General features: G+C 34.3%; 3 protein-coding genes across 7 annotated transcripts; 2 read left to right on the top strand and 1 right to left on the bottom strand.

Moving 5' to 3' along the window:
• Positions 1-274: 274 nt before the first annotated feature.
• Positions 275-24,440, bottom strand: NSD (Nuclear receptor binding SET domain protein). 5 transcript variants are annotated; one of them, XM_085953644.1, is made up of 13 exons: positions 23,559-24,440; positions 22,365-23,444; positions 19,496-19,644; positions 15,728-18,567; positions 15,470-15,609; positions 14,660-14,890; positions 8,211-8,306; positions 7,065-7,254; positions 4,381-4,532; positions 3,887-4,043; positions 3,450-3,549; positions 3,237-3,347; positions 275-2,773 (listed from the first exon to the last, which is right to left on the bottom strand). In XM_085953644.1, exons 1-13 carry the CDS (start codon positions 23,677-23,679, stop codon positions 1,922-1,924), a joined length of 6,219 nt encoding a protein of 2,072 aa, XP_085809770.1. In that variant the 5' UTR covers positions 23,680-24,440; the 3' UTR covers positions 275-1,921. The 5 variants fall into 5 exon arrangements, with proteins under 5 accessions (XP_085809770.1, XP_085809772.1, XP_085809771.1 ...); XM_085953646.1 differs by having other exon boundaries at positions 24,309-24,440; XM_085953645.1 differs by having other exon boundaries at positions 24,394-24,440.
• Positions 24,441-29,877: 5,437 nt separating this feature from the next.
• On the top strand, positions 29,878-30,351 carry LOC147067352 (uncharacterized). The gene has a single exon (XM_085953584.1). The coding sequence runs from the start codon at positions 29,878-29,880 to the stop codon at positions 30,349-30,351; it is 474 nt and encodes a 157-aa protein (XP_085809710.1).
• A 7,685-nt stretch (positions 30,352-38,036) lies between these two features.
• On the top strand, positions 38,037-40,328 carry EMC6 (ER membrane protein complex subunit 6). Its single transcript, XM_085953680.1, has 2 exons — positions 38,037-38,200; positions 38,320-40,328. The coding sequence occupies exons 1-2, from the start codon at positions 38,065-38,067 to the stop codon at positions 38,526-38,528; spliced, it is 345 nt and encodes a 114-aa protein (XP_085809806.1). The 5' UTR covers positions 38,037-38,064; the 3' UTR covers positions 38,529-40,328.
• The last annotated feature ends 20,620 nt before the right edge of the window (positions 40,329-60,948 follow it).

The raw sequence follows: 60,948 nt of genomic DNA, 5'->3' as shown, positions 1-60,948 counted from the left end.
ATACATATAGCCAAATTGCTTCAATAATAGTATGAAGGGTTGGTAAAATACATAGATTGTCACCATATCCACTCTCAGATAGAGTATACAGAGACTACTATGAGAGTATTTTGTCATTCTAAAGATTCTGAAAATTTAAGGTGTACAGTAAAACCTCGTTAATACAAATTCCATGGGACCGAAAATCGAAAAAAAGTTCGAATTACCAATTGTGAAATGTATGGGGGGGGATATTAAAAGTTTTTTTTGGTTTTCATTAATTTTATTTACGATCATAGATGTGTCTATGAAATTTCCGATTCCGCGTGTGTTAATGGGGTCATAAAATGTCAGGATTATTTATATTACCTTCTTAAAATAAGTAATTTATGATGTTTTAAAAAAAATCTGTCACAATTTTCAATGACTGGCTCATGAAATAGTGTGCTTTATTACGATTTATTGAATATTTTTGTATGCCAGGACTCTGAAATCGTTTCGAATAACGAAATTCGAATTAAAGGTATGGTTTTATATGTTGTATATATTTCGAATTATCCGTGTTCTTATTAACGAGGCTTTACTGTAAATTAATTTGAAATAATCAGATTTGAGTTTATCGTCAAAATCATATTGAACTTTAAAAAAATTATTACATAACGCTCAACAATATAAATTCTCAATAAAAATTTGCACCATTTTGTTATATAAAACAAAGATATCAATTATCTCGGAATACAGTACTAGTTTTGGTCAGGTGGATAATACAAACATTCTTTTTATTCTATACATTAGTGCAATTGAAAAATGGCACTATAAACAAGATGGCGATCCGTTTGGATGCTTTGTTACACTATACGTATGACATAGGATTTGTTTCGTGATTTTTCATAGTATAAAAACTTGTTTTATGCCAGCACTAAATATTGCAAGGCGTTTTTATGTCAGCAAATAAATATCAAAATGAATCTGCAATGCAAAATGACAAGCAGCTACTTGACCCATTAGCTTTAATAACCTTTTTTTACCCTTTTCACCCTTAATCCAACAATAAAAATATAGGTAGGTATCAGCGGATTTATTAAGACTATGGTGTGAAAGTATATTCAAAATATTTTAAAAACAAGAATCAGACAGATGACAAAGTATCAATAATTCAAAATGAAGTTTGTCAATAATGAAATCTACATGCCACTTATGAATTACGTATTACAGTAAAAATCATTGAATGCCTCAAATACAAAATAACTTACAAACTAAAAATTTACATTGCGATAAAACTACTAAATCAATAAAACTATAATAATGAAACATGAAAGAATTAAAAATAATAAAATGATTATTAAGAGATTACATTTGTGTGAGTGAGATTTCACATACCGATACATAAATGTATAAAGCCTGACTTTTCAATGGATATACAAATATGCACATTACTATAATTATTATTTAATATGAACATAGTTCATATTAATAATGTTATGTTATTTAAAAAAAAATATTGTACACTTGTCATAATATCGCTTACATTTGAAAAACATTCCAATATTGATCCCACAAAGCAATTTTGAATATTTGAAAATACAGTTCGAACCTAAAAGGGTCATATTGGTCTTCATAGAGTTGAAGTTGTATTAACAGGATTATGGATGTTAGCCACTTGCTCAACCTATTGGGTCCAAACACACATTGAAAAACAACATGTGAATTTTGCCAAACCCATGACCCATGACATTATAAACAGACATGCTACCGCCCAACCATTGTGGGTGTAATAAACAAACCATAATTATTAATTATGACCTGCTATGTACATATAGGTTAATATATTATACCAGTAATATACTGTTGCACTGTCTGTATTTTATAATAAAATTGTTAATCAGGAAAAACCCTATGTATTTTTTATATTTAACTTTTCAATAATCAATTCATCTTATGATCAGACGCTTTTTCTTGGCCTGCCGCGGGATTTTTTAGTAAGTAAACTATCATTAGAAGAACTAGTATTGTGTACACTGTCACTCGCTTTTAAATCCACCCGGCCGTCTATGAGATATGGAGACACGTGGCCATTTTGTAGAGATATCCTATGTTTATCCACGGGAGACGTGTCAATGAGTACTCTGACGTCTTCCAAAAGCGCAGCACCGTTTTGATCAATGTACGTGATTGATTTACTAAAATAAACACTGTTAGATCTGGGACGCTTCATTTTGTCAATCGGCGAACATTTAGGATTTGATGAGTCGTCTGATTGTAGCCCGCAACGTTTTCTTTTCACCGCCTTTGAATTGGCTTCGTCATGTTTTAAATCGTCATTTGTACAGTCTAATACTTTCTCATTCAAGTCGACAACTTCTAATGCTTTCTTTAAATCAGATTTATTGTTGCGAATTATCAGATTTTCATCCATTTTGTTATGTGAAACTACAGGTTTATTGTCAGTAAATGTACAGTTTCCATTTAATAACTTATATGTGGCTGGTGAAAGACTTTTATTGTCTTCTTCCATTCTTCCTCCATTATCAGTTTCGGCAGCATCAGCGACAGCTTTATTTATTAATATGACATCAGCTTCTATACTGTTCGGATCGATAATTCTCTCTTTTGGCTCTTCTTTTCGTTCTTCTTTAGTTATGGTTACTGGTTTTCTCCTTACTTTACTCAGTGCAGGGTCCTTCTTAGTAGTAGTGGGACTTGATGTAACCAATTCTGAATGCTTCGCTGTGATCTTTCTTTTCTTTCTTCGTTTCTGCAGTAATTTTTTAGATTTCTTAAGTAGAGGTTCTTCCTAAAAACAATACAAAGAAAAGAATGTTATAACCCGTTTACATGTGTATGGATTTACTGCTGACATTACGTAATATCACAGCCATAACAAGAAAATGCTAGTGTAAACACGTACTATCGTGCAAGATGCAAGATTGCATGCATGAATCAAAAATGGTTAGCAACTTCTGAATTTTCACGCGACAGTTGGAACTTGTGCGCCTGCGCAGTAGAACGATAATGGCGCTATTAAATTGAATATATTATATTTTGTCTGTTAAAATTGTCAAGTCCATCAAAAATCCTACCAGTCACAAATTTATTTTTCTGTTTATACTACATTCATTTTTTTCTGTACAAATCTATCATTTGAATCTGCCGCATAAAAGATATTACATGACAATGTAACATTTTCATAATTTATTTGTAAAATTAAACGTTTTCTGCTAATATATTCTTCCAATGCACTCCACAAATGAACTTGCCTGCTTTAGCTTGGCTCCGATAAATCCTGCACATCTTTTAGCACCACAAAGACATGTTTTCTTGTCGTCACCGGCACATGTCAGATTGTAGTTGAAAGTTACTTCTGTGTCCTATAAGAATACAAACATAAAAAATAGTCTCGTAAACTGTTTAAATGATTCAATCAAACAACACTTATAGCTGACATAGTTTAGGCTATCAACATAACTTACAGCTGAGATATCTTCTAAAGCAAACAGCCCAACTCGGGTATCTCCGTTAACTGTCCACTTTTGAGTTTCACAATTAGGCTCGCAACAATGATTCATAAATCTGTAAAAAAAGAAGATAACACATAATATACCAACAAATTGTTATAAAAAAAGCAAGGCTGAAGGTTTAAACATCTACTGATTGCATCGAGTGAAAAACATTAATTCATTGAAATAATCTGGCAACAAATAATTTTCAATATGTAGTAATAAAGCAATGAAAATATTTTAGTCTCCATGAAAAAATGATAGGACAAAATAGCTTATGAAATTTTAAATAGATACATTATAGAATAAATTCATATCTAATCATTTAATATATCAAAAGAATTATGGGATTTCAATATAGGTACCAGGTAAACAAAGTTAATGTGCCAATAATAGTCTTGATAGATTACCTGGCGACGTTTCCTTTAGGTCCAGCATCAATCATTCTGTCCTTGTCCAGTGTGAGGAAATAATAGTTTTCATCTCGCATTTCTTGCCGTCGAGCCATTCTTCTCTGAAATTCTGCTTCGTCAATCACTTCTCCGACGTATTCGATTACAAAATCCCCTGAAAAAATCACAATAAAAAAAATTGTTTCTTCAAAAAAATTTGGTTGATTTCTTCTAAAACTATCGACTGATTATTGCATTTAAAACACTACAGCCCAATGTGGGTCTTGGCCACCTTCAGGCAACATCTCCAGTTCCAACATGGATCTGATGATGGTTTTGTGTAGCTTTATTTTAATTTACTGTGAGAGGAGTCTCTGCAAACCGTAGTAGGATTTGTTTCAACAGTGTATGGCTTTCCTACCCCAAGTAGTATACCTCCAAATTACAGAGGTTGAAAAAAATTATTTCAAAGCTAAAATAGTGACCAATCAATAACTGTATTACAGCATTACCTTTCTTAATATCGACTAATGTTTTGAGTCCCCAGCCTCGATGAGCGGTCCTGCTGGGAGCCAGGTGGGGATAGAGTCGCTTCTCGAAGGCCTGGTTACAGCAGCGGTCTCCTGCAGCACACACTCCTGCAGAACACTCCGTCAACAGCATCCTGCAAGTAAATCAACTTAGTAACGACCTAGACGAACGACATTATATAATAGTTTTTCAAACTCTCCGAAACCGCCACATATACTTGCTACTCAAAGAATAGATTAGATAACAATGTGCTTATGGAAGAGGAAATTTATGTTCATTAACCTTTTAGAAGCCCAGTTGAAACTACTAGGTATACTCTCCAGGGCCCAGGAATTAAATGTATTATAAAAAAATTAAAATATCAGTGAAAAGTTAAATTCATTCATGCACTCACATATCGCACCATCGCAACTAAATTGCCACAATCGAAAAAACGTCAAACAGAGAAAATCAGCTTTGAAGTTTTTACCTTTCGCATTTTTGTACTGTGTTTTTGAAATATGTTTAGATATTGAATGAAGTTTTGACTTGAATTTGATGACTTAGAGATATGAAATTTTCGGTACATATACTATGAACGATAGACAATGAAACGTAGTAATTAACTCAAAACATGCAAATTTGGACTTGTGGGCGGTTTAGTTGCGAGGGTGGGATATATGAGACCTCAATTGAAGTTCGGCGAAAAGGTTTATCATACACAATTTTGTGAAAATGTCTGTAAATTTTCAGATATGGTAGGGCTATCACAACACTGCATTTACAAGAAGTAGTTTTAAAAAAAAAATTTAAAAAATAATATTTTTGTATTTTTAAAAATAAATTTTATAGTATTTTTGTAAAATGTCAACATATAAATACTGATAGCACTAAATTACACTAAACACATTAAAATTTTCTTGTGTATGAAGCACAGTTCAAAACATACAAACAAAATTTCCACCCAAATGTCAGTCTTTCAGTGGATTCCGATGTGGTATGTTGACTTTCATTGACTTGCAAAGTTTCTTCAAGTTCAACATCCGAATCATCACTTCCATCGTCTTCAGATTCAACTGTTTCGATAAGGTTATCGATTTCACCAAAATCGTCAATTTCATCCATTTTGAATCATAAAATTTGTAAAACTAAACTCGTAAATAAAACACTCCGTGTACGCAAAGTGAATCCGAAATACAAATAAAAAATAGTCACAACACTTGGTCTTTCATCAATTTATATCTAAAAACATCGAAAATCTTTCTTTTCATTCAAGTTCAGTAGGTACAATTTAAAACAAAACTCGTAAATATAACACTTTTTTATACGCAAATTGTATGTGAAATATAAATAAAAACACTCGCGTCACTCAACAGAAATTAAATTTCAATATAAAAACATTGAAAACAGTTCAATTATAATGCAAATCTGAATAAGAAAATTAGCATTCCGACTTCACTAATTGAAAACGCGGCGCCAACTACTCGCCGTTCGCGTCAGTATTCAATCATACCTACAGTACAATGAATCCCAGTGTACAGGGGAACATTGAGGTAACCCTGATTTGGCCTCTTGGGAAATTCCCTTATTCTCGCGATGTATCTGCCTTACAAATGTTTTTTGCTTGCAAGGTTTGATCATAATAATGTAGTTATGTACATGTTTTAAAATTGAAAAAATAAATATTTGACTCAAGCGCGCGGGAACGCCGCGATGTATATCATACGTTACGGGCATGTGAATTGCGGCCGGCCATGACGTATTCCTTACGTTACGGGCAGCTATCAGATTAATTAAGATAATTGCCTCAGCCAAAAATATGCAACTACAAAGTGAATATAGGGTCATCCATAAGATGTGCTCCATTTTCAAATATGCATTGACCAACGTTCCCTCTAATTTTTCCATTGTGTGTGTGGATCATCAACGCATCTGAGCAGTGGCGTAACTTGGGTTGGTGTCACCCGTCAGTGACGGGCCATCACCGGGCGCGGTAAATTTACACCTCCCGCACCCATATATACAATACTTCATTAAACATTATATTTTTAACGTACATGTGTAATGTGGTACAGGTTTGTGCATGTGATGGTTTCGTGCATTCGAGCAAAACTAAAATCTGGCAAAGGAAACTTTCTTTTACAATAATTTTGTGGGAGGACTATGCGGGGGATGAAAACATGTGTGCGAACACTATTTGGTAGGTGTGCGCACGCCGCATACCTTAGAGGGAACATTGGTATTTACAACTTTTAAAATTGATTTTTAAAAAATTCGATAATTTAAAAGGAATCTTTAAATATGATAACAGAAATTATCCATCACGATCACCGATTATAAGACTAATTGCATGATTTTAACGAGAATCAGCAGTCGGCTTGCAGAGAAGAGAGTAAGAAATGCATTCATTTTGATAAACAGTTTGGTGCGGTATACAGTGGCGGCTCCTCTAATACCATCCAAGTGCTACGCACTGCCTGCATTTTTGAAGACATCACTCAACTTTTCATTGTTATTCATATGTGTATCACTCACTTCGCGAAGTAGAACATGTAGCAGTATTATGAACGACAATAACTGTTAACATACAAAACGCTGACTGTCTCACCAACCTCATTTTTCAACTATAAGCGGGACGCATTAGCACGGGAAGTGAATACGTTAAGAGAATGGCAGAAATAGTGACCTGTTGAGACAGTCGGAATCAGGTGCGCAGGGTCTCTCCGATTGGGGATCACAGCCACAGCGAGGCGTCGCCCCCTCACCAGCAGTCAACTTCAGTCCTCCGACCACTCGATTGATTTTCAATTTGATGTACTGCGGAGGCAACAAGCTTGACTTCAACTCACCTTCGTCAGCGCAGCCCTCTTTTAGGCCTGCAAATATATCATTGGATTATAGCACACAATTTATAAAAAACATTTTGAGGAAAACTGTGTCTTCAGATATTCTTAATTCAATTTTTTAATCGTGTTGCACGGATCCATTCTTAAAAATAAATTGGTTGCTCAAACTTATATCATGAAAAACCCTTGAGAATTATTGACAGTGCAAATCAGTAAAACCTCGATTATTTGAGATGAAGACAGTCCGGATTATTGAGACACCCGGTTGATAGAAATAAAGCATACGGCCAAGTTTTAGAAGTATCTATACACATAATACTTTTACAAAAAGATAATCGGAAATATGAAACAAATCCACCGAGGAGAATACTTTTATAATTATATCAAATAAAGTGTGAATGTGAAAACTACAGTATATCAAATACAAATACACAATTTAATTGTAACATAATTACAAGAATATTATCTACAACTGGCTTGAATGATGATAATAATTATTATAAACATAAACTAGTACCGATAAATTCACTTCACATTGATAACATATCAAGAGTTGATTTATCAATCTGTATATCTGTGGAAAGACTTTCAAAAAATCAGGTTGATTCAAATGCATATTTACATAAATACATTTACATCTAAAATCATCATCACATCTCATAGTTGTAAATAAAAAAAGACGATAGCGACTGACAGCCGATGCTCTTGTTTCAGTTACTTACAACTATTATTTGTGAATACAACATAATATATCTATCAAAACTGTAAATATTCATTGTATAGAAAAACTTATTTTATGCGTTAATGGTTAAATGCTAATGTGAGGCATATATTTCGGTGTAGTGATCCTAGCAAATAAACCTCAAAAAAATAAATAGGCATACGGAGTGAAATCCTTGCTAAAAATTAATCAGCACTCACTTTCATAATTATATTTAAGCTCCTTCATAAAAAAAGGTTTTCTTCAATATCTGTGGGTTACTCACTTTTAATGATGGAGAAAGCTTGCTGAGCCTGATGAATAGCTGTCATAAAAGCACTGTCTATTGCGGACCGTTTACTTGATGCATGACCAGTATCACCTAAAAACATTTTTTTTATAAATCAATCTATTATAAAATCTGGTATGTTTTCATAGATTACAGTTTTTTATAGTATTTACATTTTAAATAGAACACTTAAGATGACACTGGTAGAAATCATGCTGTCTCGCAATTTTGTACAGGTAACCCTCGTTTTTCTTGACCCAAAGATTGCGAATTCGTTAGTATCGTGATAAATTTATAATATTATTTCGACCCGCACGTGCACAATAACCCTACAAAGCTTCAAAGATCTCAGATTTTGAGCTTTGAGAATCAATGTCTCCGCCGAATCTTAAGGGTACACTGGTACGACAGCATTACAAATACTCAAGTTCGTGAGTGGACACAGCAGTCCTCGGTGATTGAGGAAATCACGAAGAGACACTTCACGTGGCTAGGACATGTGTTCCGGATGCCGCCAGAGTACAAAACTACGTACCCTTGTGGCACAGCCTCAAGTACTCCGTCGCCATAGCTGGCCCTCCCTTACCCTGCAATGGTGCTACAAAACCAACCTATGCGCAGGTCTAACATAGCGGGAGGCGTGAGAGTTGGCGTTGGACCGACGGAAGTGCCGCGAACTTATTCTTGCTCTATGCCCCAACACTGGGGCGTGACAGGGTGAAGTATTAGTAGTATAGGTAGAACGCGGGACATGTAAAAAGACGTTTTTATACTGTTACTTGTACTGTAAAAATACAGAATTGTATATCAGCGCGAAATGCCAAACTGGAATGATTGAAAAAAGGATGGATCGGATTCGAGATATATTTTTTTATAAGGAATCTTGCATTTTTAAATATAGAAAATATGTTTATATTTGTTTACCTATGTTTACCTCTACTACATAGTGCTACTAATTACCTGGCAGCCGATGTACTCGTAGTGCTGATGACGGAATACATATTCGTATGCATACAATCCACGAACCGAATCAATGTTTTGTTTTTACTGTATGTAATTGTAGTTATAAACATATAACATAAGCGTTTTGTATGATACATTAGTACCACTCATAATTTATATGATAAAGAATAATATACTGAATACAGTAAAACCTCGTTAATACAAATTCCACGGGACCGAAAATCTAGAAAAAATTTGAATTACAAATTATGAAATATTATAGGTATTATGAAAAAATATAAAAAAATTTTGACATTCATTAACACATTTTGCGCGGGCCTCAGTACAAATTCACAGGTACACGCAGCGGGCGAAAACCAGCGGCAATTGAAATAAAATCGTATTTTACAAAAATCGCTCTATCTTCCAAACTATCAGTTATTTTTAAATGAAATTTGGAATTCACACTCACCATATATTGCTCCTCAGTGCTGTGTTTCTTTTTAGAACAAATTGTTTAAAATAACATAAGTACATGGTGCTAATCACATATTTACAGGAAGGTTTCGTAAAAAATATTCCATTCACTATAAATAAATTCCCGCACAAAAATTATTATTCTAATATTTGGATAAAGTATGATATTTATGAAAACACCCACCCCTGTGTAGGGGGACGTCACAAAATGTACACATATAACTAGTCAAACTTTTCTTTTTGTGCACCGAACACACTCGACACTGTCTTTGTGGGTATTTTTTTTACCATCTGTAACAATTTTTATCATTCGATGCTTCTTCATATCGAGTGATAACCTACCAGGATGATCACTTTTACCCACTCTTCTTGGTAATCGTGATGTAGATGGCCCTGCTTCTTCCAAAATTGCGTCGGTTTCAACGATATGGTCGGCTATCCAAAATTTGCTTATACTATGTAAAAACTGTTTGTAAGTTAGCCTTTTGGTCGGATTTAATACTTTATAAACTTTAAAAGAATTAAAAAAAAGCACAATTTAACAAATACATGACAACTCTCTTTGTCCATTTTTTTGTTCTTCGTATGATCGAGTAGTAAGAGAGATACTGATCCGCACGGTCAACCCCTTTCATATATTTATTATATTCGATAACACATAGCGGTTTCCAAATGTGTAGTCTCGTATTCCAATTGGTGTTGTGACTCTCTAAAATGGTAGATGGATGTATTGTTGAAATCATTCGAACATCTCTCTTTGATTTCCAGAGTTGTAACAATACATCCTTTCGCCGACGGAAAATACTCTGTCCTGCACTAAGATTGACGTGTTTAAAACATTCTGGGAAGCCTCGGTTTATTCGCATTGTTCCGCACGTCCTAATTTTATTTTCTAAAAGTGCTTCACTGGTTTTTACACTATTATAATAATTGTCCATATAGACATGATGCCACAAATTTAAATACGGACCAAGAAGCAATTGGATGGTGTCTAATAGTGGTCTTCCTTGCCCACTGTAAATGAGCATATTACAGATGTATCCCGTAGTGGCTTCGCTGACCATGCGCACTAGGATACCGTATTTTATTATCTTAGATGCATTATATACTTTAAATTCAAGTCTTCCCCGCCACGGTATAATACCTTCATCTAAAGGTCGTCTCATCGTCGTTCATCTAAATCGTCTATTTCAGACCATTCCATGACTTCCTCTTCCTCCACTTCACTGTCTTCAGAATCACTGATTTGTAACGGTATCACTGGTACCCTTCTCGTGCGAGGGAACTCTTCACTATCGCTGTCGCTATCACTGTCGCTGCCTAATTCTGGTAAATCTTCACCAGAATAGGCAGACAAATTATCGGCAAATATTTCGTCATCGCTTTCATAATTGTCTGAAGCCATTTTTTAAAGATTAAATAAAATATCGATTACTTCAATATATTTCACTTGTAAAAACACACCCGTTCTATAGCGCCGTATTTCAAGACTGAAAATTCAATACTGATATTCAATATAGATCGTAGTAGATTACAGACATCTAAATAACATTGGTTTCCACTTATGTTATAATTTATTGCTCCGCTCGCATACCAGCGTTATCGCACCGCACAATATCACTTACAACAAGTGCGAAGAATGCATTCCGTCTATCACAAATTGTCGTCTTTTCACTCGCTCACAAAGGGTAATATTATAGTATGAAAAGGAGGCCTATGTATTTATCACACATCATAAAAATATACATATAATCGCATTCACAGTACAGCGAACAAACCATGTTTAAAGAATACATCGATATTTCACAAAATGTTGTCTTCCTGCTCACCCATCAAAAAATAAACAAGTGTAAAAAGAAGACGCATATAGTTTTAGCATTCTTATCGTCTACAGAAATATAGTTCGCTGATTTAGTGACTCTAAACAAATTTCCTGATTACGCACAAGCTCTCATTTGGGCTGCGCAAGAGTGTGTGTGTAAGTAAATGAATCGACGGTAAATTATTTTTTTTTGTAGATGTGTGTGTAGTTTGAAACATTTTCAAACCGTTGACATAAAATATTCGTATGCAATAATCGGGTAGAAATACCTTTCCCGCACTTCAAGTGGAGCCGGCGTAAAAGGTATTTCTACCCGTCCCGCCGACGAACACCGGTACGACGCGCGGGTAGAAATACCCTTCCCGCTCAAGATGTGTTAATATCGTTTACGATCAGAGCTGTGCCTACCAAATTTCCAGTTCTGTGTGTGTGAATGGGTCATAAAATGTCAGGATTATTTTTATTACCTTCTTAAAATAAGTAATTTATGATGTTTTAAGAAAAGTCTGTCACAATTTTCAATGACTGGCTCATGAAATAGTGTACTTTATTATGATTTATTGAATATTTTTATATGCCAGGACTGAAATAATTTCGAATTACGAAATTCAAATTAAAGGTATGGTTTTATATGAAAATAATGTTCAAGGGACTTTTTTTTCGCGAAAATTTCGAATTACAGCGAATTTCGAATTATCCCTGTTCTTATTAACGAGGTTTTACTGTAATAATAAATTTTTTGTGGTGATTGATTCAATAGTTTACATTATTATATATTTTATACATATAATGGTTTCCTCAAAATAGGTATAGATCTACCATCATAAATTGGCATTTCAGCGAGGGCGCTAGTATGACATTGAGAATGTTGCCATAACTAACAAAAAATGGTAATTTATAATTTTTTATTGGTAGAAGATATACATACAAATATTATTAAAATAAAAAATTAGCACAATCAAAATAAAAACGTGTTACTTTTTTTTATAACCATGAGGAAGAAATGCATAGTTGGAAAAATCAGAAATTGGAAAATATAAAGTAGTATTGTGTATATTTTAGTCATGGAAAAAAATATAATAAAAAAAGCGAAAGTAAATTAAATTAACTCTAAAGACAGTAAAATAGTATCAACATAAATGGAATTTTAAATGAAACCCGATAACTATAAATTACACAAACAATCTAGAAATTATATAACTACTATAATGGTTCAATTCCAGATAGACTATCATCCGATTCTGTGTCACTCTTAGGACCATTTACAGTAAAAATAAAACCAGTCGAGGTCATATTATGGAATTCAAACTTGTAAATGTCAGTTTAATTAATATACTAAATTTCTTTATAAATCCGTTTACATACACAAATAATAAGTAAGTATTCATTTATATTGCTATCCGACATTAATTTTTATTTATATCATAACTTTGAACAAAACTAAAAAAAATAAGAAATTACTTGCGTTGTAATATAAATGCAACTTGGTAACACTGAACAACTGTCATGGCGGCTGGCCGTTGTATTCCATTATCGATATAAATAATCATTTCGTTTTGTCCTTTTTCGTCATCGCAGAATTGCCATACTTTTAGAATGATGTCTCTGACATTTCCACGAACTGTTTTAGAACTACTTGCCATTATGCACTATACTTATTTCTTCTGTATTTTCAATAACACAATATATACCCCGAATCCTGCACGCTGACGTTTCAAAATGTAAACATTTGTCTCAGTCTGGAATAAATTTGTCATAACGCCCAATCGCCCGGAGTTATTTTCGGATGTCTACATTAATTTTTTCGTGGAGACATAATTCGTTGTTGATTATATTAAAATATAGCTTACTTTAAATACTAACCAAATAATTGGTGCTAAGTAGCTATCGAATAATGTCAAATATTAAAAGGTCACATTCGTTTATTAATAATCAATGCTCTTTATGTTTTCAAATGTACAAACAATAAAAATCTTGCGAGCAAGAAAAACAGCGTACCTACCTAAATTAGCAACAAACACTCATTCGATTATAAAATACTATATCAAATATAAAATTATGTATTAGGTACATTCCTTATTTAAAAGGAAAAAGCTTTTTTCACTTGTTGATCTCTTTTTTCAATAGGTAGGTATATTTTATTTATCAACACTAAATATAATGTGATTTGGATATTTTGACGCCATGAGAGCTAAATAAACGCAAGCGCAATCCATAATTCGAGAAACATGTTGTAAAATTAAATGGCGTTTGTGACAAATTTATCCTCGACAGACAATTTTAGTTTCAAATTCGACCGGCTGCCAATTTACGATGGTAGATCTATATTAGTTATCAGCTTTTTTTTCCGACCATGTCCGATCCTAATAGGATCATATCGTCGTTTCCATTGCAAAATTGAATATCTGCAAAATCTCAAGTTTTGAGGGGAGCATAAAAACAGTTTACAAAATGTATGGCACTTGAATCAATTCAAAAAAGGTTTTCATAATTTAATCGATAATGCAATTTTTGTAAATTGTGTTATTTTGCATGTGTGTAAAGGTGATTTTTGCGGTTTTAATTATACAAAAATGTCAAAAACGCATATTTTGCAGATATACAATTTTGCAATGGAAACGACGATATGGTCCTCCACAGAGTAGAGGTTTGTATTAACAGATTTTGTTTTTACGAGAAATGGATGTCAGCCACTTGCTCAACCTATTAGGTCCATACCCTGACTCACACACAAATTGAAAAACAATATGTGTACTAGCCAGACCCAGGATTCGAACCTGGGACCTACGGCGTTATAGTCCAACGCTTAAGCCGCGCGGCCACTGTGAGTGTGACATACATTTTATGACAAGTGGATCATAAACCTTATAAGTTATTAGTTACTACACTGCCCATCTTTTTTTTGACAAGAAATGTATTGTTGCGTCACATTGTTCACCAATGGATCTAAATGTGTGGGACTTCGCATGTTTATTATTTATTATAGATTTATATAAAATCATATTTATGTTATTGTTTATATTGTATAATTCATTTATTTGCATAAATTCAGATTGAGAACATACAGAGTGCATTTCGTAAATTGATAACTGATGGATATTATCAAGTAATCGGGATATTTATTTTCCAACTATTAGAGGAAACGATGGTTATAACATTGAAGTTCAGAATTTTTTGTTATGAAAAACCAATGTGTTTGTATTACCTTCCTGGTAAGGGAAGACCCTTCCACTGCTGACCCAGTAGTGATCGTACCCCCCAAAGAATCGCACAGCAAATTGTCCTGGAGCGTGAGCCAGCGCGTTAATGTTGGGTGGCACTTCCGATGGATGAAGCACCAACGCTGGCCACCATCGATATTGACCCAATTTTACCCAAACGATTTCACCGTACAGTGGTAGTCGACCAGTTTCACACTCCTCACAGATAAAGCCGCCTAAAAGATAACAAATATATTTATTCATTATTTAAAAGCCAGCCAATGAGGACCGCTCATTATTCATCCTATTAGTGTGAGGCGGTGAATAGCCAATGAGGTCATGGTAATTAAAATCTGACAGTGGCCTCAGTTTTTGCATCAGCAGCAGTCACAAAATTTCAAAACCCATTGTAAATAACAGTAGCCAAGACTTTTTCGGATGAAGGTAAACAAATATTATAACAACCAAATATTTTGTATAGAAACTTCTAAATCTTCATGTTTTTGCAAGGCGGCAGTACTAGTTGATTTCATACAAAATAATATTAGTTGCGATTGGAAACTAATGATTTTGTATTTTTTAAACGCTAGTTTCTCCAATTGTAATTTCATTACTTATGGATAGAATAATAAATCGATTCACACTATTGTAGCAATAAAATTATATTAGGTATGTTTAACGAATTCTTATGTTTTAATTATTTTTTAGAAGTCAAGATAGAAATTAAATGGTTGTTAAGTTTCAAGTCCCCGCGCCGCGCCCCTGTTAAAATAATATGTACATTAAATTAAAAAACAGATTGCAGTAATACAGACCTTCTGGCGGAGATATATTTAGACACTCGGAATGGAATGATGTCGGGCATGTCTCACAGCAAATCAGGGAACCCCCTTTGGCACAAATGAAGCACCACGCTGTGTTCACATGATATGGTATCTTAGCTCGTTTACTTGGTCTGCAAATATAAGAGAGGAGACTATTTTTTACAATTTATGTTAAAACCTATATAATCATCATTATGGGTCGAAAAACAAGTAATAAATTGACATGCTTAACAGAAATAAATCCCTCACCCTAAATCGCAATGCTTCGGACAAATGATCTGCGATGCAGTGATGATCTTGGTGCCAGCAGGGACGCATTGCGTGAAACAATGATAAGTGGCAGGACATCTGACACACCTCGCGAGTTTGTCACTAGAAAATCGTGTCTTGCAGCCTTGCGGGTCGTCTGACACGCAAGTATGACATACATGTCGCGGGCACGACAGGGTCTCCTGACACTCCACTTGACCCTTCTTCACGTATTTCGAAATACCGCTCGTTGTATATTTAGTCTGCGGCCACGCCTTGAGGCACTCCATGTGAAAGAATTTATTACAGTACGTAACGCTACACCGCTGCCGGTCTTTGCAATCCGCTTTAGGCGACGTTATCGACTTGCAAATAAAGCACGGCGGCATGTCATATCTTTGACAATCGTTACACTTAAATGTGTCTGGATCAGCGTTGGAATCTGATGGGTGAGTTTTGGTGGCAGTTTCTTCTCTATTGTGACTTTTTCTTTGATTGGCGTCCTCAATGACGCACTCGCCGGCTTCCAGGCCGTTCCAATCGCAAACTTCGGCACTGGAAGACGCCGATGACACGTCTTGCGAAATGTCCTCAGTGGCCATGTTGTCTATTATCTCTTGCATTTTCTGTGACAGCTGCGATTCAAAATCGATAGCGTTGGCAACAATGTGAACCGACGATGTGACAGAGACGTTCTCATCTGAGTTATCGGGTGTCGAACGTCCATTAGACAAGTTATGTCCGACACAACTGTCGTTGCCATTGGGGGAGGGCGGTATTTCCATTTCCCCATTCAGTGAATTGCCTGTCACAACTCTCGATTTTCGTTTAGCACCTGATTTTAGACTTTCGTTCAAACTAATTGACAATTTATCAATATCCCCATCGCTTCTATTAGAATTATACTTCTTTTTTGTTACAATCGCATAGCTGCTTTTCTTGCGTTTCTTTTTTCTTCTCGCAGAACTATCGACGTCTTCAGTGGACGAAGGCTCAGATTGCTTCTGAACACAGAGCAGATGATACATCCCTCCGCATGGGCCTTTGCATTTGACCAAGCCCGTTGGATTTTCACAAATCTCACAAACTCTTTCCTTCGGCAGACCTTTGAAAAGATTGGGCTTGGTAATTTTCAATGCGTCCATATACGCATCCAAAACTGGTTCTTCTTCACCTGATACAGGGCCATCATCTGTTTTCATCTCATCAACTTGCAGCTTATCGATTTTTTTTGCGATTTTTCCTGTTTTCATATTAGGGCTTGATTTATCATCTTTATCAGAAATTTCATTCAATTTTGCATCAAGTTTTTTACTTAACTTAACTGTCGATGATGACTTAGTTTCTTGTTGACTTGAATTATCCAATTTCAAACTATTCAGTTCTGAATCTTCGTCATCTGAATCTCTGTCATTGAAATAAGACTTAATGGATGCCTTTCTTTGAGGTTTTTCCCTAACAGCAACAGGACTAGAAGGCTCTTCATTAGGGTTTTTAATCCTTCTCTTGATTTTCTTAGGCGGAGTCGGTTCGATATCATCAGACATACCTTTCACGAGGCAGACTTCATCGATGTCTTTCGTTTTGTCAGTCTGCAGAACCTTGCGATACTCCCAAGTCTTGTACATGTAAGACATAAATTCATTTTCCGACATATGCGGTAAACTGTCAAGATAGTCATCCTGGTTCTGGTTAAGAAACTGTATAAATTCTGGATCTTCATACTTCAAATTATTTTTCTTCCTGGAGGCACCGGCTGGTTCCGATAATTCCTTTTCATCATCGGTGGCAGTATCACCGTTCATCGAATTGACTGTGCAATTATTCATATCGGGACTTTTAGTAATAGGACGTGCGTGATGACTTCTGAGTCGTTTAACGTTTGGCGTACTGGTAATGGTAATTGAATTACTTTCATCGACAAACGATTCAACATCTTTGATTTCCTTATTCCTATTAGAATTTTTACTAAGGCACAAATCCTCGACTTCGTTTGACGATTTTTTAGTCGGGGTATTCACTTCAATCACTATAACATCTTTACTTTTATCTTCATTGGTCATACGAGATTCTGGAATTTCAATTACCTTCTTTTCGGATGACACTTTATACGGAGAAGAGACCACCATGCCTTCCGAGATGTCCAATTTCCTTTTAACTGATTCATTAAAGATTTCTGTAGCGAGGATATCATTCGATGCATACATTTTAACTGGAGAAGTGGCAGGTGATAGTTTACGTTTTTTCAAAGGGATTCTAGACTCAGAACTTTTTGAGTCATCAATCTCTACTACAATCGTATTGATTTCGGGTGAATCATGATCAACGATTACCTTTTTCTTCCTAGACAAACTCAATTTATTTGCATTGTCTTTCGGTTGTTTGGCTTTCATTAGCCATCGATCCATATGCGACTGAACTTTTATCTGTTCGTTTCCAATTTTAGTTGTCATATTATCTAAACAAGCGGTGAAGATGTCCGACATGTCGACACTATTCGATTTCTTTGTCAAATTTTCTTTAGAATTATCTTGTTCTTCGACAGCCTTATTTTTCAGTGGACTTTTTTCGCATGCGAATAAACTATCAAAGAGTGATTCACTAAGAGAAGCAGTCGAATCAGTGTCTTTTTGAATTTTGGCAATCTTTTGCTTTTTAGGCTTTTCCATGGCTTGGGCACAATATTCTGAATTCAAAAACATGAGAATGAAAAATTCTTCTCGCAGCTCAGCAGGCCTCCGCAAAAGCATCTCCGCCTCGCTGACGGCTGACAACCATTTCACTTTCTTATGTGTGGTTACGTTGAAAGCATTACAGAATTTAGGATCTTTCTTCTTCATCTAAAAGAAACAAATTTATGTAACAGCCACAAATTTAATAAACATTTCAGTGCTAGCTTTTGAGCTAAGACTCTATATTAACCCATTAAAGACAGATTAAAATAGGAAAAATTTTGGACCAACAGCCAGATTTAATTTTGTAGTCAAGAGTTTACTAAAACAGCTACAACTTTTATATTATATATTATGATTAAATTTAATATTCATTCAAAACTTGTGCAAGTATTGAAACAATTCAATTTAAATTCATCTTTTTGAATACGTAGGTAAATTTGTAGGGTTTCAAGAAATATCTAAATGTAAAAAATAAAACATTTTTACGAAGGACAAGCGGCGTCAAATTAACGCCGATTGTCCAGAATCACTTTGGCGCCGATTGTCTCCAATGGGATAAGAACGTAAATTATCATGACACCTAGATGGACGATGCACATAAAACAAATGAGGCTTCTAATTGATTAAAGTTTTGTACTAATTCATTTCAGTCATTTTTTGCAACTCGCACTATGCACAATCACCAATAGCAAATTCAGAACTATTTAATGTTTGCAAAATGCAATTGGCGAAACCTGGGTTGCAACAAATGACTTAAATGGAATATGTTCATAACGGTAAGACAGTCAGAGCTTTTGGAATAAAGCCGAAAGATTAATACGTATTGAAGGGAAACCAGAGTCGTACAAAACTGAAATCAGTACACTACATTTTGTTGAGACAAGACTTGCATCCTGCTGGGGACTCTCTGCCATCCACCAAGCTGATGGCCAACTTGCTGGCATGGACTGAGGCTCTATCGGTGCCTCTTTAGAACTATTGTCTTGACAATATACTTTGATGTTTGTGACTGAGGTTTTGTTCAAATATCTCAATGCATACACCCTGCCGCCATGAGTAAAAGAATGAATTGCATCAGGTAAATGAAACTTACATCTTGAGGGATATCAGTCTTAATCTTATTAAAAGCATCGAGTCCCGAAAACTTCATGAGAAGATTGGACGTAACCCAACTCCTCCTTCCTGAATCAGCGAAGAATGTTACGTGAATCACATCAGCCAGAATGACTGATCTCCCGACGGCTGCAATGAAAAAAATATTGTATCATTCTCACATAATTCAAGTCTCAAATAACATTTTTATGAATTGAGGCTCCAATTCGCATTGTAGTGTGATTGACGACAGACTTAATTTAGCAACAACATTTACACTGGCATTCTCATATTTTATTATTCATTTAATTCAAATATTTTCTTGATATTTTGTGGAAGTATGTACTTACCCTACGGGAATTCTCGAGAAATTTTCGAGATTTTCCATATCCCGAATCTCAAGAATTAAAATTTTTAACATTTCGTCAGACGCAGCAATTGACAGTCTGTGTTTTTTGAAATTCTATTTTAATTTTATTTTAAGTAATGTTTTGAATTATTTTTGTTTTCCTACTTCTATTTTATTCATCTTAGATAAATAACAAAATCATATTTTTTGGGAATTTGTCTGTTCTTATACTGATTTTAGGATTTTTACAGGTATTTTTTAAATTTCCCGATATCTCGGGAATTCTCGAGAATTCTTTTCCGGAAATCCTGAATCTCGAGAATACAAAATTTCATCATTTCGGGAAATCACATAAAAACTTACTTTATCTTCTTCTTTCTTGTTTCATATTGGTTGTTACATACCTATTAAGTACTAATCAAGTCTTTTTTATTCATTTCGTGTCTATTTATAATTTTATACTGTTTATATTTCTGTATTCTTTAATATGTATTTTGCCAATAGCTGAAATGCCATAATACTCCTAAATAAATAAATCATAAAACGGTCACAACTTCTGATGATTTTAGTTTACAATTATTTAACAATGGACTGACAAAAAAATACTTAAGTAAATAAAGGGAAAAGGTATATTGGGAGTAAGTACTGAAAACTTAATAAGATTAGATTGTTCCTTTTCTCATTTCTCTTGAAATGAATGCTTTCTTTTACTAGGACATTACTTGGAACAGATGTAAAAAAAAAACTTCAATCTCGATGAGTAACCTTGGTCTCGGAGTCTATGAACATATCTATAAATATAAACACACACATCCGTCTGGAATTCATTTTAATGATTGCCATGCATTGTATTGAATGTGTTCCAATAATTTGAAAACCAAAAAAACCTCAAACCAGGAATTAAACATACCAAACTGTACTAAAATGAAATGAGACTGCAGAAATTATACGCTATCGGGGTTCCACTGTAGCTGATTTCTACCATTTACTCAATTTACTGGAAACCTATCATATCAATGTTGTAAATTAGCACCAATTCTCACAGATAGGTAATCAAAGAAGTTGCAGACTGATTAAATTATTGTAATACTCAATTTTTCTTATTTTTATACACTGCGCTGATCAAATTGCTGCCTACTGATATAAAATTTGCTGTGTTAACTACTTACACATCTATTTATGGTAGCAGCGGGTCATAATATACCTAGTAATAACAAGTATCAAGTGACAATTTTTTCTATATTTGGCATAACTCAAAAATTTCTGAATAAACGGATATACCTACCTATTCAGTTATTTCAAATAGGTATTATTTTTGTATAGAAACTGATCTTGCTTATCTTTCCAATGTGCAGCACTAATCAGCTACGTATGTTCATATAAATATTAGTTACGAATACAGAGTCAATAATTTCATAGTATTTAAAGCAGTGATACACAAGCCGTGGCCCGTGTAGTAAAATAACAAGTAGGTACCTACTTTATCACCAAATAATAAAAGATACGTTTCGACTAATATAATATATCATTATTTTTCAACACTTTTACCCACGGCCCGTGAAAAATTAGAAAATGGATAAATTGGCCCTTCTTTCAAATAGGTTGTGTACCACTGATTTAAAGGTATCGCTAATTTCTCACGCTATATTTTCATTACATACTGACGGCATAATAAATCAATTTGCGTTCTTCACGACAATTGCCTTGTAAATAGTATGTTTAGAAAAGTCTCATATTTAAATTATTTATATCATAGTAAGCTTTAACTTAAAAATTATAGCTTATTATTGAGTATCACCACTGATGAATTCTTCAAAGTAATTACTTAGGTAAATATTAAAAAAACATTTTTAGTAACCCCTACTAAGTAAGTATTTCATTAAATACTAGGTATAAAAAAAAAACAAAATTGTGTTTTATTTATTAAATTACCATGGCCTTCCAACAAGTGTAAAAAATCAAGAAAGGTAATAATATTGAATACCTACTTAATATTATAAACTAAAAAAGAGCCACTTCTTAAGAATCTAAAATGAATAAATAAACTTGATTATCCAAATATGACACAGATGTTTATTTATTAAAAATTATTTTGCAGCTGTCTGATAAAAACATTGATAGGTATTATAGGTAGCTATATGTAAGTATTTACTGACTATGAAATAAGTACTAGATGATATTTATGTGCTACCTACATATTTTATGGATGCAAAATAACTGTAGAAATAGAGCAGAACAAAATACAATTGACTGTGGCTTATTTCAATTGCAATTTAGTTATTTTTTTTGGTACAGGTATAACTGTAGTATAATAAAATAACACCACAATAATTGAAAAAAATAATATATCATCCTACTCAAGTCAATTAATAAATTTAAAATATGTAGTAGAAAGTAGAAAACATAAAATTTTTACAGAATTTATTTTGGTTAAGCAAATTAACTTGGTAAGTAGTAAATAAGACCACAACAATGGCATATCAATTTGTATTTGAAGAACTGGGATTCAGTATCAACTCACCTTTCTGTCTCACGAATAGTGAACAAACTGGATCTCTAGTAATGAGACAAGGCCAAAACGGATGAGATCCGACTCTGGCCCAAGCCAAATCGCCAAGTTTCCAGATACAATTCTTTTCAATCTCCATGATTTCTTCACTCAGGCCCTGGACTACGGCTTTTTGGATATAATCTTTTTTAATCATCACCGATGAAACAGAATCAACATTGCTCGCTGCATTGTCCGAATCTGGAAAGTGCACGGTTTTAACAGGTGAAGCAGTTTTCTCGGCTGATCTAGTATGCGAGTTAAGAGTTGTCTTTCCTTTTAGACTACTGACAGGTGTTACTGTTTTCTTCGGACTTTTCAGATTACCGATAGGGCTCACTTTGCTTTTTTGTATCTTTTTAACGGGACTCGGTGAAGCTTGCTGCTTAATTCTCGGTGGAGATATCTTGTCGGATTTTTTGACTGGACTTTTTTCAATCGGATCACGACTTTCCGGAACGGTCGGACTTTTAATTGAAAACATACTTCTCATAATATTACTAGTCTCTTCTTTTTCATCCAATTTTCTTTGTATCATGTCTTTCTTAGAGTACACTTTCATGTGAGTTTTATTTGTGCATTCATTCCAAGGCGTGTAGACTAATTTTGTGTCGTCATTTTTCTTTTCAGTGCTGCCATTTGTCAACGACTGACTCTGTAGCTTTTTAGGACTTTTCGAAATTGAAATAATTTTCACAGGTGTGGTCTTTATTATCTGTGGCGATTTGTTTTGTTTGGTATGAGACTTGACGGGAGATTCTGCAGTCTTTATTGTTTTTGGTGATTTATTTTGTTTAGTCGGAGATTTCACAGGAGAATGCATAGTTTTTTTCATGGCTAGCGCGACATCGGTAGGATAAAAGTCTGCTATGGTTTTTTGTTTCCTGGCGCGACCATATCGACTCGTGTTAGATGGACTCGACCCTTCTGGACTGCCGGTCTTGTCTAACGCAGGACATGTAACTTTAGAAGTCATGTTTATTTCCAATTGTCTTTCGGATTGCGTTTTCTTTTTAGTAACTCCATTCGCCGGCTTCAATTCTTCTTTTGGACCTAAAACAATTTTGGTTTCATGATTATTAACAGATTCTTCATCGATTTCCATTGAATCTTCATCATCTTTCAAATTTAATTCACCACTTGTGCTTTCTGAAATAGATTTACTACCGTTTGCTCGATTGTTGGACGAATCGGTACCGGAATGAACATTTTCTTTGTTCTGTAACCTTCCACCGTTTAATAAATCATCTTCACCATCTTCATGATTAATGTTTTCGACATCTGTCATATTTGAAGTGATACTATTTGATCCCTGACTTGTGATATGAAATACAATTCCTATTCTCTATAACAAAAACATCACCCTGCCGCAGAGTAGAGCTTTGTAATACTTCTGGGTGCAACAACTTTAGCTTCAGCCATACAATGGAATTTCAGCCAGATGCAAAGTTGGGATAATGTACATTTAAAAAACGGTTAATTTTCCAATTGACATCCTCGAATTCCAACGCACGCAATGAAAACAGATGTCGTAAAACGTTAATCACTGAGCACACCGCCCAGTACGCGAATAAATCAAATCTGAACAAAATGGGAGACTAATATGTGCACTGGCATACTCTGAGCAGACTTAAAAATAGGAAGTAAAAAAACTTCAATAAATTGTCTCCGGAGAACTTAAAAAATCAAAACGGTGGTTTTTTAGCACCCTCGTCAGAGATAAGAACAGAATTATTGCACAAAACCGTTCCCAAATGCGTAAATTCACACAAAAGTATCAAAAACTTTCTACGAAAATCGAGCACATTCACTGTAAGTACTGCACGCCATGGGAACAATTTTTTTCTCTCAGCGATTGCATATCGACATAATCGAACTGGACACCCGAATGAAACATTTTCAGCGTTATTCTGTCACCTTTTTATTACGGTACACTTTGATTAAGTAAACATTTTGACAATTAGGAACACAAATCAAAATAAAGTTTTTAATATTCACTGACACAAGCGGGATTCTAACGTTCGGTCGGCCATCGGCATTCGTCGGTCTGTTTTACCGACAGGCGACATTCGACAAGAGACATTCGGTCGGCTCATCTTTCCCGCCAACTTTTTTATTCTAAATTTTACAGATTTCTATAATTGCTTTGGTCGTTTGGTAATAATATTTTAGCTCTCTTTTAAATCGCTAGATATCACTACATGTACAATAATAAACCTAAATATTATAAATTTAAAAAAATATATATAATAATAAAATTAATAATGTAAGTAGATACTTATATTAATTAATACATTAAATGTGTAACCATATACCTATAGATACTATAAATGAAGTTTACCAATCTATCGTCAAATTATTGCTATTGATAGAAAAATAATATTATTTGCATCAACAGCATTCATGAAAAATAAAAAAATGGAATGGCGTCTTGCTTGGTTGTTTGCTTATAAAGATAATAATGTTTTGATTCATAAAACTGATAAAACCCTCTTTCAAGCTCAAAATACTAATACCTACAATTTTCATATCAGTGACCCTGAAAATTAAACTAGGAGTAGGTACCGAGAGTGAAACTTCCAAAATCATCGACCAACCTTCCTTCAGTTTTGCTGTCTTATAATTGGACGTATTTCTGCAAACAAGATCCAACCCTCACTAGTACCATTCTGAGATAATTCAATATTTGTGAAATTGAATTGAATATTGATTTTAAAAGTATGCGTGACTATTTAATTTTTCAAAAGTATCCCATCTGATGAAAACATATATGGGTTGTTTAATTATATTACTCAACTATATGATAAAAAGAGGAATTTATAGATATTCACAAATTTAGCCCTGGATCTTTTTAACAAAATACACTTATTGTGGGTTGGATCTTTATATCAAGGAGGATAGAGGCAATAATAAAAATGAAAAACATATACATCTATGATTATAACGTCATGTTTGCTTGCAGAAGATAAGGTTCTTGGCACATTTCAAATTATTTTGCATATTACTAATGACTAATGAGGCATGATGCCACTTCCTGAGCACCTCTTCCAGTCTGTCCTTCAACCCAAACGTTGCAGAGCCTCATATTATTCGACCCGATATGTATGCCAATATTATATACATATAGCTGTCTTTTGTAGAAAACAATGTTTGTTGGTATACGAGGTAGGAGTAAAGTTTTTTTCTAAATCGAACGTAATAGTTTCAGTATCAGGATCATTTTTGGCATTCATCAAGTCACTTCTCATTTTATCTTGCAAGTACTTTCAAGAGTTGTGATGTTTTATATGCTCTTCAACCAGAACATTACAAGAAGCCTCTGTTATGATACTTTTCTCATGTATTGCAAAGACATCACACTTATTGCAGGTATCTTTCATAAGAGGCTTGACCCACAGATTAAACTTAATAACAAATATGTTATTATATTTAGAGAATGAAACTTTATTCAAAGTGGACTTTCCTACTTCCTCTGCGTATAAATCATAGATTCGTTGGAGTTTCATATCAGGTATCAGAAATCTTGCATAACAATTTTTACGCCGATAGTGTGGTGTGACACATATGTCGGAATTTTTTAAATGTGCTCCACAACAAAAAGTTCATCTTCGTTAGGTGTTTTATTCCAACCTACATGTTTGCCTCTTATCAGTTATAGAATCTTCGGACCTAATCCTTTTTAATGAAGTGTCAATCTTCTTTGGAGTTGTTTGTAAGGTCTTAACAAACATATTTCTACACACACTTACGCCAGACAAATAGTATTGGCAAGATACGGTAGTATTGTGAATGTGTAGCTCCGTTTAATCAGCCCTTTTTCACACATGAAGCAGTATACATCGATTGAGAAATAATTATCCCAATTCATAATATTTATGGAATTAATTCACTCTTTTTCGTACAGAAACTACGTGATTACACTGAAGTCCACAATTGCAGTTAAAATCAATTAAGCATTTTGGGATTAATTATTTTATTTCTATAGATAACATGCGGCATGTTTTTGTATTTATCTTTCTTCTCGAGAAAATTCAAACTTTTTATTCGACCCTTTCGTGGCCTACCGCCTGTTGTAACAATTTGACCAGCATCCAAATTATCTGGCAGCATCTCAACTGCATGTTCAATATCAAAATTTGAGTTAATTTCCATAATATTAAGGTTCAACTCACCCTCCTTGTAACGTTTAAACCATGTACTGCATTATTTTCACTTGTATAAGTATTTTTCCTTGCATCCAAATTATCTGGCGACGACTCAACATTCATATCCATACTATAAAGATTCACTATTCTTTCAGTAGACTCATAAAATAATCCCACATCCGAATTGCTAACTATTGATATTATCCAGTTATCCAGTATTAATTCTAAACAACTTGACCGTTTCACTTATAATATTTAAGATACTAATTGAATACCAAGCCAATTTAATATTACATCCATACTACTTGGATATTTTTTGCAAAATTAAAAAAAACTACCTCAAGGAAGATAATAAACTTGCAAAAAAGATCCAAGCTATTTGGATCTATATAGTAAAATTAATTAAAGCCGAAAAGTCCTATATACTAATATGCGAAAAAGATCCACGGTATTTGGATCTATATTGAAAAATTAATTAAAGTCATACAGTCCTATACACTAATACGCGAAAAAGATCCAGGTAACTTTGATCCACATTATAATGTCGCAACAAATATCCAAGTGCTTTGGATCTTGCCTGAGTAGTATTTATTTTTTGCAAACAACATTTTATCAAGATATCGTTTTACAGAAATGTCGTACACCTTGGATCTTTTTTGCAGAATATGGAGTACTTACAATTTTCTCTACGCGTTGGTATATATAACTCAATTTTGGTCATTCTGTGGGTTGGATCTTGTTTGCAGAAATACGTCCAATTAGATTAATTTTATTGTATTGATGCGTTCTTCGTGATCCTTGATTTATTATTCTGTACGGAGCCGATAAATGCACACTTACGTAGTCCAAAAAGAACACTTCCAAAACGACATTATTTTAAAGATTTTTGTTTATGTACAGATATTTGTTGAGTAGGTAGATAGTATGTACCTACCCACAATAACCTTATTTCGCTCATTGTGAATAAAAATAAATGAAAATACCTATTATTCGCTATTGATTCTGAAGTCCCTTGAGATGTTGATCGTATTTTTTGCCTTGTGCTCTTCTGTGCTGGCCCCTTTTTACCCCCTTTTCTTCTCGATTATTTATCTCTCTGGTTGCTCATCTTGTTTTGCCGGCTGGCAGGACTGACGCTTCTATCGTAGCGTGCTTTGTCTTTGGTTATTCATTAGTTGATTGTTTTTCCTTTGTTCAGAAGCGAAAAAATTTTCTCAAACGTTAAAGTGCAGTTAAATTGTGAAATTTGTGCAATAACATGGAGCATAATGAAGCCAGCAACGTCACGGAGGGACTAGCGATGGAGACCGACTCGAATAAGTCGGAATTGCTGTTGGATGATCCAGTGGGTGAACTGAGGGCAACAGTAATGTCACTGGATAACAAGGTATCGCAGATTTTTTCAATCTTGACCCAACAGGGTCTGCCTGCAGTGGTGCCTACTCCGCAGATGCCGACGGTAAACATCGACTCTCCGGTAAGTTTTTTTACGGCCGCCTGCAAGGCCTGAAACAGCAGAAAAACCCAACAGGATTCCGTTGCTTGTATTTAATGTCGTAGTTCAGGAGCCTGCTTTTCCGACGCCAGACAAGGCTCGGATAGCGGAATTTACCAGGCTCCAACTGTTCGACACAGATAATTGGGCGGGGGTTCGCTACGCTGAAACCCAAAAACAATATTTGGCGGCCTCGTCTTCGTTGAGTTGGAACTCAACGGTGAGTTACGCCCCTACGATCGTTCATCGCAAACGATACATCTAATGGAGCGTACGATCACCGGCCTCCAAAATGCGATGCTCGCTCAAAAGGAGTGTATTTGAGACGCGTTACAGCGAGTGGTCGACTCTGTCAGCGACCACACCATCGGTACGGCTCTTTTTGAGACGGTCGTAAAGGAGTTCGGGCCCTCTTCCGCACTCAACAAAATAACTGAGGACGTCACCCGAATCCTTTGTGGAAAACGGACAGAGTTGGTTCAGACGAGGCGGAAGAAAATCCTCTCCGGATAAAAGACACCTTCACGCGAGAGGCTCTTAACAAGATCCCACCTAGCGCCGAACATATCTTCAATAAAGATAAACTGGCGGTGTTCCTAGAAAGAGGTGGGGGTCGTGAGAAGGTCTTCGATCAGACCACCAAAGTGGTTGACCAGGGCAGGGAGAGTCAACCTAGCACTTCGTCAGGTGGACACAAGGACACCTTTCGGAGGCAGGGATAAACGAGGAGGATACCAGACCAGGTTAAGGGTGGCTTGCCGAGAGGCCCACGCCCATCCAACCGAGGTTTTTTCAGAGATAACCGAGGTGGTGCGAGGGGCACTTACCCTAGACGCAGGTGACCGGGTCTCCCTCACCACGTTCAAAGGGGGACGCCTCCAGCATTTCCAGGAAATCTGGCAGGCCAAGGGTGCACCACCACAATTATTAAAAATAATAATGGGAACCCGTATTCCGTTTATAAAGAAACCCCCTCTAATAATGCCTTCCGTACAATTCCAAAAGGATTTCCAAACGCGACAATCGCCGGAGATTACTTCACAAATCGCGGAACTGAAGAAATCGGGATCATTGGAATTGGCAGAACCATCTCCGAGCTTCCTCTCAACCCTGTTCCTAGTAAGGAAGCAAGACGGCAGTCAACGACCCATCTTCAACCTAAAACGCCTAAACGGTTTCCTACAACCAAGGCCGTTTAAACTGTTCCACCATTTCAAGGTCCCAACATTCATGCAAAGGGAAGACTGGTTAGTAAAAATAGACCTAAGCCAAGCGTACCTACATGTACCTATAGCTATACAACATCGCCGATTTCTTCGGCTAGCTTACCAAGGAGAACTCTTTCAATTCACGTGCCTTCCGTTCGGACTGTCGGCAGCACCAAGACTGTTTGCCTCATTAACAAACTGGTGGCCGAACATCTCCGGGGAAAGGGTATGAGAATCGTCACTTAGACGACTTTCTGATGGCAAATCAGTCCAGAGAGATTCTTCTGTCGCAACTGACTTATATGATAGATTTCATGCAGGCACTAGGCTGGATAATCAACAAGAAAAAATCTTGTCTGATTCCAAGCTAACAGCGGGAGTTCTTGGGTATCACGTGGGATACTCACAACAATCGTAAATATCTATCAACAGAGAAGTGCACATCACGTCGTCACCACCTGCAATTGCAAATCCAAAAAGGCAGTTGGTCGCTCAGGCAGGCCCAACGCCTCCTCGGGTGACTCAACTTTGTAACTTTCGTCACTCTACAGGGGAGGTTGCATTGCCGGCGTCTACAACGTACAAGGAGCCACCCTCACAAATCAACATCAATTCCACCACAAGCTCGAGAGGACATCATGTGGTGGATTCAAGCGGTGGGCTCCTCAGGAAAGATTCACAGGGCAACCTACAATCACTTCCTCACCACAGACGCAGCCGATTCAGGCTGGGGAGCGCAGTTAGATGAGTGCCACCTATCAGGTACATGGACAAAACGCCAATCCACGTGGCACTCCAACCGAAAAGAGCTGTATGCAGTACTCTCAGCCATACAACTCCGGGAGCAAACGCTAAGGGGATCAGAATTACTCCTACAAACTGACAACAAAACAGTGGTGGCCTACATCAACAACGAAGGGGGCACAAAGTCCGCAACCCTACTAAGTCTTTGCCGACAGATTCTGGAAATCGCCAACCAGGCCAGTATATCATTGACTGCACAATACCTTCCAGGAAAATACAACTGCGTGGCAGACCATCTCTCACGCAGCAAAATTATCCCAGAATGGCACCTAGTTATGGCAGCTACAGCTCCCCTATTTCAAAAATAGGGACTCCAAGACGTAGACCTGTTCGCGTTCAACACAGCTCAAGGAAGGTCTTTCATATAACACTATTCTTGTACATAAGTCGGCCATAGCTACCTTTTGCAAACCTATGATCAGTAAAGACATCAGCAGTAACATAGTAGTGCGTCATATGTTAAAAGCCATATCCACCCGCAAGACTAGACCTACAAAACCACCGATTTGGGATCCAAGAATAATCGTGGACTACCTCAAGAAAACAACACCACTAGTATACAACCTATATGAAGTTTCACGCAGAACAGCTATATTATTATTACTCGCATCGGGACGACGGTTCATGACCTTACCCTACTCAGTGTAGCGGATAATGGCCTAGTCCAGGGCTCGGCAAACTCTTGGAACAAAAGAGCCAAATATGAGTATCACAACGGTTAAAAAAATTCGAGAGCCATACATATATTTTTATAAACATGATTTATTTCAGTGAATGTTATTGTTTATTTATCAAGTAAAGAAGATTTTGCGAATAAAACTAACGCAATAATATAAGTTCTTTTATTGTTGACATTATAAAAATATTTTTTACAGAAAATGAGTTACATACAAATTTCACGCATTCCTTAAAACTAATGTGAACAATGAATGACCTTCCTTGCATTTCTTTGGAGAGTGTCTGTATGTTTGGTATGTAACTATTGTAGTTTTCAATTTTAGGCGCGACTCCAAATTCACATTGGTTATTTGGCTTCTCTAAATGCTATTTATATTGTTCATCGTAGTATCTACCTTATTATGTAGATCTTTTAGAGCGCTCCGCTGTGTTGTGAAATTGAATTGCATTGCATTTTCTCTCTCCAAATCCTCAATTTTGGTGGAAAGACCTACAAATTTTGAGCTACATAACTCTTTGCTTGTTAAATCCACAAAAAAATCTATTTCAAAAGTGCTCGTGTCAATATGAAATGGGGACAAATGTAATTTGTTGATTTTTGCAATGGGCGGATTTAAAACGACAACAAACATACCTTTTTTTAAAAAATCTGAATTGGTAATTTGGCAAAGAGACGCACGCCAATAATCAAAGATCCGCGGTTTGCCGACCCCTGGCCTAGTCGATAATGGCGACCTTATAATTATATGGCCAGTGTTTGGTTCCAAGACAGACACATCAAGGCACCGCCAATCTGGATGGAAATTAAGTGCTTCCAGTTGCCAAAACATCGATCCAGTATTTTGGCTACGAAAACTTATCTGCGTTTCCAATGAGAGATGAGAAGAGGGTGGTAATATTCCGGCATTATTTATCTCATCAAGAGGCCCCCCAAAACCTGCGACTCGAGCAGTCATCGGAAATTGGGTGAAGTCAGTACTCGCTGATGCAGGGGTACAGGAATCACCAGGCAGTACTCGATCAGCAGTCGCCTCTCTAAATTGGTTAGAGAACTACCCCATAGATAACATCCTGCAGAGAGGTAATTGGCACCAAGAAGCTACTTTTAAAACATTTTACCAGAGACCGATAGACACACAGACGTCTACAGCGGGGGAACAAAATATGTTGACCTCTCTGTTCAGCCCGGTGCACTGAGCCTAAAAGCAAGGAGATGTTGTACCTAATTCTCATGTTCGGTTCATCCACCTTATCTTGCAGGATCTATCTTGCTTTACCAGGTGATAACAAACAGATATCTCAAGGGACTTCAGAGTCAATAGCGAATAATGAAAGGAGTTTTACCTACCATTAAAACTCTTATTATTCTTGTTGACTCTGAAGTCCAAAGAACACCTACCTGGTTTCCTTGAGACATATCAAATTGAATAACCAAAGACAAAGCACGCTACGATAGAAGCGTCAGTCCTGCCAGCCGGCAAAACAAGATGAGCAACCAGAGAGATAAATAATCGAGAAGAAAAGGGGGTAAAAAGGGGCCAGCACAGAAGAACGCAAGGCAAAAAATACGATCAACATCTCAAGGGACTTCAGAGTCAATAAGAATAATAAGAGTTTTAATGGTAGGTAAAACTCCTTTCATTATCTTTTCCTTTCAACTGAAACCGGTTCATGAGGTTTACAAAATGTTGTGTATTTATGACATATTACCTCTTTTCTTATAATATGACTAATAATCTAATGCTAAGGTAGGTACTTTTGAATAAAACAATATTTTTATGAGTGAGAAAAATACACGAATATTTATTATAATATCATTCGCCTTTTTAAAAACCAATAGTATACCCATATAATACAATATTTTTCAGCCGTTTTGAGTTTTGTATGTAAAACACATTTTGATTTTTAAATTTACAAGTTTACCAACATTACCTAGATATAATTATTATAGGTTTTTTTGTAACAATATGCGTAGGTAGGTATTATCAATACCTATCTACCTATCTAAATACATTGATTGGTATTCCTATTATTTTTGCACAATTTAATTACCTGCTTGTTGGCCTGCGTGTTGATCATCCTCTTTCTCAAACGAAAGAAGACACTTCTCTTCTTTTCTTTCTTTTTTCATTTAGAGCGCGATGCTCAATTCGTACTTACCATAAAATAACAGTAAAAATTGTAAGTAGCCGAAATCCATCTGTTAACTATAGATTATAGAGATAAGGAATCCTTAACCATAGACTACTTTTGTTATGAACTCGCCCCCTTGCCCCCCTATCGTATTGCCATTTACCACTGACAGCTGCTGTCAAAATAAATTGACGTGTCTTTAAAACGGCCAATACACTCAAATTCATTTAACAATTGATCTCAATATGGGTATTGAACAACTATTAAATATCCGTGACATTTAATACGACATATTTTCCTTTACTTTCTTGATTCTGTACATGTCTTAATTTAGTAAAACCGATTATCGAATTGAAATGTCAGTGTCAATGAATTATGAATTAACTTTTCTTATTCAGATTTAGATATTTATGTAATATTAAACCGATAGATAGGTAGTTGAAATATATAAGTACTTAGTTACCTACACACCAACATGGTAATATTAGTTTTAATCACTCTATATAATTATTTACATCATGGCATATATTTGTAATAATTGTAAATGACAAAATCTGAGCGCTTGGCCGTAGTCATGGGGCGTCTTCGACGCGGAATAGGCGCGGGGACGGGCACGGGTAGAGTGCCCGTAGTAGCCCGCGCGCGTCCAGTCGTGTTCAGCGTCAAATCAGGGATAGGAAACCATAAACACAGAAAAGTTTTTACTGGAAAACTCCTATTTGAAATGGCAAAACTTTGCAGCAAAATATGGGACCAATGAAATCAATATGGAAAGCACTAATTTAACAGAAGAATTTTATAACTTATACAAGAAACTGCGGGAACAACCAGACAAGTTTTTCGAAAAAGAGTAACATGAGAAAATATTTGATTAAGTATATTCTAATTGATCTAAGTTTTTTTCTATTCTTTTTGAGTCATTTTTTGCGATCCGACTATCGCCTTTTGGCATCTTCAAACACCACCAATGGTGAATACACACTGTCATCTGATACAGTTAATTCCTGTTTATTTGGTAAATTTATATTTTTGAATTTAAATTCAAATTCCATCAAGTACCCTTGGTCGATTTTATAATTTGATTATATATTGGATAATATGTAAGTTAAAGTTTAAAAAAGACTTTTCGGTTCATATGGTGTGAATGTAGGTGTAGAATGTACGCTTCATAACTTGGCACCCCGGCTCTAGGATGGAAATGATGTACCTACTTAATATATTTTATTTTTATTATGTTTATATTTTTTTATTAAGGAAAACAAACAGTTACATAGACTAAAAATATGTATAAAATAGACTAGAAAAAGATATTGAACAAGCAAAGTTTCCAAATAAATTATAATAGTTATAGTTAATCATATTATAATTTAAATACAGAGAAATTAGATAAAGATATAAATGAGAAATAATATTGAATAATTATAGACAAAAAAAACAGTTTTTATGTACCTACCTTTATAAATATAAGTAAGATAAGTATACAATATTATATGTGCGTTAAGAATTATTGAAATTTAAAGATATTATGTTTACATAATATATATTTATTTAGAACTACATATTATATTAATACAAGTGAATATCATTTGATATAATTTTATGCGACGTAATAAGGAAAAGAGGCGTATCAGTGTAGTAAAAAGTGCAACGTTATAAAACGTATACCTATTTTACATCACTTCGCACTATCTATGCTTTGTGAAAATAATAGGTACTACAAATACACCAGACGCCCGCGGTAAGCTCATGATGGTTTGAGACACCCGCTACTCGCTCGTTTACCGTGTCGGCGCCCGTCCATTCAGTGCGGACACCTCTATGCGCGCAGTATGGGAAGAGCCCGCCGCATGTACGATCTTTCCTGCGTCGAGCTAGACGCGCCAAAACAACACGCGCGAACACCCGTCCCCGCGCATTGTCTACGGACACGTCGAGACGTGTTCATACGTTTGAGTTGCCCGCCCCGCCGCCGCCCCGCGCCCGCCAAACCACCACGGACGAGCACTGACATTTCAACGGCAAGTGTTACCGTATCGGGAAAAACATGGTCAAAAAATAACTTATATTATTCACTAATTGCGGAGACATTTAATCATATTTATTAAATATTAATTGTGTATTTATAGTTATTGAATTTATTTTGTATATTTTTCATATTTTTGTCATCGTTTAACAATTACAAAATAATTTACCTAAATTATGAAAAAGAGAATTTTTATATATGGTAATATTTTCAATAGAAAAACAGAACGAAGCTATTGCAGATTTGGTGGACCATAGACAACTCGATCATAACTATAGGTTCAAATAGACTATATGACGATTGGGCACATATGTGACAAGAGCGTTTTAGTGTCTATGATCATATCTATGCCATTCCGTTTACACATGAGCCAATATATGTCAAAAAAATATATGACAGAGGCGTGGGCATAGATTCTATGACACCCGTATGTGCCAATCCGTTTACACACGATGCCGTAAAATCTATTGTGTCACATATTTGCCACTGATAAATACTACCAACATGACGCTTGACAAACTTTATGGTTGGTACGCCTTCATAAACGTCAAACAGATAATAATTATAAAACGAAATAAATCAGTACCTACCTAGGCTTGTTAGTGAGATTTTAAATTTATTTATCTATTTGGTTCCTGTCCATATCATATTATAAAGGTTCAAATAGACTATGTGACGATTGGGCACATATGTGACAAGAGCGTTTTAGTGTCTATGATCATATCTATGCCATTCCGTTTACACATAAGCAGATATATGTCAAAAAAAATCTAATGCCGGCGCTCCATTGGCACGCAAGTCAGACGATTTACAGTTTACGGACTTTTTTTTCGCGTGGAGCACCCCAGGTCTGCGGACTTTTTAATCCGCAGACCAGGCTCGTTGGATTTCAAACATGTTTGATATTTTACCTCCGAGTTGCCAGACTTCGTCCGTCGATCGCAATGCAAATTCGATTTGACATTAATACGCAATCATTCGGACCGCAAAAAAATCTGTAATTGTTTTAAACATTTTCATTGATTTATTTGTTAATTTACACATTATAAAATGAGAGATTTACCAATTATTTTTTTATTTGTATTTATGAAATTCATAAAAGAAAACGTAAATCTTGTGTTGTTTTCACTGCTATATTATTTTACGCAAGTCTCCATATAAATAACACAAAATTATAGGGTTATCAGAAGACATTACGATAATCGCAATTTTTTACTTTTGACAGCTCGACTTTTTTATTCGTTCATTGATCAGTAGCAGGGCATAGAAAAATCGGACGATTTATTGTCCTCGGACTTTTGGCTCGCCAATGGAGCGCTGGCATATGACAGAGGCATGGGCATAGATTCTATGACACCCGTATGTGCCAATCCGTTTACACACGATGCCGTAAAATCTATTGTGTCACATATTTGCCACTGATAAATACTACCAACATGAAGTTTGACAAACTTTATGGTTTGTACGCCTTCTTAAACGTCAAACAGATAATATAATAAAATTAAATAAATCAGTAGGCTTGGCTTGTTAATAAGATTTTAAATTTGTTTATCTATTTATTTAACTATTTGGTTCCTGTTCATATCATATTATAATGCCGTTGGATGGAGCTACTGCCGTGGCAACCGTGGCATATTTATTGTTGGTAGACAATATTTCGTACCTATGCTTGTCGCTGGAAGATTTCGATGCATTGTTGTTAAAGGTTGAGCCGATTATAAAAAAAAGACACCCATATGCGAAAAATCGTCTATTCCGGGTGTGTGCCTCCGAATCCCTCGGCTAGCTCTGAGGGTGGGAGTGGAGGTTCATCGATGTAGGAGAGCAGGCAGTGGTTTCTTGGATTGGAGTATTCATGAAGGGGCTTCAAATGAAACTCGTCGAAAATTAATTAAGTCCTTATATTGTCCACATTCACACTTGATTAAAAAGTTTTAGTTTAATTATAGTCAAAGGGTTGTTTATTGACACAGAATCAATTATTATTTAGTTCACAATTTATCAAAGTTCACATAATGCAAATAAAGCTGTCACCGATATTATACAATTATTATTACAAAGCGCACGGAGCCGTCACGAAGAAGCTTTGGAAACCGATGGCCAATAAAATAAAAGTTCGAATAAAAAAATTTAGGGCCTCCGTTGAAGAGCCGCTGTTCAAAACTAAAACTTTTGCGTCTCCAAATGATTAAGTACTGAAGAGGTATTCCCAGTTAGGTATTTAACCTCATGGGGTGACTTTGGGGTAGTAAATCTACTACGCACGGAACCACTAGACTTGAAGATTATGATTTTGTATGGAAATTTTTTGAAATCAAAGACAGAAAAAACACTTCCCGCGCGATCTATGACACATAAACAATAATATATGACAACATGTTTGGCATAGATGTCACAGACATGGAACTAGTGTCACACAAAATTACCGAGGTGTTTACACTGAGCCGAAAATGACATAGAAGGCCGTCATAGATCGTTTGACATATATGTGACAGTCTATGACATCGTATTTACACTCTGTGACACAGGACGCCAACATAAGAAACGGGTTTTTCGACATATATGTGACCGATCGTCATATAGTGTATTTGAAGCATATGAAAGGCTTTCTGGATAGTGTTTTGTTGTAATTTTGTTGTAATTATGACAGACGATTGTGCATAGGGCTCTTAGAATTTTCTTACATATAGTATCTTACCAACATTGCATGATACGTATATTATCTATGTTTGCATGTCTTGATTCTTGAATTATCTATGCTTTAAATTGGATGACAGCAGCGTTGCCATGTCTACTGAAATTTCAGTAGATTTACTGATATTTTTGGCAATATACTGAATCTACTGATATTTTCTGAAATCTACTGATATTTCGTCATTTCACAAAATTCCCACCAGCCGGGAAAAAAACTAGCCATTTTTGAAAACTTGGGAATCTGCGGCCCGCGGCGAAATTTTTCTCCTAAAAAAACGAGCCGACCATGTAAAATAGGGAACCTGCGGCCCGCGACGAAATATTTTTCCTAAAACAGAAATCCACTGATATTTTGTCGAATCTACTGAATTTTTTTTACACATTCTACTGAAATTAAAAATTTTGACTTGGCAACACTGGATGACAGTGACAGTCATAGACTAATATTAGTCTGTCTATGGTAATGTACATTTAAGTGACAGTTCTTGTCAAGATGGCTGTCGGAAACAAGAATAAAGATCAAAAATCGGGTGAAATATTCGCCTTTAGTGAGATGGCCCTTAGAAATAATGCAGCTGTAGTTGAATATTGCCGAACATCAATGGCTGCTTTATCCGGAGGAACTGCAGGTTCAATTTTTGCTTACCTTGCGTATTATTTCCATACTTAACCTCACACTTTGAAACAAAGTCATGTTTAATAAAACATAAATTATAGTCATGTTAATTGTCTGTAACGTATTTTTCAGGATTATTGGGACTCACAGGATTCTATGGATTCGGATTTTACCTGTTCTCTGTTGTCAGTTTGTGGGCGCTATTGTTGATGAAAGCTGGAACAAGTTGGCAAAAATTCTTCATTTCCAGACGAAGTCTACTGACAAACGGATTTTTGGGAGCGCTGTTCACTTATATATTATTTTGGACATTTATTTATGGAATGGTGCATGTCTATTAGTTGCTTATAATACCATCTGTTGTTTATTACATAAATATACTTATTTATATTGTAATTAATAATTAAGTCTGTTCCAATGATTTCTAAACAATCTTTTTATCATGTCACATATGTATGATATGTGACCAGTTCTAGTTATTCAGCACGGTACGTTTTCATAATAATTGAAAAACATTACTTATTTATTAATCAAGAATCATTATTTAAAAAAAAATGAATTATAACAACTTCTATGGGTCTATTCTATACTTATCGAACACTAAATTGATAAATAGTATCAAACTTAGGGTAGGTTTGTATCAAAATATTAGCACTTATTGTAACAATTACACGAAGCCGGTTTTTATTGTTGCAATAAGTGCGATATTTTAACAGCAGCAAGATAGGTGCTGTTAAAATATAGCACTTATTGCAACAATAAAAACCGGCTTCGTGTAATTGTTACAATAAGTGCTAATATTTTGATACAAACCTACCCTAAGTTTGATAATATTTTTCACTTTATCACTTTAGCGGTCGATAAGCATAGAATAGACCCACTGGTAAGAAATTTTAAATAAATAATAGCACTATCTAAACATTCTAAACAATAAAAAATATAGCTCCATGGCTTTTGAATGAAGAGACACCACCGTTGAATACACATTAATCTAACAATAGACAAAACAAGAGCGTAATACAAAACCATACTGAGGAGTGTAAGTAGAAAACATAAACAATTTGTAACAACATGCAGCATGTTTTTTCTAACTTCCACTAAGGTGTTCAAATAAAAATCGCGATAAAGCGTAACACTAATAATTACGACACTATAAGTCGGATGTCTTAACTTTTAGATCTGCATTACGTTCTTAGTGGGTATCTCAGTTTTGCATGAACATAATTCGATCTATAATCGAATAATGTGCTGGTCCCCTGTAAAATATAAATCCTGGACCTCATTATGTGATTATCAGTAATAGTTCAGTATCAGTAATTCAAATAATGGTAGGTGGGAAAAATACTTGATTCCAGAAGTAGAAAGAATTTTTTATTATCCGGACTAACTGGGTTCATCGCCAGTATGCCGAATAATTGAATTCTTATATTTGTGTGCGAAAGGCAGAAGGAGTTAATCAAAAGTCACTACTTTTCTGGAGAGCCAAAAGAAGATTGATTTTTAGACCGTTTTGTATGGGAGCGTGGAATTTAGTAATTCGGAGTCGTTGATTAAACTCACCCCTTTTCTGCATATATGTGGTTCATTTGGCATATTTAATTCAACTCAAGTCACATCGCATAAAATATATTGTTTAGCACTTTAAAACCGTTAATATTGATAACTAAAATAAAAAAATCCCAATCTACAATGTTTATTCCATATAATTTAATATCTATTAGGACAGGTTTCATCTGCTTAAATAGGTAATTTTCAACTGATTATGATCGTTATTAAGTCAAGTGGTATAAAATTCAAAAAATCCCGCCACTGCAGCAGGAGTCACAATTCTGATGGATGGGTTGTGAGTTAGAATGTCGCTGGTGGGGTAATAAGTGATGTTTCCATCAAAATGTGTAATTGCATCCAGAGCAAGGAGTTGAGTGGAATAGCAGGAGAGCAGTATCAGATGATCAAATAAGATACACACCATATTTAGGTCTAATAACAGGAATGTTAAATTAGCTTTTATATTGTGGCATTGATATGTTCTATTATCATTCCATGATTACACCATCAAACACAATTTTAAAATATATACTTACAAGTGTGTATTTATTACCTTTGTTTTTTTTTTTTAAATAAAATATTTATTCACAACATCAGCGTTTTTATAATTTATTTCTATCCTGTTATAATGTCACAATATTATACACTACGTTTACAATCAGTAACATCACAACTGTGACTAAAATCGGTCACTCTTGAAATTTTTATTTCAACTATATATTATTTATACATATTTTATATGGATAGTTTTTTTTATATTATTCAAATACAATATCTCAATATTAAAATGTACATGTTAGCAGAAGAGGTCAAAGTGAACGAAAATCTGCAACAATAACTATAGCAGTGGCGAGGGGTGGTGGTAGGCTGTCAAGATTCGACATAAATAGTGCACACTTCACTTTTTCAGTCATACTTATTTGTTTTCATTGAACTAAGAATACAATTTGCAGGTGGTCAGTTTTTAAAATACAAATAAACACTAAATTATTGAATATACCTACCTGCTTTCTCATTTTATACATTATATACCATGCTACTTATAATTATATGATTTATTAATGAGGAAATGAGCAATTTTTGAGAATAAATAATATGATTATTTGAGTCACTACTTAATCACATCTAAAAAGTTTGCTTAAAAATATTAACTTAATTAATAATTATTATTATTACATTATCAGTTTTGAACAACGAATGCAGCGAGCATTTTTACTCACCATGAGGTTATTTGATTCGGTCCCCAGTATGCGTATACTAACACTAAGTAATGCATTCACATACTTTGTAGAATGAGATTTGTTCCGCAGGGGCGGGATGGGACTGAGTGACCCCCAGTCAGTGAAAATTAGATGCCATAGCTTTCTTAATTTGTACATAATAAAATAGGGTGTATTTAATTTAATTAATTAGTCGAACTCGGTTATTACGATCTCGGATGTAATGTGGAAACATTCGTTGACATTTTGGCTTATGATTTTCTCCATACATTTATCCACTGTTATCACGAGCAACTTATCGGATATACCGAGCTAAAATACTGTCAATGTGTCGATCGTTTAAAAACATTTCGACCCTAAACAATAAAATCCGATCGTACAGGATGCCGCCGGGGACGGATTACGTTTATGACATTAGTTAAGTGTCTATGTACCTACTTAATTTTTGTTTTCGCCGACAATAATGAAAAAGTATCGACGCATATGGTTGAAAAATCCAAGGTTTGTGAAATCCGTAGGTACCTACCAGCGTTCATTACAATAAACAACTTATTTTGTAGTTTATGAAGGCCATGCTTGTTTCGGGAATTTTTACGATGGTTTTCAGATTTTTTATTTTCAACTTTTTTTGTTACGTGACCGCTCATTTAAAAATACCTATTCTCTGATATAACGAGTACCGCTTATCACGAGCAAATTCAGTTGGTCCTATCTTTCTCGTAATAGCCAAGTTCGACTGTACTTTAATACAGCGTAATCATCATTACGTTATTACATAATTTACAATCATTGCTTTATTTATTTGTATAATAATAATAAATATCTCTACAAAGTTGTGACTAGTTTAAATGGATAAAATAAATTAAATAGTTCATTTAATCATGTAATTAAGTAGGTATATTATTGATAAAAATATTGACATGTATTTTTGACATGATAACGATGTGAGGATGGTCCCTACGAACCCTTAAAGTAGAGCTGGTCCCAGCAGCTTACTATATAGATACTGCTATGTTGGTACATACAAGTGTGTCAAATTTTATGCAAAATCTTGAAAAAAAATAGGCTTATTCCATTCACTAAATAAGATTAAGTACCATTTAATTTCCAAATTAACACACTTCATAAACAAAAATACTTATAATTTTTTTATAATTTTGCGTTGTCTTTATTACAGTATTAAAGTTGTGGCTTATAAGAAAAATCTTTACATGTTGTTTTACTTTCAATTTGAAATAATTCATTGACGAAAATAGTTGTTCACAGTCATCATTATTTAACTGTGTCGGGCGATGAGTTCCATTCACATTCGTTTTATTCAAAGATACATCGATAAAAAATATTCAAATTATTTCATAATCTATTCGAACGCCAATATTGTCAGATGAAGTATATTTGAGAAAAAATCAGTAGAAGTATAGAAAAACTAATAAATTTGTGCATACCTACAACATTCCAACTTTGTCGACATGTCACACAAAACTGGTTTGCGTGTCATAAGTTCGCCATCCCTGCTATATACCATATTTGTTGTTGCAATAACATTTTTCAGACAGCTGTAGACGCGATACCAGAATAGGAGAGCAATGCTGTAAAGACATAGATACAGGTTTGTAGTTATGACTCTTATTTAAATGTAGCCTACAACGGTATGGTCACTAATGCAATTTCAATGAGATCCTACAAAATGAGAAAAATGGTGATACCTTTACCAACTTCTGGAGCGACATTCTGTAGTCATTAAAGACCAAACACTGGGTAGAAGAAGAAAATTTAAGTATAGGTAAATTATTTTTTTCAACCACATCCACCTGTAATTATTTGTTTATGGATTAGGCCCAGGAATGTATAGTAGGATTGTTTACGAGAGCCATTTTTATTTTTCAGATTCTGTGTCCACTATGTTATTCCGTATTAAATTTTCTTGTACATTTTTGTATTGCTCACAACATATCCATTATGTTTATTCTTATTAAGTCCCTCACACTAAATAATGTTTCAGATTTAGTATTTTCACATTGTTCTAAGCCTCTCCCATCCAAGTTCGCATACTTAGAGTACCTAATTTCATTTGTCAATGAAGAGCGTTGGAAAGAAGCCTTAAAAGTAAATGTACTGGTCTTTGGAAACCATACAAGTCATCAATCAATAATTTAATGAATAGGCATCACCAGGCAATGTTATAACTTATTTTCCAGTAAGTAGGTATACCTGCCAGTTGGCCAATGGCTTGTAATAGTATAATATGTTGTTAATATAATAATTAACTAATGTACAATATAATATTATTTTATTAAATACTCATTTGAAAACTATAATACATTATGATGTAGAAACACTTACTCCAATATTTTATATAAATTATCTATTAAACATGTGATATTTGAAATAAGATAGGTCCTTTTGAACATTTTCAACCAACACTCCAAAAATGTGAATCTAGAAAATTGTCAGGGCAACAGTCTATTCGTAAATGTGATTTAAATTAAATCCTGCTTTAATACTCTCAATACATTTTTCTTTGATACTTACATCATGAATAATATGGGATAAACTTAAACACGTGTCAAGAATACGTCATTCTAAGCTCGTCCTTCATTCTGAGAACTGGTCTGGGTTTATGCACTGACGCTCATTCAATATTGATGTATTTAAAGGTTGCAATACACTATTACACGTCTAACATGTGTTTCATTTTCGTAGGACACTCGCACATTCAAAACCCTGCTTTAATCTGTTCTGTGCCCATGGCTAACAGACGCATAACAAATTGGAACCAGTCTCCCCTAGGTCTCTCACAGTAACGTCCCGTGAAGGAAGGCAGGTCATGCGTTGCTTAGGGGCGGCACACTTTAAAGGGCGGGAAATGAAGGAATCAACACGAATGTTAAAACTAGAGGTGTGGCGGTTAGATATGAAGCAGACGATGCGGTTGATTCGTGAGAAAGTTCCGACATCTTAGTTTAAAAAATAGTGGAAGCATTAAAAATTCTAATAAGCCATCCTATTATTCCTGTTTTGTATTGTAATACCCAATTGTGGTTTATTGCACAGGACATTTTTTCATGAGGGGGCCTTCAAACCTGTCAGCGCCTCAGACTTCCACATTACTAATAACACTGCTGTTTGAGACTGTTTCGTGGAAATATATCGTTCAACTTGAGACTAAAAATTAAAGGGGGTCGCATTCAAATCTGCGTAAGAGAACATTTTGCCTAGGGACGTCACTCGTCTCTCATTTCGGAGTTTGTATGGAAATTAGTGATCGCAGTGGTCCTAATTCAATAATAGGTAAATGTGCCGCAGATGCCGTCATGAGATTTTATAACTTTCTTTTTAGACCAAACCAAACCTACCCCAAACTAATATAATCTTAGTTTGTGATAATGATGCATCAAAATGTATGCAAATTTTAAATTAACAATTAATGGATCGAAAAGCCTATGCGCCGACAGAAAAAGGTATTTATTATAATTGTCTACATAGAATAAACTGTTTTCGCACCTAAAAAAAATATATAAAAGCTCATGACGGCATCTGCGGCACAATTACCCCATAATATATTTAGGCTTTATCTCTTTTCAAGAAGGTTTTCTTCAACATGATTGATTTCGAAATTCTGGCTTTCGATTAGTATGTCGGAATCGTGTCAAAATTTTAAAAAAGGTCATGGACTCGGTTCAGGCTTCAGAATGAAGACATTTCAATGATTGGTTTCTATAAACATATCTTTTTTGGGTAGGTATGGACATGAAAAGTTTGAAATCTATTGATATGCGCAACCTCAGCAGTTACTAATAACTATTTCCAGTGGTGTCACACTGTCTATCATAACTACTATTGTGAAAATGTATTTTTTAAATCGAATACGAAACAAAATAAACTATATTTTTATTGGTATTATATTACAGTTATATAATACCAATAAAAATATTAGCAGTGGCGAGTTTAGTGACGTAGAGGCTGATTCTGATGCTACAAAATTTTAATTTCCCAAATAAATCCATGCATTCATACAATTTTTATTTTGTATAAATTATACAAACATGGTTTAATTCTTTAATAATTGAAAGACTCTCCTTTCTTACAAATCATAATCCATAAATAGGTACATACAGCAGAATACCTACCAATTTAGTAGATAACCGAAGGTGCATGCTACATGCGTCGGTACATTGAAAAGAAATCGATATCAAAGATACAAATTTGGGTACATATGAGGCACATTTTTTTTATTTTGTGTACTTTTCGTATCTACCTACTTAATAGGCCTATTTTTACTTCTAATCAAGAGCTATTTGAACCCCTACATACTTTTACGCAGGGATTTTGTTATGCTTTGGGCAATACCTATTTTCAACCGAGTTTGTGAGAAATATGCAATGTAATTTAATAATTGACTGGCAGGTTTTAACTCTTCGGAGGCCCACTTTTAAATTTTCTCACGAATCGGTTGCGTCATGTTGCGTTAGGGAAAACGCTTCTGCATATTAGCCGGAATCTGATGGATGCTGGTTGGAGTCCTATCAGGCACCTATATAATATTTTGTGTTATTTGAGGTGTTGACGAATTATGTATGTTAAACAAAATATAATTTATTTTCTGAATGAATCATGGCCATCTGTCTTCTTCGAGATATAAACAATGGGTGTCGTCGATCTACTTTTCAAGATGATGGAACTTAAATACTTCGTTATTTTGATGGGGTCTCCATACAACGCTTTTCAAAGCCAGAGGCTGCCAGGGGGCGGATTCACATTAGTATAATATATTATATTGAGACCTTGTAGAAGAATAAAATCATTGTTATCATTAATTTATCCATTTTTATAATATACCAGAGGCATACATAATAGCACCCTGAGTGTAAAACCAAGGCATCTGCAAATTTTTCAATTTCGAGATTAAATGCAAAACAACTGCAAAAGTCGTGAACTTGATAATGTAAAAGTGAAGTAACTGAAAGAACATGCAATATAATGTAAATATAAACCAAATATTATGGTTTTTTGTAAACTCTATTTCTCCTAACAAAACGAACCCTAATATATTCAAAATATGTATTTTGCAGATGCTTTGGTTTTACACTCACGGTGCGATATATATACTTATATATATAAGCATGGCTTTTTTTTTTTAAAACATAGGTGCCGGAACTCACTTCTTGCAAAACTTCTTATCTACTAAAAAAATATTTTCAAATATCATTTAAAGCAACTTTTCCTATGCCACGAAGCGCATAAAAAATAAACAAACATAATACAAATAAACAACTAGAGTAGTAAAAAATAAAATTGTAAAAACATTTATATTTGAATAAAAGTATATAGTGATTTCCATGCCCCCCACATCCTGAAGCGGGCCCCCAGTCCAGAATCTTCGGCGGCCCCCCTACCTATCACTAAGGTTAAAAGCAGTGTGACGCTCTATAGTAGCGTGTAGTAGTGTTCGAGGTAAAATTAAGGGTATCAACAAACAATCACCAAAAAATGCAATTACACATCCACATAATTATTTTAAAATGTTAATATGTCTGAAGGAAATTAGCGCCGCAGGCGATTTCTTTTACGATTAGAGCAAATTTGTGATGTGCATTTATCTCACTTATCTGGTCAATTCTCCTGGCTAGAGCCCTGTCAGTCTCCCATTTGTGGGGGCCATAGTAATTTAATTTCCAAAGTTCAGTCCAATTTTCGTCTAAATCGTTTTGATTCCTTTTCTTAGTGTTAGAGTTTATGGCCGAATGACGTCTTCCACTAAGTAACCACTGATCAACGTATTTTGAAGGATCAAAAAGTGCCAATGGTGGTCTGACGAGTTTGATGAACAAAAGTCCGTAAACTGTTTTGGTCTTCAACGAAGCTCTTATTGGGGTAATAATTAGATTAATTTGCGAAAATTCGCGTTCACATTCACTTGAAGAAATGGTAATAGAATTCAATGCATACCTATATCAAACACGATAGTTTTTCAGATGTGTCTTTTCATATGAGATGATTAAGGAAAATTAACTTGTACCTACTATGTAAGCGCAAACATTGCTTCGTCTAATTGCTTTTGAACGTTAAAAATATCATGAAAAAAGATTCCGGAACGCGATTCCACTGCGTTACATTACAAAAAAGGTTACATGTAAGTTGTACCTATGCAGTTCATCGTGGGACATTTATTCGTACGCCGCAGTACGTGAAACATGAGTTCGTATAACATTTTATCAAATGACAAGTTCTTCGTTGAACATTTCACCGTGGAATACATTTGTACGTATCTTACAAAATGCGGCGATAGTTTGCAAATAGTACTATTCCAATTAGATTAACCCTAACCTAACCTAACCTAGTAAAGACATCTCATAGAATTCGCCACATGTTGTAGCATACGTACAAATATACTCCACGGTGAAATATTCAACGAAGAACTCGTCATTTGATTAAATGTTACACGAACTCGTGTTTCACGTACTGCGACGCACGAATAAGTGTCATGCGGTGAACTGTTTACGAACAAATTTCCGGATACGTACAAAAAAGCCCTGTATATAAGTAGATATATTAATATTATTTTGTTGTTCAGATAAAATTAAATTTTATGTTTTTTCATCTTCTCATACGACTATTCTCCCTCTCAACAAAAGCAATCTATTTGCACTCAGGTTTATTAAAACACAATCCTATCTTCCGCAATGACAGCGCTTAGACTGGTTATCTAGATTATTTTTAACATTAAATACCTACCGGTGCTGGTTAATTCACCAGAAAAAGACCACGGAACGTGTCCGGCACGCGCCGCTAAGTAGTTACCAACTCCCAACCCTCCTGCCGCAAGACAAACCTATTGCATTACAGTCTGAGCCCTTAACACGTGGTTCGCGGTTTTTTCAATAGAACCCCCTAATGTTAGTAACTCAAATACCCAGTTGACTCAGTAATCATTAATATTGCCAAAAACTGACATCGACTTTCCCACTATTTTTTTTAATATTCTGTGTGCGGATCATAAAACTCATCTTAGTAATAAAGTTTATAGATGAAAAAAATATATGCCCAAATATACATTGCTTTTGCGTAGATAATAATAACCTCGTCAAATTACTATGCTGCTAAAGAAAGTACTTACATACCTAAAAATTAGGTGGGTGTACATTTTTTTTCCCATTGTTTATTATATTTAGGCCAACCAAAGGTCTGGTATAGAATGCTATATAGGTATTATTGCTTTCTACAAAGTTTCTGTATGCGGAGGTTGTAAAGTTTATGCAGACACCGTTTACAAAGTGTGCTTGCTCACACCATACAGCGAGTCCAGAGGCGTGTAATGTAACATGTAATCGTAATGTAACGCGAATTGTATGGACGGCACACGATCTCCACGCGAATCCTGTTGTTTGAGTTCTCGGGCACTGCGAGCGCCTTTGTGTTCGTGTTAAAAACCGACAGCCGATGGATCAGCGCGAACGTCGCTACGAGCATTACAGTAATGTGGATTGTAGCTACGTCCATACGACAAATTCGCATTACGGAGGGGAGAGAAAAAAATACAATTTCTTATTTCGAAGCCGGCTTGAGAGTGGGTCGATTGTTTGGGCCCCGCATCAGTTGAAGTACGACTTAATGGTGGAGCGTGTTCAAAATAAATTGATACTCCTTTACTTGAGGTTGTATGAATACTATCCGTGACTTTATCCGACTAACCTTTTCTGAGATATCTACTACAGTCCAACTAAACGCTAGAAGATATATATATATATATATATTTGGTCATGTATTTTTTCCGACTTATACGTGGTGTAAATGAGAACTTTGCCATTATTTGTAGTATTGATATGTGTCCCCCTGATAACTATCTTATAAATCATGAGCATCACTTATTTGTTCTCCCAAAGTGCAGAACTAACCAGCCATGGTGATGGCAATAATTGGGAGGGAGTATTTATAATGCTTAATTCTAACCAATGTATTTAATATTTTAAAACTTTCTGACTAAACGAGCGCGTCTTCTGCTGCAAAGAAATCGTCAATGAACGCGTGAAGCACAAGTACATTTATCTCACATAGATATAAGTTAGATTATTATACCTAGTCAATAGTGTGTAATCAATGTAATGAATCCCGGGATTGATTTTTTTTATCAATCTTTATGGAAAATAAAATAAAAACGAAAACATAACAGAAAAAATACTTTTAATAACAAATAACTACAATAGAAATAAACTGAGTTTGAATGAAGTTTGATTTATACCCATGTGTAAGTTGCCGATTCATTTTATTTCTTCACATAAATTAATAAAAATGAGAAAATTTGGAAAAAAACAATACTTTGCACTATGGACTAAGTAATTCCACCATGATCTCATACGTTTTACGGCAGTTTCATATTTGGCTGGCGGAAAGGCCATAAGTACACCATGATTTGCTTTACTATTTTAAATCTCGCTAACCCATTCATTACGTCTTTACTATCAGAAACAGCAATCTCATATTAAATTCACATTATTATTTATATTACAATATTATTTACTCCATTAAACTTATGTATTTCCAAGATTGAACGTAAGTATACAATATTAATAATAAATGTCTTGAATAGTATAAATTATACTAGATTTATTTTTGACAGATTTTATCAATGTTATTTGTAAATATAAAAAAATTATATTAACAATGGAAAAAAAATGCCAATTCCGGGATTGTCAAATTGTAATTCCGAAATCCCGGGATCAGAATTTTGGCTAGGGATTGGATTCCCTACTACATAGGTATCTTACAAATTATGACCATTACAATGAATAAATTAGTATGTCTATATTTTATTTAGCTCACTAATCATCTTATAGGGACAAGGCATATGAATGTATTAATAAATTGTATGAGAAAAATTTATTTAAGAAGCACTGACAACCAATCGTAGCGGTTACATTTGCAGATCAGATTTGGAATTTAAAGATTTCGGAAATTATTATTGTAATTGATACGACTTTCGATTGAGTGAGTTCCCTAGCTTATGTCTGTTTACTTTTCGGGTCATTCAATCTATGCTGAATGCTCAAAGAGTTCATAGTATATTATATATATTTCTGTAATATTTATCCACCTAATTGATTTTTGTTTAAACCATACAATGATGAATTATTAATAGGTATATACTATGGTAGGTATATTATACTAATGGTGTGCACTATGCATTATTAGAGTATCACGTTAAATATTCAAATGCATCGCTATGATCAGCGCTTGAAATGGATTTTTTTTTGGAACCGGAACAATTTTCTGAAAATAAGACCGTTGATTTTTTTGTTATTTACCAACGTTAAATAAAAATAAAGTCAAATAAAATGAGGGCTGCAGGCGAATAACGAGGTATATTATTTTTTACTATGAATCCGACAAGTTTCGTCTTAAACTTTAAAACTATATGTACCTATGTAAAGTAAGTTAACTTAAATACATACTTTTGAATAATTTATAATTCTTAAAACCTAAACCTAATTAATATTTATTTTTTTCCATGGACCGAATCTGGGCTCCGGTGCGCTCTGATCCATTTAGAGAGCGCTAGTTATGATTGATAATGTAGATTTTAGCACATGAAAATATAGGATCCAATATCATTTGACAGATTAATCGCCATTGCGCCGATTCCAGACGAAGTTTTTTCAAAATAATCATAATATTATATACCTACCTATTAATTGTTTGTAATTCATTTATCGTAATTTTTCGTATATCTACGTAGGTAATCAAGGAAGGAATGGTGATACATCCTAACCAAAATCCCAAAGAATACAATAATGTCATATTAATAGTTTCTGAAAAAAATGCCAATCTTTGAAAACTATCAATATTTCTGGTAATACCTTAGTGTTTTTTTGCCCGCTGGAAGATAGTTTACCTTATAACTTATTAATATATATCTTAAAGCATTGACATATTATGTATCTATATCCTATTTGTCACTAAACAAACATTATAATATCTACTCAAAAATAAAATAAAAGCCAGTTTTAGCTTCATCAGACTAAAATTACATGAATATTTTGTAGGTAGTTACAAACTTACAGATACCCTATAACTCATTAGGTAATGATAACTCCACCTCCCTGTAAGTCCTCGAAGAGATGGTATAACAAACACACTAGAAATACAGGACAAATGTACAATATTATTGTAGAATTAAGAACACATATGGATAATAATATAGAGTAGGACCTAACTACATGTGTATCCCACGTTAATTGAGACATTAATTATTTTAATTGTATGTATAGGTACACACTAAGTGGCAATCAAAACTTAGCCGTTTTCATAGGTACACCACGATTTTATTAGCTCGTATTCTTGTTTGTCCAGTACTAATTTTTTCTTGTGTGTCCGGTACATTTTTTTCTTGTTTGTCCAAAATTTGTATTGGACGATTGAAAATTTCTTCCCAACTAGCTAGACATTTGAAACTTTTAGGATATATCAGAACATGATTACAACGCATTCTTTTAATACTTTTAAACCATCTTTAAGCAGAATTGAATTCATTTTCAGTTAATTCTGTTTTGTATGGAAAGTTATTTTTTTCCGAAAAAAAATCGTATTATTCGTACTATTATTGATTGCTAAGGGGGTCCTAGCAACTAAATTATTAATATATACGTGCGTTACTATGGAAATCAATATGAAATGTCAAAATGACATTTCAGTATTATATATTTATTCAGTATTTCTATCAAGTACAAAAAAAAGTATTTATTAATAGAATTATCAAGTTTATATGATTCAACAGTAATTTTAGAAACGTGGTATATAAAAAGTTCTTTTTGTCTTGTAATTATTTTATTTAATTATTACGGCAGAATAGACAACAGTGTCTCGATAATTGTAAGGAATTTGACCGACTGCTGAAAAAATATTGCTGATCCAACTTCTAACAGACAAAATATATTGAGTCTTGGAAGATGCAAGGATAGATTACTCTATAGACTACTATAGACCATCGTGTTTCTGACTTTCCGAAGGGCACTCTTCATCACAAACACGCAACTTTACTGATATCACTGTTTAAACTGAATAAAACTGAAATTGCTTTGTAGGAGTAAACTGGTATCTTCATCAGAGAAAGATTTTTGTCAGAAGAATTACATAAAACGTTCGACCGTGTTTAGGAAAAAGGGCGTAACCCTCACAGAACAAATTTTACAGGAGAGGCAAAAAACGTTTTTTGAATGATTTTAGTTTAATATTTTTTCTTAAATAGGTACAGTCATTGGGTGCATGATGATTGATGATTTAATGTAATTTATTTTCGATCTAATAATAATTAAAGAAGTTATTACGGAAAAATCAGTGTTTTTTTTCCTTAAATTAAAACTTAATTAAAGCTCAATTAAAACCTGGATTTAGATAATAATTCGGCATTTGCGGCTTACTTCCTTTTTATAGAATGTTTATTTAGTTGTATATGTTACGCCGAATGTGCGAAATTGAATATTACATGAAATGGGCAAAATTTTGCCTAAATCATGAAAAATGCAAGCCCGTTGCCTTATTCATGAATTAGACAAAATATCTGAAGAGTGCGTGAATTCGGCAGTAATTTTTCTGCCTAGTTCATGTATTGGAAAAATTAGATAGTAGCGCTACGGTGGTATTTTTTGCAACTAAACTAAATGTATCAAATGCTCATGCATTGGTCAAAATGTAGGTACATATAATATTATCTATGGTCAAAATAGATGATCGCGCTCCGGTGGTATTTTTTGCAACTAATCAAACTAAACAAATGTGTCAAATGTCGTCCTACAATGACGTTCATATCCATTTACCATGCGCAAAAAAATCTAGAACTATAATATGATAACGGAAGAATTTTATTGAAAAGTATTTTCGCGATTTGATTCGTGCTTGGGTATCAAACGTGCAATGGTCGATTGAATGTTTGTGATAGTTTGTTGACACTGATAGCTAACCTCAAAATGGACATTCAGTTGAATAGTTTAATTCAGAATTACAAAACCTAACCTAACCTAACCTAATAATAATATTATATTATATTATGACCAATTATAACTAATAAAACCATCCGTATTAAATTTACTTTTTCTTCTGTCATGTTGACAGTTCAAGAATTCCATACTCTGGCGAATTCATGTACTCAGCAGAAAATTTACCTAATTCATGAATAAGGCAACAGGCTTGACTATTACATGAATTAGCCAAAATTTTGCGCATTTCATGTAATAGTTAATTTCGCACATTCGGTGTAACATATACATTGTTAATATCTAATAAAAGCACTTTTCGAAAAATCGAGGGTTACTCCCTTTTTCCAAAACACAGTCGAATATTACAGCGCGTGATAACAGTTCATGAGCTACGCGGCCGCGCTGCAGAAGATACATTGATCGATAACATAATATTGTTGTTATTATGTTGCGGAAGGGCCCCAAAGTAAACCCAGTGGATAAGCAAGACACAAAAGTAAGCACCCACGAACCTATTCAATCTAATATAACGGCTGAGATGGCCATCGATTAGACATATTGGTTGACGAGTGGATAAGCACACTAAATAATAGTATGGTCCACTGGTGGTAACCAGAGACATGAATCGGCAACGATGAAGATGGACCAACAATATTTGACGGAAGTACCTACGTGGCTGCAAAAGACTATGCATCTAAAGAGGTGGGAAAAGCATGGGGTGAAGTTTACTTTGTCTGGAAATCGATTGGCCCCAAATGACAATAATCATCTTTAAAATGGTATTACAGTCAAGTATTATTCTGTAGGTACCTACGTACCTACTTTCTTTTTCAAACTCATTACGATTTACTAATATTTTACATACTAACATAATTTTTAGATATTTAATAAAAATGTTAATGATTTGGTAAAAAACAAATGCATTATTATTATTATTATTGATTTTACGTTGAACGTAGATACAATATCATCATAATAAAACATTAGTACATATTAATCTCTATATAAACGAATATAGGTACATACCACCCAGTTACGATGTGTACTTTTCTTCTTTTCTGTTAAGGGTAAGCTCTACAGAATTGCCCTTGAGAATTGAAAATATGATTTTTTTATATGTGGTCCGGAATTGTTGGTCTACTAGCAATATACAAAGGTCGCCGACAATGCTTGTGTCAAATGTAAATGGTCTCTAAATTAAATTTAAATCATAAACACGGTCGACGTGAAGACAGAATGGGGTGACCAAAAAATAATATCTTCTAATATAGGTAGGTACGTAAATGTTACTAAATTCAATTTGTTAATCAACTGTTTGGGAGAAAGTATTGCAACCAATATGATGGTGACATTTTCAATTATGTGGTTGCCACAATATAAACTTAATAATATATTAATAACTTTTTAACCTGAAATTGTCCGAGAATTAAACATACGAAGGATGTTGAAATGCATATCTACCTACATTTTTATTTCATGTGCTATCCAAAAAACATTAATAATGAATAGTGTTTATTTGTAATGTTTAGGACCTACGTATTAAAAATAATAGGTTTTGTTTAATTCTAATGCATATTTTTTAAAACGTAGAATTTAGTGTCTGCCTATTATAAAAAGAAAGTGACTTTTTATTGACTGCGCAACTTCACTTTTATACTAGTGAAACAAGTGGTAGGTAGAACCATTATTGCATGTAAAGGCAATGGGCGAAATAATTTATATCTTGAGTGCCTAAAAATAATTATTAACATACAGTCACTAGATACATTATTTTTTTATTAGACCATCCGACTGGCGGGCGACGCCAGGGCTGTCGACGCAATTAATTATATTGTACTTTTTAAATTTTATTTATAATATATTTTATTCAAGTTTTGTGCATCTAATGCCGGGTCCACACTGGCAACATGTCGCGCGACAACCTCGATAAATTTTACGATAATTATCATAATGGCTTAAGAAATTTTACGATAATTATCATACCTATCGTAAAATTTAACGAGGTTGCCGGCGACATGTTGCCAATGTGGACCCTGCATAATATCCACTGTGGTTCACGTAGTGGAATGGACCTGTTGTTTCTGGGGTCAACTAATTCAAGAAGTAAACACCCATGATAGAATTTTTCTAGTTTTAGTTGCATTATATTCCAAAACTCATTTTGGATTTTATAAATGGAAATTTCTTGGTGTACATAGTAAACAAACCTACGAATAAAAAAAGACAGGAAGGAACATACTGATTCATCGCCATAAAAACTGGCAACCAAATTCACCATTTTGGAAAGCGATGACTTTGCGAAAACAAATATCGTGTGGTCTGCACGTGTGCGGTAAACTTAAATAGGTAATTTTGTGTATTTTATGTTTGTGTATCATGCATTGTTGGCCATATTTTCCGGTCTTTCTTGATTGCCGTGACACAATATGTTCCTTCCAGTCTTTTTTATTCATAGAAAAAAACAGTATGTTGTATTAGTTATATAACGTATTATGAATCTGTAATAAAATAATACACAATTAAAATATTTTCAAATTGAAAAAAAACACATTTTCATAGCTTTGAGCCGTGCTCACTCATGAATGTCGAATATTCTTCATTTAGGTAATGTACCTACATGCAAATGTATTGTTTTCAAATAATTGATATGGATTATATATCATCGTATTATTTTCTCGAAATCATAAACATACTATAATAGTATTTGAGTATCAACCTACGCTCAATTTGAATTAGGTAATAATAATACTATGACGAAATTAACATTTTAAAAATATTAATGGATATAATATTTTGACAGCCCTGTTTTCTGATCGGCGGACACGTGCAGTTGTTTATCAAATAATAATGTGTAAGACGGCCGACAACGCCAATAATATATTTTTTTTTTTAAATAAAATCTCCGATGATTAGTGGTTTTTGCGAAAATATCGATTTAAATTAACGTCCTAACGACGCCGATGTCCTTTTGATACTAGATTATATTTCAATCTCCTCCTCTTGAGCCCCCTCTTAAGCATCCCCTGTTAAATATTAAAACAGGTGAATAAACTAAGCGCTGTTTAATTTAACGGCACATTATCTGTTTGCGAATTCATCAAAAAGATTACAAAACAATTATTTTGGTTCGCCAAATTGTTTCTTATTTACGTTTGAACTTGTAAAATGAACAGATCTTAAGTTAGGTTAGGTAAGTAGCTCGGTGTTTCAAATTAGAATTTTATTGTTTTTTTTTGTTTTTTTTTATGTTTTGGTGGAAAGACATAGTTGAAAGAAAAAACAAAACTTCTTTCGACCATGTCCGATCCTAATATGATCATATGGGCCTCCATAGGGTGGAGGTTTGTATTGACAGATTTTGTTTTTTACGAGAAATGGATGTCAGCCACTTGCTCAACCTATTAGGTCCATACCCTGACACACACAAATTGAAAAACAATATGTGTACTTGCCAGTCCCAGGATTCGAACCTGGGACCCACGGCGTTATAGTCCAACGCTTAAGCCGCGTGGCCACCTGAAAACTACCTTTCCACATTTTATACTAAAATACCATGACCGGTTTCGTCTTACAACATTATAATAGCCCGAACACGGCATTACCACCATGTCACGTGCTGTCACGCTGACATAGATGTATTATAAACATGATAAAGATAGCGATGCACTACCTCGATATCAGCGTGACAGCACGTGACGTGATGGTCATTTCTTCGAGCCAATAGAAACTTTGAGATAGGGATAGTGAATTCCATACTGTCATTCTTCGTGAATACTATAATATGTACATATTTTGAAAATTGTAATAGAAATAGGAAAAATTGATTACTTTCGAGTCCCGACCGGCGGAAAACCTGATGGTACGGGATTTTTAGAAGAAAACCTAAAATAATTTGAATAAAAAGGTCCTCGTACCTCCTCGTCCTCGCCTGTTCATATACACCTAGGTCTGCTGATACAAATTTAATATTTTCGTAAACTGACAAAATTCTACAGACGAATATGATTGAAAAGTGAGCTCTACCTACATTACAATAAGGGTCATTATAGCAAACTCGGGTTTATGTATGTACAACATTGTTGTCATATTTTCCTAACGCGGCTACTGGTGGCTTAAATTTTGTCACACACGTTATTATTGTACATTTCAATAAGAGTAGTGAACCCAATCCCGAGCCAAAATCTTGATCCCGGGATTTCGGGATTACGATTTGACGATCCCGGGATTGGCATTTTTTTTCAATAATTAAAATAAAATTTCTATATATACAAATAACGTTGATAAAATCGGTCAAAAATAAATTTAGTATAATTTATACTATTTAAGACATTTATTGTTAATATTGTGTAAGTTCAATCTTGGAAATACATAGGTTTAATGGAGTAAATAACATTGTAATAATATGTATAAATAATAATGTGAAAGTAAAACAGTTTTATTTATTTATGAAAAGATAACAAATACAAGTTCAATTAAAATAAAAATAAAAATGACAAATGCATTAAAGAACATGGTGGAATCACTTTGTTGAAAGTGCGAAGCATTGTTTTTTCCAATTTTTCTCATTTTTAATAATTTATGTGAAAAAATAAAATGAATTGGCAACACATGGGTAATAAATCAAACTTCATTCAAACTCAGTTTATTTCTAATGTATTTGTATGTTATTAAAAGTATTTTTTCCTATATATTTTCGTTTTTATTTTATTTTCCATAAAAATTGATAAAAAAAACTCAACCCCGAAAGTTTCGGGACTATGTTTACCAATCCCGGGATTCATAGGTATCGAAAATAGTTCGGGATCCCGGGATTGGAATCCCTAAATAAGAATAATTATTGAAAATTTGTGTTAATATCTCCATCCAATTCTGCTAACGTGTCAACTTTAATATTGAGATTATGTATGGGAGCTTATTTCCTGTAATGGTGTAAGTGTAAGTGAACGATCGGCATGACTGTATGATGATGCCGAATCGCGCAATATATGCCCCCTCCCCCCCTATTCACTGCGCAAACAAGAATACTCAAGTGGCTGTAAGGTTAGGTACCATAATAAATCATACAGTTGACCGCATTTAGATTATATTTCCCACCGTCAATGGGATATCGTTAAGGGCCGTCACAGGTTTGGTCTTTTGGAAAACGAATATAAGATTAGTTACCTACATAAGATAGGATACTTATTTTTAAATTAACAAAAATAGGTTACGTAATTAAAATTTATAAAAAAAACTATAATTGGTAGTTGATATCAAATTATATTTCATAATATGTGTGTAGGTAATGATGACCATGAGACAACTTACCTATTTATCCTCTATTTTAATGTCGGTCGACTTCAGTCTGGTACGTACATGAGTTGACTGGGTATAGCCAAATAGGTGGAAAAGAAATATGTCGTTTATACATTTATATCAAAATCGCCGAAGCAAGTTTATTACCACGTTTTTATTAGCTCGTATTCTTGTTTGTCCAACACAATTTTTTTCTTGTTTGTCCAATACACATCTTGTTTAACTAACTTCCCGACTAGCTAGACATTTGAAACTTTTAGAATATATCAGAACACGGTGACAATGCATTATTTTAATACTTTTAGCCATCTTTAAGCAGAATTGAATTCATTTTCAGTTAATTCTGTTTTGTATGGAAAGTTATTTCGGAAAAATATTCGTAAAAAGTAAAACACTATTATTAGTTGCTAAGAGGGTCCTAGCAACTAAATTATTAATATATACGTGCGTTACTATGGAAATCAATATGAAATGTCAAAATGACATTTCAGTATCTTTTCTATATTTATACAGTATTTCTATCAAGTACAAAAAAAGTATTATTGAATAATTGTCAAGTATATATTATGATTCAACAGAAAATTTAAAAACGTTCTTTTTATCTTGTAATTATTTTTGTCATAAGTTCCATTTATCTATACAATCAACTAGAAAGTATTCACTGGTTCTATAAAATTTAGTATACCGGGTCATTTTTACTACACTTTCACACATTCAGACTACATCTATATAATATTATTGATGAAGCTTTTCAAATATCGACTGTAATTTGCAGTGTATAATTATCTTGATGTGTATTAATTAAATCGATTAATATTATCATGAATCGTATGATATAAACATTATTTAAATTAGTCGACGCTTACTCAGTCGTGGAATATACTATCATTTTATTATTCACCAAAGGCCCTTCAAATCACTGCTGATGACGAGTCAACCCTACTAACCCAAACCAGATCCTAAAGGTAAACACAGGTGTGTAAAAGGGGGGATGTACCTGTAAGTATGATACAAGTACCTAATTTACCAAGCATCATAAAAATCTGAATAAAACAGGGGAGCGTGTTACTAGTAGAGATCAGGTTGGTACATATTTATTTAAACCAAATTTGTTTTATTTATTTATTCAATTTTGACCAATGCGCCAGATATTATACAATGGATGAATTTTAATTATGCAAGTAAACAGATAGAAAAAGTTTGGTTGAGTTCACGAGTATAGGGACAAAAACAAAACATTTGTTTACAATAATTATTAGAAAATTTACCTATTTCGGTAACAGCCACACAAACCAATAGATACAACACCACGTCTGTCCTGTAGTAGGTCTATTCTATACACAAGGCGGCTATCGGCGGTAGTTTATCATATTTATGTATTGAGGTACTACATAACAATAAGTTATATCTTACGTAATATCTTTTGTAAACATGGTGCCGTTGGTAGAAGAATGAAAAATAATACTAGATAGCACAGAAGATTTTAATACACAAAGAAGACGAAGTAAGTATATTTATATAAATACTATGAATATGCGATAGAAATTATATATCTTTAAATAGGTTACAATATATTATTATGGGTAATGTTTTTGTGTGTATCTTTTTATTCGACAAGCAATACAGTAGCTCTGCTCAATAACTGCAGGTATAAATATAAAATGTAACAACAATAATTATTACTATTCAAAACGCCGTGTGCATTTTCTCAGTGGCGTGTTTAGTGAAGACGTGGCACTAATTGTAATTTTCCATATAAATCGATGCATTCTGACGATTTATCATTTGTATTTATTATAAATTATACAAATCGCATAATACTAATCGCATTTTATTAAATATGTTCAACTAAAATATTCTACATATTATAGGTAATACGTAATGGTACATAGCTTAATAGCTTTCATGAATTTATATCAAAATACGAATATAACGTAAGTAAGTCAAATACAATATCGATGGTAGGTACCTTTAATCAAAATCTTAAAAATATTGTACCTGCATAAACATTCATTTCTGAGGCATGCCGGGCAATAATCTCACGTTCCTTCATGAAATCTACTCTCAAAGATGTAGGTATATGTATAATATTCGCAATATATGCCTTTATTTCGTATCTCTTAGCAACGCATAATCTGCATACTCCCACGCAACAACACGGATTTTAACATTATCGAGTTCTGTGAAATCTAATTTGATAATATTTTTTATGACTGGTTTGAACCGTTTGCGTTAAAGGTAAAATCGCCACAGCGTTATTTATTATTTTCATGCAACCATACATTTTTATTAATTCGGTTCACAGTTGCTCATACAGTGACAATTTAATATAAATGCTGTATAATAGCATATATTTTAGCTGTAAAGATTATTTTCTTCGCTTATTTACTTATTTCTTAACAATTTTCTGATTTATTCGTCCCCGTATAAAATTGGTGTTTTGGAAAGTTGTTTTAATTTAACTAATGATAGCAGAAAATGTATCTTACAGTGTGTATGTAAATAAGTTGGAAAACGTAATTTAAATTAATTGTATTATTACTGTAAAAATATTACCTAAGTGTTGACACCAGATGAACGTCTCCCACGGGAGACCACCTTAAAGGGACACAGCCTGCCACAGCCTACTTCCGCTCAACAAACTTAAAAAACATAACAGCCTGCTTCCACCCGGAACGAATTGATGCACCGCAGCCTGCATCCACCCTTCGCGGTTCTCGCAACCCTCG

This window comes from Rhyacophila brunnea, unplaced genomic scaffold, assembly GCF_057557595.1.
Source record: "Rhyacophila brunnea isolate RB1 unplaced genomic scaffold, BYU_Rbru_1.0 scaffold_4, whole genome shotgun sequence".
NCBI classification, from domain to species: Eukaryota; Metazoa; Arthropoda; class Insecta; order Trichoptera; family Rhyacophilidae; genus Rhyacophila; species Rhyacophila brunnea.
This window is presented reverse-complemented; position numbering and strand designations above follow the sequence as displayed.

Coding starts and splice junctions, on each gene's coding strand:
- NSD (XM_085953643.1), bottom strand. CDS start 23,679: ATGACAGATGTCGAAAACATTAATCATGAAGATGGTGAAGATGATTTA. Junction 19,645..22,364: donor ACTATTCGTGAGACAGAAAG/GTGAGTTGATAC, acceptor TTTTCATTGCAG/CCGTCGGGAGATCAGTCATT. Junction 4,044..4,380: donor ATTAGTCGATATTAAGAAAG/GTAATGCTGTAA, acceptor TGATTTTTTCAG/GGGATTTTGTAATCGAATAC.
- LOC147067352 (XM_085953584.1), top strand. CDS start 29,878: ATGTGGTGGATTCAAGCGGTGGGCTCCTCAGGAAAGATTCACAGGGCA.
- EMC6 (XM_085953680.1), top strand. CDS start 38,065: ATGGCTGTCGGAAACAAGAATAAAGATCAAAAATCGGGTGAAATATTC. Junction 38,201..38,319: donor TTTATCCGGAGGAACTGCAG/GTTCAATTTTTG, acceptor CGTATTTTTCAG/GATTATTGGGACTCACAGGA.